The sequence below is a fragment of the Taudactylus pleione genome, unplaced genomic scaffold (genome assembly GCF_031769625.1).
Source record: "Taudactylus pleione unplaced genomic scaffold, aTauple2 ptg000041l, whole genome shotgun sequence".
Taxonomy (NCBI): Eukaryota; Metazoa; Chordata; class Amphibia; order Anura; family Myobatrachidae; genus Taudactylus; species Taudactylus pleione.
Window position 1 is genome coordinate 8,129,881 of NW_028284443.1, and position 72,089 is coordinate 8,201,969.

Genomic DNA, 72,089 nt, shown 5'->3' on the forward strand with positions numbered 1-72,089 from the left:
GTGATTGATGACTCTATGCTTTTAATTTTAGTCTTTAGGGCCCCCTGTCTTAAGTGCCCCGGGCCCTCCAAAGCCTTAATCCAGCTCTGAGCAGACAGCACAACACCAAACAACACCAGCAACTCTCCCAGCCCTACACTACCCACCCTCCCTGTTCAGTCTCCACAGCCGGAGTGAAATGGCGTCCGCCGCGAGGTCCCTATATATTACATTGATCATAGAGACGTAAGCTCGCGAACCACGAGATTTCCGACTCTATGGTTGTGCCTCGGTTTTGAGATCCGAGTCGGCGGGAAACCCCGAGCCTGCTTGGATCCGGCTCGGATCTGCTAAATTTGGGTGGGTTCGGATCTCTGAAATCCGAACCCGCTCATCTCTAGTTTAGATGTAGCAGCCGAGCAGTAATATCGCCCTGTCAGGTCAATTATTGAAAATAACAATACCATTTTCCAAATGCACTATTTATTTAATACATTGTAATTAACTTAGAGAAGTTTCTCTGCCGAGCAATTTTTGGAACTGCAAATATATGCAATTTGTAATACAGCTAGATTGTATGTAAGTTTGCAAACAGGGCCCTGTGACCTCTTGTCTACCTGTTAGTATCCATTCTTGTTTTATTACTGTATTTTCTTACAGCGTTGTGGAGTAATCTGGAACTATCTAAATAAATGTTATGGATAATAATATATGCACATAAAAGTCGCTAAAAGGTTTTGCAGGAAAATGAAAAGTAAATCTTATGTTTGATTGGTTGTTATCATCAGTAGTGTATAAAAGCTAATACCAGTGTCCTAAGTGTAAGTCCAGTGTGAATGCAATAGCCTGTCTGCTCCTGCCTCTGGGGAAAGGAAGATGCCGAACACACATTGTTACACAGAGCAGTGAAGCTTGTGATGCTTTACCACAGCCTGAGGCCCCGCCTCCCTTCTGTAGGCTGCAGTAAATGGAATTGCTATGTACCCTTCTCTGTTCATATGGCTGACGTGAACACACAGTTACTTTCATTCCTGCTGCCTGCCGAAAACCCTTTCTGTTTTTTAGTCGTCATGCATTGAGATGGCAAATCAGAGTGCACAGAACATTGCAGCTATCTTGCAGCATTAGAGACAGGTTTTCAGATCTCCCCTCAGTAATCCTCGTTTAAACATTTGCCGGCTTACAGGGACATGCAATGTAAGTTTTCAGGCTGCCTGGAATCTGTAGATGGCAGCTTTCCTGCTCATCACCTCTCTGGCACTCAGGCAATATTCAGCAGGTAAATATATTATATATATGCTGCAGCATACTGTGTCTGTTCAACTGTTTAGAACTGCTTCACAGTGGCAATGCAGCTGAATGCAAACGTGTCCTTTAATTGATCAAATCTTCATTAACATGTATTTTTTATTTCACTCATTTTTCATTTGTCATTAATCACTTTGAACTGATTTTATATAAAACCACTGGCTGTTTTGCTAATAATGTGTTTGCTAAGATGAGTGTTCTTTACATGTTCTAGATGTGTGTCTCTGCAGACTTCACTTGAACCACAGAGGTTATTCCTGTAGCTGGTGACAAGACACCAAGTGAGAGAAGAAGCCAATCAAAATCACAAACGCTTATGCAACATATCATTGATAACCATCCAGACATGGCCACTGCTTTGCTAGCCGGAGAGAAATTGAAAGAACTGATTTTGCCTGGACAGCAGGATGATAAAGCTGGGTCTCTGGCAGCTCTTATGGTACAGCTGAAGCTGGAGCTTCCCTTTGATCGAGTGGTTACTATTGGCACAGTCCTCATCCCCATTCTCCTTGTCACTTTGGTTTTTACAAAGAACTTTGCTGGTGAGTTGGCTCTTCACTACTGCAACCTTTGCACATCATTGGTGATAGTTTAATAGAGCAGAATTTATGGAGGTAGTGAACAGTTTGAATGCAGCACTTCTTTAGCAGAAATGAGAGGTTCTTAATGAAAGCAGGGGCCTAACAATAGAAAAAAATAGCCCATGTGGCTGAAATGGGGCCCAGTGAGATTCTGGGGGCTAAGGCTAATGGCATAAGGGACACTACACACCCATGTGTATTATCCTAGACATTGCAGTTTTATGCTGTTTTTCAAAGCACAAAGTGCCCATTCCTGATACACAACCTCCACATTAATATAACAAATTGGTCTGTGTGTCAGGAACATAGAGGTTACACTGCTAGTTATATGCAGAATAAACAGCATATAAATGCAAAGTTGCTGATACTAATGAATACAGATGAGCAAATCCATTACCCTACTCACTGGTTTGTGCATCTGATAACCTCAGTCATTGTTTGGCAGAGGTCATAGAGCACTTATTCCCACAAAAGTACCTGGTTTTAATTCTGTGGGTATTTTTTTAGTTTACATTTTTAAAAAGATTATACCTGTAATAATAGCATCATCCAAGAATATTAGAGTTGCTCTAATAATCCCTATTATAACAATATGTAGCTTGTGTCTACCAATGCACATATTAGTTCATCTCTGAAAATGTAAATTATTTTTTTTTTCAGCAGTCTTAGGGCCTGATTCAGCAAGGAATGCAATGGAGAGAACGCACGCACTTGGCTGATGTTTTTACTCTGCGTATGCATCGCACTGCACGAACTAGCCAGTGCGATCGGGTTATGGTACGCAGACTACACGCAGTGTGTACGCAGACCTTTTCGATATTGATTGTCAGGAAGTGCTGTTTGTGGGTGGTGATGGGGGAGTGGTCAGGCGAACGCAGGCTTTATAACACCATTATAGGGGCGTGTATAATTAAGGTTGTGCGGCGGCATACGCAGCCATACCGTAAGCTGTACACAGGAAGCTGCCAAAATCCTGCTGCAGGTCAGGTCAACCACTAATGTGTGTATGAGTCCGATGGTTCTCGATGTTACCGATGTTTACATTATCTTGCGTACTGATCAGGCTGCGAGTAAAGGGAGATGGGCGGCTTAATATGGGGCTGGGCGTCTGCATCTTGTGCTGCGGTTTCCGTGTGTATGCATTGATTAGCATATTGTCGCAGCGGACGGGTGCTAGTGTACGTTCCTTGCTGAATCAGACCCTTTGACAGCAGAACAAACTGACACATTTACGTGCTATCAATAACTATTAAATAGAAAGAATGTGACAGTAATAAAAAACTCCCTCGAAATATAAAAATCTTGTAGAACAAAATAAATGCTTCCACATTCAGTGGCAGATTTTACCTAGGGGCTGCAGGGAACGCAGCACCACCAGTAAGATCCACCACCTGCAGGGACTGCCTAGCAGTGGCAGTGACTTCCAATTGGCTCCCTGCTAATCACAGCCCAATAGACAGTCCCAGAGGGAGCTGTTTTCTCCTCTTGGGACTGTGCACTTCCATGAAAAGCCACTTACCTGCTATTACAGCAGCCTTTAGCAGCTTATATGGGCTGCAGACTATGCAGTCCGTAAAAGCCAGCCAGTTTGATAGTATGTGCGCATGCGCGGGATTGCAATCCTGCACTTAATTACAGACCATCTGGCCAGACAGATAAGGAGCCGCTGCTGCTTGTAGTAGCAATTTAAAAAAGTTTAAAAAATACTTTCAAAATAATAATCATAATATATATATATATATATATATATATATATATATATATAATCAATTAGGATACAATCCTCAATATGTTCTAAAAAATATTGTTTTATTGTGAAACGGCTTTGATATTAACTGGCCAGCTATTTAACTTTTGAAATCTTTGCAGTGCATGAAGTCCTATTGATTGGTGTTATACAGACTAATGGGGATCTGATTATTCAGGATATCGACTGTGCATGACTGTTTCTTGCACTGTTCTCTTATTGAATTTATTATAGACCTTTGAAATATCCTCAAAGAAACTTCTGGTAATAGTCATTCAGAGTTAACAACCATATTGTTACATGTTAACATTTGTTATGGCAATTAATATTTGATACAAATTTCTATTTGCTCTGAAAAATAAGTATTTTATTCAATGTTTTATTATGTTTTCAAAAGCAGAAAACTGGCATAGAATATGTGTCAGTTTTCATATAAACAAAGTATAAAATAACACAAAACAACATAAATTATGATAAACTGATGAATAAATTAGGAGGAAGACAATACGTTTCAATACTGAAGGGGTCGTCCTAATGTGGTAGTAGATTGAACTTTAAAGTGATGTTTTTATTTCTTCCACTATGCATATTTCCAGCCAAACAAACATGTCTGATGTAGTAAATTAGGTTAATTATCACAAATTAAAATATATTATTCTCCCACATATTTTGTGATTCATAAATGACCTTATGTATTATTAGATTTGTACTTCATGTCAGTGGTAGGTTTGTCTTACCTTTCACAAAGTAATTATTACTTAGTCTACAATACATATAATCTGGTCAGACATATATCTGTTGTCCAATCTAAGGTGCATACCAATATTTGCCAATTGTCAGTACTTACCAACCCTCAGCTGCCTCTCCTGTGTGCTACTCTCTTCTGCACTTCTTCCAGGTGGATCTCATTTACAGCAGCTACTGTAGGTATATTGGCATAGCAGCACAGAGTGTTTCAGGAGATGAGTGTGTTGTGAGAGGCAATTATCTGTGATTACAAAACATAAATTACTCTGGCGCTGATCATGGTTTCAGATATATGACCAATAGTCTTGCAAATTGTAAACCTTATGACCACTTGTGAATTTTTGTTACTAACCCTTTATACACAGCCACCATTATAACCTTATCTACTGTTACTGTTACAATCTCCTTTGGAAAATGTGCATTTTTATAGTAATTTGTGATGTAATTACATTTCAAGACACATTGTAAAAATCTCAAATAAAAGAATTAGTCAATAGAATTCTTGAACCGGATGTAGATTTCTTCTTGTTTCCAGTTTATTGAACTGTAGTGAGTAACTTGTCCCCAGCACTCCCTTAATGTGTAGGTGTGCTCACAGAAAAGGCTCATCGCCATGCCTCATGGGAGCATTGCCTCACAACATGCCCCAGTCTACTGCTTGGCCAGGCATTCTCGCGGCTGGCACGGCCCATCTGGCCATTGGCCCGTTAGAAGTGGCAGATGGCCAGTCCGGTCCTAGTTCCTCCATTCACTCAACTTTCAGTACAAATTAATTTCTAAGGAATAGAGGCCCTCATTCAGAGCCGTACGCTCTGAGCAGAGCGCACGCTCTGAATGAGGGCCGGCCTCCATGAAAATGGAGCGTCCTTCTGGATGCTCGTATAGCTGTGGGTCACCACCCACAGGCTATACGAGCGTGCATTTTGATGGCCGCGATGGTCGAGACCATCGCGACCATCGAAATTGCGAGCCGGAGCCTGCGGTTGAGGTTTTCAACCGCAAGCTCCGGAGTGATTTTGGCTCTATCAGAGCCAAAATCACTCCCACTGACATCACTAGTGGGTCTGAATCAGGCCCAGAATCCTCATTACTCCGTGGGTTTGCATTTCACAAAAAATATATTCGTACACTGAAAACATTTATCGGAGAAATCTGTGTTATTTGTATGATCCTTTGAAGCTTATTGGGAGGCTTTGCTTTCCTTGGCTGTAGTTTAGTGTAACCTGGCAAACAATGTATTGGTTCCCTTGCAGTAACAGCTGAAATACTGTTTGTTTGTTTTTTGGTTTTTTTGCTTGTTATTTTTTTTTTGTTTTGTTTTTTGTTGTCTTTGATTAGCATAGTTAGAATAGAGCTTTATGTGACATGTGCACTGTAATGACGTAGGAAAAGGACTAGAATCAAAGTGTGAATCAACAGACTGAGAGGTAGTAGAAGTAGCGAGTCTCCCCAACTGCACAGAGTATTGATATAGGGCTCTTGTAAAAGTGATATTATGCGGATTGCCAAAAACACCTCTATAAGATATGAAGTTCATTTATCCAATTTGTATGTTTTATTTTGTGGACATTTTACTATTGTAGAAGTCATGACATCACGCTGAGGGAGTGAGGCCCCACTGGCTACAGGGTTCCATTACAGGCACCCTGCAAGCCAAATGCAGATGCCGTGGGGCAGCAATGGTGTCAAACCCTGGACCCTGCACCCTAGCTCGGAACCCTACTTGCACACCCCTGGTTAAATCCCTGAATAGATAGACACAGTGATACATGCTGTGCATATATTGACTACCTTTGTGTTAGTTGTACCTGCAGAGTCAGTGGTACCATTGAGAGAACCTAGGCAGTTGTCCAAGACACCAATGGTTAGGTGGCACCTAAAACACTGAATGAGTGACATAATTATACTTTTTATTTTAATATAATTGGCATTGGCTACTGACATGGAGGAACAGCAGCATGTGGCTTCCTAACAGTAACATTTCTGGCTTTGCTCTTGTGTGTCTGTGATAAATTGTGACTTTGGTGTGAACTATGATGAAACCGCTTAGCACCACACTCCCAGTCTGAGGAACTGGAGATGCTGCCCCCCACCTCTTGCTTAATAAGGTAAAAGGCAGTGCACAGGGCACCCAAAGCACATTCGCCAGCCTCGTTTTTGTCTCATGTCCTTGAATTCCTAGGACATATGGGAAGAGCTGTATGGTCTGTCCAATCCACGGTCCATCACTGAAGTGTAAAGGTGTGCCTGGGTCACTTCTCTCTTTTGACCTTTTATTAAATCAGTCCTGCAGTTTTATTTTACAAAGGATCCAAGAAAATATTAGTGATTCTAGTGAAATATAAGTGTTGTTCTATTAATTTCATTATTTCATCCTTGAGAATCAGGCATTTGTATTTGCTGCAGTGACGGTAAAATGCAATCCCATTGTAAGTACTATAGAGCATATTATTTAGAATATATTAATAATGATTTAATTATGTAGACCTCATATGGTAAATAACAAATCGTAACCTAACAGTGTGTTTATTCAATCTGTGTATTAAGATTGTATGGCATGTTCAAGGTCAATACTGATCATGCTTGTTGCAGTGTCTTTCTCAGAGAGTCCCTCCTCTTGCTGCAGATGACCTTGTATGAAGGGTGAACATTAATATTACATTTTATGTACTTGTTTTAAGCTGTGCATATAGAAGTTAATGTTTTATAGTTACTACAGAGAATAATGTTATAGAAGTACAGTGTGTAATAGATGCTAATTTTTTGCTCCATGAAGGAACATTGCACAGTTTAATTAGATACTGACACTTTCACAATATCCCTTTTCCAACTTTAGAAATGTTCACGCTTAATTTTTATAATGTTTCTATCACTATACTTTTACAGCTCACGGCTTGTAATAAACGCTTAATAGGATTTGTGCAACAAGGTCAGCTAAAGGTTTCTACTGGAGAGCATTTTTATCAAGTGTTTTGAATACTTATTCAAAATGCTGAATTGAAATTTTGTAGCAATCACGTAAATCAATTATTACAATTTGGAGCTGTGAGATGCTGCACTTTAAACATGGCGTAGTGTCTCATGTAAAAATACACTTCATTTATTTGTAAAGAGACACTTTTTTTTTCATTCATTCATTTATAGTACCACTGTAATCTTTACAATTTATTTTTATAATGCACCTTAATATACACTATTAAAATAGAAATATTGTGAAACCCTGTGGGGTATATTTACTAACGGTCGATTTTAATAGGTTTGGATCATTTTAAAATCAATAAAAATCAATCAACATCCGGGGCTAAATCACACATTTTACTAACAGACAATTTTATTTTAAAATATTAGTAAATGTGTGATTTAATCCTAGAAACATTGATATAGATTGATTTAAAATTGATAAAAGTCAATAAAAATCAATCAAAAATGATTAAAATCGACCTTTAGTAAATATACCCCTATGAGTCCTATGTGACAAGGGAGGCAATGGTCAGGCAGAGAAACTGCACCTGTCATAAGGCTGGTACAAGTTTTGATTGTGTGACCAATGGTGGCGTATAAGTACACACCAATCAGTATTACAGCATGCATGGACACTAAAAGTGGGACCTTGCACATTTGGCCGAACGGATGTACACAAGGGAAGGACATTGTATCAGCATTTGCATAAACTCACAGACAAAGGACCGCCAATAGAAGCTGCTGCGGGCGCTTTTGCATGTGAATCAGAATCAGGCCGGCAGTGTCTTTCTCATTGGTGAATTTAAGTGACTAATGATAGTGGGCCTGATTCAGCAGTGCATGCAAGTTCACTGCTCATCGCAGATGGCGCATGCGCAGGACCCATTCTGCGAGGGTGCAGAATGGGTCCTGCATAGTCACCCGCAAACCTTTGAATGCCTCTGCCTGATTAACAGGCAGAGGCATTTACGGGGCGATGTTGGGGCGGGGGCAGCCTGTGTGCAGCTTTGCAATTGCGATCCTCGCTGAATCAGGCCCAGAGAAAATAAGTTTGTCAGTTGAGGGGGTGCGTCACCTTTCAGGACAGAAAGGTGTGCCTCAGGTCACTTTAAGCTTGCACTGCCAGGAAAGTAGTGTGCTGCAGAGTTGTATGCTTTGTGACTACTGTAGGAGGAAGCAAATGGCTTCTTCTTTCTAACACTGGGTACACAGGTCCTGATTCAGACCTGCTCGCGAGCGCTATGCACTCGCGAGCGGGTCGATGTTAGGCCATTGCGCATGCACACGCCGGAGCCGGATCCGACGTGCGCATGCGCGAGACCCGGCTAGCGACGGGAGCTCCGTCACTCCGGGTCTCGCACCAAAAGGGGGCGGCTGTCGATTTTGATCGTCAGCTTGCACCGTTTTGGAGGCATGGCATGGGGGAGGCTTCACAAACAGAGGTGTTCCCATGCGAATGCCTGCCGTTTGTGGGCGGCCCCACTGACATCACCAGGGATGTCAGTGGGAGAGCTTCCAGCTCTATTAGAGCCAGAAGCTCTTTGGGGCTTGCGGCCACGAGACCCTACCACAAGGGTCTCGTCGCAAGCCCGATGGTTGCGATGGTCTTGACAATCACTACCATCATCCTGGCCGCTCCAAAAAAAAAAAAAACGCCCTGATTCAGAGCGAGCACTCTTTCAGAGCGTCCCTCTCTGAATCAGGGCCACAGTACATGATGTGTGTACCCAGCGACAGGACGACGCGATGGCGCAATACATCACGCCGTCCGTACACTGCATGGTGCAGTGGATGGCGGCACAGCATGGCATTGGTCATTGCATCGTCCCATGGGTCGATGCGATGAATGCGTGATCTGGGGTACACACTATACGATCCGCACGATATATTGTTCCGATCTGAATCAAAACAATATATTGTGCATTGGATTGCTTAGTGTGTACCCTGTTTTAGGGGCGTATTTGTCAAGCAATTCTGCCTTTAAAATACACAGAAATTACACAGAAAACTGTTTGCGCACGTTTAAGGGCATAATTACATTTGCTGAAATGTAACAAGATATCAGAAATATCTCCTGCTTTAATGTCACTAGCCCTCGCATCAGCCGTCCCCATTTATTTATATGGAGATGGCAGGTCTGGCCATGGACATAGGCGACCTAGGCACTTGGCTACTATGACCTAGCTCCAGAGTGGGTGCCCAGGGGCGGGATGGGCAGAGGTACTGACTGAGCAGGAGCAGTACCACAGCACCAGGTGAGTCCATCCGTCTGTCAGAGCACTCTTGAAAGTTAAATACCAGGCCACAGATAGAGAAAATTTAAAGCCATTTAAAGCTTACCATTTTACCTATTGATAAATGTATCGATAGATCTCTAGTCGGACAGTGATACACTGTAAAAATGGGGTTCATCAGGAATAGGAGTTCTGCAACTGGCATTGATGTTGAGGAAAGCACTCTGCTCTGTCACTTTGTTCTTACAGCTGGTGCTGCAGGTTCCCCATAGTAATGGAGGTCTTTACCACTTGTCTTCCTCTCCATCATCTATAGTACTAGGACATGTCCCTGAATGTCTCCTGAGATACTGTGCCTTGGACACACTGCTGTACATATATTTATATATATATATATATATATATATATATATATATATATATATATACATATATGCCACTGAGCACTATATACACTCTACCGCCACCACTGAGTTTATGTGCAGGTGTGTGTTCCAGATACCACACACCACCTGCATTAGCCTGTGCCTGTCATTTTGTATGTTTCTGCATTGTATACGTACTGCATTAACCCTGTGTTGACTAGCATCCTGTGTTCTGCCTAGTAAAATAATCCAATCCCTGACTGAGCTATTCATCATGTGGACTGACCTCCATCACACACTGCTGACACCTATAACTACCATAGGTTCTACCAATTATTAACCCCTTAATACATTAAGGGAAATAGGCTTATTCTCTATCTTCAGTAAAAATAAAAAGCTGTTTTCACCAGAATTGAGGCTTATCATCAGTTTATAAAGACACCTTTATTCTGGTCCTGATTAAGCAGTGGACCCAATGGCGATATTTACACAGATCAATGGGTGTACAGCTGGGTACACACTGACAGATATATCTGTCCAATCTGTCTGGTGGGAAGGAAAATCTGGTAATGTATGGGAGCAAATATCAATAGAAATTTGCTCCAAAACCCTGGAAGACAGACCAGATTTTCCTTTCCACCAGACAAATTGGACAGATATATCTGTCAGTGTGTACCCAGCTTAAGTTGCATTGTGCATGCATCATGATTGCTTTGTGATTACATACTTCCAGAGGGTCCATTCACAAAGCGAGTGTCGCGGTCAGCGTTTGGGAGAGGTAACAGGGGCTTTGTTAGGTAAACGCAGGCGTGTCTGAATATTTATACGCCATTTCATGAGCGTGCATAAATTATTCACTGCAATTGCATACACAGCATGAGAGCTCTCTGCGTGTGAGGAGACTTGCAGTATCTGCGGCTGGGCAGACCTGCTGTAAGTGCTGCGTGACTGGCCGATGTGTGTCGATGGTACCGATGTTTACGCAGGAGTGCGACATTGGATGGATGTGAGAAAGCAGCAGTGGGCGTCTTTATGCCAGCTGGGCTTTGGCAGGCATTAGCATATTTTCGCAGCTGCATTTTGTGCGAAATCGCAGCTGCACTGCCATTAGCATCCACTGCTGAATCAGACCCTCTATTAATATTCTCTACAGTTAAACTTTGTAATGAAGTGGGGTAATGACATGTAAGTTACATTGCTTAGCAATGGTCTTAACCCTTTTGCTGCAAGAGAAAAGTGGCAAATTTGCAGCTTTGTGTTATCCCACCATTTATATTTTCACACATTAGAATAGTAATTGGCTACTGGGTACTCTTTATCGGCAGCATGTGTGGCCCTATAACCTGAAAATGGGTCTCATTTTGGGACCGGTTCTGAGACACATGCATTGGCGATGTTCACGGAGTTGAGCTCATGCGTTCCACTGTGTGTACAGACAGTTGCGATTGAGAAGCACTGTATCGGAAATGTGACGGGTGGTGACTGGGAGGTGGCTATTTAGAGGAGCAAAATGGTTTGTCTTATGGGCACAGTATTAGCGTGTCGCGGGCGGGTAGCTGAACTGGTTGCATACACAAAGGGTCATATTAAGAGAGGAGGAGACCCATGTGCAGTCTCCGTCCAGTGCCCCTTCCTCTCTACCCGGCGGCTGGCTGCGCACTGAGCGCAGCTGTAGAGTCTGGGGAGTGGGGTGGTGACGGTGCCGCCCACAGAGCCCAACGCTGTTTGTGGCCACACCGACCGCACAGCTTTACTTATGGCCCTGTGTGTATGCACAGGTCACTGGGGAAATAGTGCAGCAGCCATTTTCCAGACAAATTCCCTACTGTGCATGCACAAACGCCAGGCAAATGGGCGCTGCGCCATTTTGGCGATGTTTTGTACAGCGCTAATACTGCCATTGCGGGATTCCGGAGAGGCAAGTATTGAAGAAATGGGTGCAGGGTGTGCGATGTGGGCCCCCTGGACCCAGGGTCCTGTGTACACCGCACACACCCTGCACCCATTATAGATACGACCCTGCATACACAGATGCTTAATCACTCACTTTGGAGGCCACACTCTGACAGAGAATCTGCACCTAGCATAGGGGTGGTGCAGGTTTTGATGGTGCGACGGATGATAACGTCTAAAGACGCACAAAGTGGGCATCTCAGTCCTTGCACAGTAAGAAGCACGCTTGTGCACCAGGGGAAGGACTGATACCAGCAATAGCATAAAGTTGCAGGTGCGGTTACAGTAACAGAATAGAGGAATAGAGACCAAATGGGGAGAAAAAAGGGAAACAGAATGGGGAAAGGAAAGAGCTAGGGAAGAGATAACATGGAAAGAGAGAGAGTAAATGAGGGAGAGAGAGGAAAAGTTCAAAGCAACACCGGGGAAAAATCATCCAGGAGGGGGCTGCCATGTCGGCACTCCAGGTGGCTGGCAGAAGGTAGACAGGGCGAGGGCTTGGTATGGCAATCCCGTCCACGTGGCCCCGCCACAGTACACAATGCTGCGGGGGTGGAGCCACGATGACGTGATTCAATGTGAATTGCGTCACCGCCTGTGCCGCGCACCATACTCGGGAAGTGGGTGGCTACCGCTTGTTGGCTTCAGCCTGCGGGAGACTTGCCCACTTTTTTGGGTGGCCGGGAGCGCCACACGATTTTTGGGAGTCGAGTATGGGACAAATGTTTGTATGATATATGAGAGTCTGCCAAGTTCTACTTGGCAGCAGTCCAGTTATGTCAATTATTATTATTATTATTATTATTATTATTATTATTATTATATCTTTGTATTTACATACAGACTGTTTTCATCAGCTGTTGGCCTAATGTCTCAATATATTCAAGTGTTTTTCAGATTCAGAAGTGCCTTTCATAAAAGCTGAATTGAATACACTTGAATACGCTACACACATCACAAGAGCCCTGAAATAAATGCTGGGCAGACCTGTAAGGCTTTTCATTAATATACCAGCTCTGTCCTTCAAAGCCTTACACCGAATAGTGAGGGGCACACTTGAAAGAATGATGTAAGGTTATATTAATATTGAAAATTTAATAGATAATATTGGCATATTTATTCACTTGTTTCCAATTAAAAACAATATAACAATTAATTTAATAGGTTCTATACAATTAATATAATTTATTTTTGTTGAATATTTCACCTTAAGTACTGTACCTAGTACAATTTAATATACAATTTAATATGCTGATCAACTTTCATATGCTGTATCAGTAAAGAGCATTTAGACCAGAGGTTCCCAATCACGGTCCTCAAGGCTCCCCAACAGTTCAGGTTTTAGAGATATCCATGGCTGAGCACAGGTGGCTTAATTAGTGCCTCAGTAAATTTGATTTAACCAACTGTGCTCATCCATGGATATCTCTAAAACCTGAACTGTTGGGGAGCCTTGAGGACCGCGTTTGGGAACCTACCTCTGATTTAGATACAGGCTAAACCTCCTTGTGGACAAGAATAGAATAACAAAACCATTTCAATTTCTAAATGTGTAGATTATATAAACACATTGTTTTTTTCTACTGTAAGTAATAAAAGCACAATTTCTCTTTTTTTAATATACAGTATAAATAAAAGCATACCTTACAGAGATTGGTATATCCCCAGTATTGCTTATAAAATATGGATTTGCTTTCAAGCTATGTTGTACAATCAACAGAAACCCACAAAAAAAACAGGAATACAAAATCAATTTTGTCAATGAAACTGAAATGTAATGAAAGGCCTGATACAAAGGTGGATGCTAATACAACGTGACTGCGTATTTATGCTAGTGGAATTCGCATAGAGACGGCCACCGGCTGCGGCACTGATCCACCACTTTGTGTGAAAAGTCGGACCATCATCGCACATCGATTGCACCATCGAACGTTGAACCAGCCATGTCCATCTGAACATGGCCGATGGAATCAGTGCAAAAATCTGCCACTTGCTTCTGACACTGCATCCACCTTTGAATCAGACCCTTTGACTTTGAAACTAACCAATAGTACTTTAAATATATTGCCTTTTGTATAGAACTAACAAACAGGTCCTGATTCAGAGGTGGACACTGCTGTGTCCACTCTTGCGCTGTTCTTGGAGTCATGGCTGCGATAATATACAAATGCTAGTTTCAGCCTACCCTTGGTGTAGTAGCCACTTCTGAATAAGCCAGCCCTGAAATTCCCACTCACAGCATCCCAGTACCAGGACCATAATTAGGGGTGTGTGACCGGTGCTGACACATTGAACGCAGGGCTCTGTGGGTGGAAAAGTCGCTGCCCCACGGCCCTTGCTTCTGGCTAACAGTGTGCCTGGAACGGCACTCTGCAGCCAGGATCGCTGCTTCAGCACAGCCAGAGCGACCTTTAGACACTCCTGACAGGCACCCTGCATAGCTGATTGGAGCGTCCTCAGGGTGCTCTATTCAGCACTTACCAGTGCTGCTGGCCCCGCCCCCCTCTGCAACGTAATGTCGTCATATGTGCAACATCATGACATTGGCTGCTCAGGGGGCTGGTTGGCATAGGGCACATTCGGGCCCTATGGCAGGTGCAGTTTTTGCATCTGAACATGGCTCTGTGACTGCGGCTCTGTGTCTGAGAACGTAGACGCTGTCACTGACACATCTGCGACCAGTGGCATCACAAGAGGGGTGCTAGGGATGCGGGCCACACCTGGTGGCACCCTCCCCGGACCAGCCACCTTACCATGAGCACAGAGCAGCCAAGAGCAGTACATGTGTGGTGCCCCTAAACTTACAGCTCACTATACATAGTGGCTTAACAGGTTCGTTATTATGAACTGGTGATTGCACAAAGATTTCCTCCAACTAATTTACCCAAGTCTTTCAGAGAGGCAAGTCCCCCTACTTCCTTGTCTTTACTAGGAAGACTCACTATGTACTAACTTCAGTTATACTTTAGAAACACTTTCAAAATTGAACTTCATAATTTCAGCATAGTTCATCCAGAATAAACACAAATTAGGCAGGAAATGTTATCTTTATTCTTCAGGCATGTTCCAGTAGCGTTTTCCTTTGGTGAACCAATGGTTTCACACCAAACAACTTGTACCAAGTATCACAATTATAATTTAGATAAAATTACTTACTAAACTCTATAAATAACCATTTTGAATAAACTTTTCCTAAACACTGTATCATAAATTAATACTTCTCAAGTGAAGATTTGGTAAGCATATATAAGCATTATAACTGTATCTTAATAATTTTTCTTTAAACTTTATACTGCAGCATACAATAGCCAGCCACCCCTAAATGTCCATTTTGTTTTAACTAGGTTATATAACCTCGGTGGTGCACAACTCTCTCTTCTCTTTGCAGTGACTCCCGGATAACTGGCTGGCTGCTGGTTACATTAGTAGCTGGTCTTGGGCATAATAGCTAGTTCTCAAACTATAGAGTCTATCTAGCTTGTCTCTTAAACGCTTTTAAATCTTTTGCTGTTCTATTAAAGTACAGTCCGAGCAGTGGCCCTGATTCAGAGCCGGACGCTCTGAAAGAGCGCTTGCTCTGAATCTGGGTGGTTTTTTTTTTTCGTGCGGCCTCCTGGCCGCTCGCATAGCTGTGGGTGACCACCCACAGCTATTGCGTGCGGCCAGGATGATGGTTGCGATGGTCAAGACCATCGCGACCATCTGGCTTGCGACGAGACCCTTGTGGTAGGGTCTCGTGGCCGCAAGCCCCAGAGAGCTTCTGGCTCTAATAGAGCCGGAAGCTCTCCCACTGACATCACTTGTGATGTCAGTGGGGCCGCCCCCAAACGGTAGGCGTTCCCATGGGAATGCCTCCGTTTGTGAAGCCACCCCCCAGCCACGCCTACGAAACGGGGCGAGCTGTCAATCACCATCCACAGCTCGCCTCCCTTGGTGCGAGACCTGGAGCGAGGGTGTACCCGTCGCTAGCCGGGTCTTGCGCATGCGCACGACGGAGCCGGCTCCGTCGTGCGCATGCCCAGTGGGCAAACATCGACCCGGTTGCGAGCGCTCAGTGCTTGCGACCGGGTCTGAATCAGGCCCTCTGTTATATAACTATACGCGGCAGTGATGGGCTTTATCTTAAGCTGCATACACACGGGTCGATCTGTTCAGCGAACGATATCACTGAACGATCTCCCTTGAAATTCCTGGTGTGCTGGATGAACAATATTGTTCATCCACACACTAACGATATTACCAACGATCAACGATCGTGGATGCCTATAGGGAGTATAACGATATTTGATTGGCATGTTTGCATGGCCGATGGACGATATCGTTATCGTCCAGCGGGAGCACACATCGTTCTTCGTTGGTTGCATACACATGGAACGATATGAACGATATATCATTCAACGATATCGTTATAGCTCATATCGTAACGATATATTGCTCCATGCGTATGCACCTTTACTCCTTGTCTCATAGTCTACACTGAGGGGGTCATTCAGACCCGCTCGCGAGCGCAGGACAGGACGTGTGGACGGGGGCTCTCTCATGGAGGGGAATGTGTGTGTGTGTGTGGCGGGGGGAGGGGGGCTCACTGACTGAAGATAATGTGTGTGTGTTTGTGGGGATGGGGGCTCACTCACGGAGGGGAATGTGTGTATGTGGAGGGGGGCTCACTGACTAAAGGGAATGTGTGTGTGTGTGTGCGTATGGGGACGAGGGCTCACTCACGGAGGGGAATGTGTGTGTGTAGAGGGGGGCTCACTGACTAAAGGGAATGTGTGTGTGTGTGTGCGTATGGGGACGGGGGCTCACTCACGGAGAGGAATGTGTGTGTGGGGGGAGGGGAACTCACTGACTGAGGGGAATGTGTGTGTGTGGGGAGCGGGGCTCACTGACTGAGGTGAATGTGTGTGTGTGTGTGTGTGGGAAGGGGGGCTCACTGACTGAAGGGAATGAGTGTGTGGGGACGGGGCCTCACTCATGGAGGGGAATGTAGTGTGTCACGATCCGGTGCAAGAGTTCCTCTGTGGAAGACGGTGAGCCGGGGGGTTCGGATGACTAGGGTACAAGAAGGTGAGTGACAGCTAGGTCTCCCTATTGTGGCCAAACCCAGGTTTGGCTAGACCTGCCCAGAGGTGCAGAGTCTAACCCACTTGGTGGTCTTCACCAGTGACCCCTCCAGTTGGATTTGGGTTTCACTGCACCAAGTGGGCAGGTCGCGACCCTCTGGACAGGTACCTGGGAATGGCAGAAAGACCGGAACTAGATTAAATGAATAGTATATAAACTAATACTGGAATAGTAAAGATGAGCTGGATACTTGAATATTGGAGATGCACAGAATACTTGAAGACTGGAAATGCACTGAACACTTGAACACTGGATATGAACTAAATACTTGAACACTGATGAATGGAATACTTGAACACTGGTGATAAATTTGAGAATGTAGAGATCCTAGTAGCAGGCTTGCTTGAAAACACAGGGAAATATACTGGGAACTGCTACAGATTCAGGTGCTGATTTGCACAGAGAGACACAGAGAGAAGTGGACACAGGCATGTACTGGGGATTGCTATAGATCCAGCTGAGAGCTAACTAGAAATGAGCAGGAAGCCTGATACCTCAGTAACACAGGGAAGCTGCAGTAGAGTTAGCAGCACACTACAAGACACACAGGAAAAATAACATAAAACCCTAGAGTTCTGAGAGAGAGAGCTAAAGTCTCAGACTGAGAAATAGCATGGAAGCCAATACAAGAAATACTGGCAAACTGTGAGTAGGCTGAAGCAACACTCTGAAGGGAATAGCACAGAGCAACACTGGTAAGTATCATAGTCACTTGAACAGCGAAGTTGAATAGCAGTTTCCTGTTCCTGGAGTCATACTCAAATATCCCTGGGTAGCTGATCATTGGATCAGAGGTTCAGCTGAGTGACCACAGGAGTACCATTGGGAGAGACTAGTCAGGTGATATGAACCAACATGGCTGTGCCCATGCCCGGCACCCCAGAAACCAGGACGCAAGCACGGAAGCCCTACCAAACCCCAGGGTGAATACTCAGTCACCACTCACCTCCACTTCCAGCGACTGGACGCCTAAGCCCAAGGATGCCGGTGCAAAGGTGAGTAGCGGCCAATCCCAGGACACATCCTGACAGTACCCCCCCCCTTTTAGGGGGGACTCTGGACACCAAAAGTGTGAACAAAAAAATTCCTTCCAGAAATACAAGAAAGCTTCCAAAAAACTTGAAACACCAGAAAAAACTTGAAAATATATCCTAAATCTTGACTGAGCCTGTCAGATATCTTCAAGAACCCGAAACTTTGAGAACTGTAGAAGGTGCTGGAATATTGCTTCCTGAGGTGAGTTGCTCAAAAAATAATTCCCTGCTGAACAAAATGTCAATCAATTCAAACAAGCCATCCTCATTAATAACCTTGACCCCAAAACTCTGCGTTCACTCGCTTGGATCTACTATCACGGTAATGACCCATAACAAGATAATTGACCTTACTGCAGATCCTCCCAGAAACTTTGCCTCCATTACTCTCAATTAACAACTTGGCTTCATCATTCTCAAATGACTCCCAAGAATCCCGTGATTACAAAGTTTAAGCCCTTGAAGCCATTATCTGTTCCCAGGAGACTCTGCTTAGTGCTAAGAACTTTAGGTGAAGAACTGGCCTTATCTATAGAAGCAGGTGAAAGATCTGATTGTGAACATAAAAATTCCTTTGTCTTTAACTTGGAACCTTTTCCTTTCCGCAATGTAGGTACCTCAGATCTAGTAGTCTAACAGACTGGAATGGACAAGTCACTTGAAGCTACCTTCTCAGACATAACACTGGAAACCCTCTGTTGGGATAAAACACCTGAAGACTTCTCCTGAAGTATAATACTTGAAGACTTTGAGTCCTCTTCTTCTGGACTGATTAATCCTGTACTGTATAATCTTGTAAAGGGAGTAAAGTGGTGTATCTGAGTTTAATGTCTGAAGGTGGTGAAGTCAACCTAGAATACATGTCAGAAAAGGTATCTCAAGATGGACACATAGGAGTAAATTCTTTAATCAGAGCTCTGCTGAAGGCCATTACATCTTGTAGAATTGGATCTCTGGACTCAATGAGTGGGTTAGCCCACTCCAAGGCTTTACCTCTGAAGTGCAAAAAAAGAAACATGATGAGGTTGGTGGAAGTAATACCACAAGATGGATCGGTTCTCATTAGGGTGTCATTCTTGAGGAATTTGGTGTACTCAGACACTTCTCCATCAAAGATTTTGTACACAAGAGCATCCGATGTGTCCTCAGTTACAGAATTCTTTTTAGGATCTGAGATGAAATCACTTAGAGATTCTTTAACGTGATGATTGGTTGATTAAACCAAAGTTGATTGATGTTCTTTCTCAAACATGACACTGGAAACCTCCACCAGGAGTGTGGAACTTGAAATCTGCTCCTGGGGAACAGAACTGTAAACCCCCTCTTGGGGTATGAAACTAGAAACCTCCTCCTGGGGTGCAAGACTTAAGACCCCCTCCTGAGGTGCGAAACCTGAGATCCCCTCCTGGGGTGTGAAACTTGAAATCCCCTCCTGAGGAACAAAACTTGAGACCCCCTCCTGGGGTGCGAGACTTGAGATCCCCTCCTGGGGTGTGAAACTTGAAATCCCCTCCTGGGGAACGATAGCTGAAACCCCCTCTTGGGGTGAGAGATTAGAAGAAGCTCTATCCGGATTGTAACTGGCAGAGGCAATATCCGGGCTGTGACCGGTAAAAATGGAAACTGGGCTGTGACCGGTAGAAACAGAATGAGAAGTGTCCCTGACTTTAGGAGGTTGAAATATCCTCCCAAAATTTCTTAGATAAGGGTTGAAGCATCTTGTAACGGGGCCCCAATTGAAAACTTGAACTTTCTTTTGCTTAGTGGACATCACCTCCTTATCTGTAACTGAAGAAATGGAAACCACTGATGGCTGATGGGAAGAACTAAAAGCACAGACGTTAGGAGTCACACACTACACCAATTCTCAGTGGGCGCAGAGTACAGTCTTTAAGAAAGTGATCGTCATAACCACAATATTAACACAGATGTAGTTCCCGGCGACACTGACGTCCAACCTCAGTAAGTTTAGGGTGCAGGAAACTTTGATACCTTACTTTAGTTTGCTTGGAAGAGATGTTAGTCAAGTCAGGTGTAGCACTAGAAAGCTTGGGAATAACTTTAAAAATTTTGGGACGGAGACTTTGTAGTTGTTCTGGAAGCCAATAGAAACTCTTGAAGGATCAAGGTCACACATATCAGATAATTGGGAGACCAGAGGACACTTGAGATGTTCACTAGTATACACAGAAAATTTTTCATCAGTAGAAGTAATTGGAACTTCAGAACGAACCTCTGGAGAAGAGGACACAGGAGAATTCACCAGCGGAACTTGTGGTGTGTCTGGAGACAAAGCGGCAAGAACAGAATGAATAACCTTCAATTCACTAGAAAGTTCTTGCAGCTGCTGCCTCACGAGTTGCTGAGCTGTCTCTTATGCAGTCACACGAAGGAGTAGATCTTGAAAACTCGCTTCGCCCTGGAACCTTGGTGGCTTGCATATTTGGCTGTTCAAACTTTCACGATCTGGTGCAAGAGTTTCTCTGTGGAGGACAGTGAGCCGTGGGGTTCGGATGACTAGGGAACAAGAAGGTGAGTGACAGCTAGGTCTCCCTATTGCAACCAAACCCAGGTTTGGCTAAACCTGCCCAGAGGTGCGTAGTCTAATCCATTTGGTGGTCTTCACCAGTGACCCCTCCAGTTGGGATTTGGGTTTTGCTGCACCAAGTGGGATTGCTATAGATCCAGCTGAGAGCTAACTAGAAATTAGCAGGAAACCTGACACCTCAGTAACACAGAGAAGCTGCAGTAGAGCTAGCAGCACACAACAAGACACACATCAAAATAACATAAAACACTGGATTTCTGAGAGAGAGAGCTAAAGTCTCAGACTGAGAAATAGCATGGAAGCCAATACAAGAAATACTGGAGAACTGTGAGTAGGCTGAAGCAACACTCTGAAGGGAATAACACAGAGCAACACTGGTTGAGTATTATAGTCACTGGAACAGCAAAATTGAATAGCAGTTTCCTGTTCTTGTCAGACTCAAATACCCCTGGGTAGTTGATCATTGGATCAGAGCATCAGCTGAGTGACCACGGGAGTACCATTGGGAGAAACTAGTCAGGTGACATGGACCAACATGGCTGGCATGAAACCAGGACGCACGAACGGAAGCCCTAGCAGACCCCAGGGAGAATACTCAGTCACCACTCACCTCCACTCCCAGCGACTGGACACCTAAGCCCAAGGACGCCGGCACAAAAATGAGTAGCGGCCGATCCCAGGCCGCATCTTGACAGTGTGTGTGTGTGGGGAAGGGGTCTCACTCACGAAGGGGAATGTGTGTGTAGGGGGATCAGTGACACACAAAAGAGAACATGGGGAGATTGCTGGGAGAGAGGGGAATGTGGGGGGATTGCTGAGTGTGGGTGGGGGATTGCGGCTGCCTGGTACAATAGTTTTTTTTTTATTGAGCTTAGGCTTACAAGATATCATGACATCACACACGCTGCAGCACTGAAAGAGTATCCAGCCATAGTGTGAAGAGGAGCAGACATAACACACAGGAGAAGGTAAGTGTCTGTGGGCTGTAAGGGGCTGGATGTGAGTGCTGCCTAGAGGGTTAGAAGGGGTGCTGGCTGGTGAGATGCTGCGGAGCTGGGGTTGCAGAAATATAACCGGTTGTCAGTCCCGGACCCCACGATTTCTGATGGCAGCCCTGCACCTTAGTCACGATTTATTTATTTTTTGGTGGAGGAGGGTGTGTGTGTGTGTGGGTCACTGTGCGTTACAGCACCAGGTGACACCAACCATAGTGATGCCTCTGCCTGCAACACTTCCATAACACACTCATGAGACATTGTTTGCGTTCACTTCAGGCCACTTCCCGGTCAACACTGAGGAATGCCCATCACTTTGCCGACCCATATCTAATACTATTGCAGCAGCTTCTTTGTTTGTACACTCTATATAACGCATGCATCCTCAGGGTTTTCAGGACTTTTCACTCATGCTCAGTGACAAATAATCGCCCAACTATGGGAACCTTGGCATTCGAATTGCATGTACCTCTGAATTAGGGCCATAATGTTTGCATGCAATTGAAAGTAATATATACAAACATCCAGCATGGCTTATGTGCATAATATAAATACTGAGAAAGAGATGGGTATCTTTTTTTGCTATGTTGTTAAGCAACTGGCAGAGCTTTCTTAGATACATTAGGTTACAGAAGTTCAACTGCATGTGCTTAAGGCTACAGATTTTCTAAATCAAATATGGCAGTTTCATATGTCATTTTCTCAGCCGATGCTATTCTTCTCAATCTTATGGCATAAAATGGTTATCTCAGTTACATTAGAAACCTGGACTCTAGACATTTTGTGTTACAGGTTTGCCATGAAAAAATATATATGCCCAATGAATCTACATAGGAACCCAGGGCCTGTCAGAGCTCTGAATCAGGGCCGTCCTTCTTGTTTTTCAGAGCGGCCTCCTGGCCGCTCGCATAGCTGTGGATGGCCACCCACAGCTATAGCGAGCGGCCAGGAAGATGGTCGCGATGGTCAGGGATGTGGTAGGGTCTCGTTGATGCAAGCAACAGAGTGCTTTCGCCTCTAACAAAGCCGAAAGCACTCCAACTGACATCACTTATGATGTCAGTGGGGCCGGCCCCAGATGGTAGGCGTTCCCATGGGAACGCCTCCGTCTGGGCAGCCACTCCCCCGGCCCGGCCACCAAAGCGGGCGTGCTGTCACTCAACATCGAGGCCCGGAGCGACGGTTTGGTCGCCGCTATCCCGGTCTCGCGCATGCGCACGATGGAGCCGGCTCCGTCGTGCGCCTGCGCACTGGGCCACCATCGACCCGCTTGCGAGCGCATAGTGCTCGTGAGCGGGTCTGAATCAAGCCCCCAGTGTGATAAACAGAAATTGAGCCCAATTCTATTATGAGTGCTGAACCTTAATGTTCCCATGCAGCCTACATCGGCTGATCATCCTTACAACTTCACACCTTCCAGTTTATAGACGAGAACAAAGTATACAGTATAAAGTATGTCCACATACATCTAGCCTCCTTGCGTGCAACTCTGTAGCACCAAATGTCTTTTCATGCAACTTTTTTACTTAAAATGCATCTTATTCGCAAAGTGATGAAATAGGACACACATGCAGCTTATGCTGATTAAAATGTTATGCGGCATACCTATATTCTGTGTACAACTGTGACACTATAACGTACCATGTAGCATGCAGTAGCACACAGAATTCTTGAAGGAGGCAGCCACCTCAACACAGCGGGCGGGGGTGTAACACGATTTTGAGGGTGGGGGTCATGCTACACAATGCCGAGATTACCGACATCATGTAACCAGAATGGCACGAATCGCGTCATTAGCTCTCCCTGGACCGGCCACTTATGCAAGGTGGACGCCGGCAGGGGGAGCAGGGAGTGACACCTTATTTTCTGGAGACTCCAGGGCAACTTCGGGAGAGTAGGCCAGTATGGCGTCATCAAGTCACACGGCACTCACGTGTTGTGTAACGTGACTTGCAGTGCACAGGCAGTGCTGTTCTTCCGATTGCTGATGGCCTCACCCCCCATGGCATGATAACTGTGTATGGCGCTGTGTCCTACATTGTACTGTCAAACTCAAGTGTATGATCTATATTATGCACTACATCACCCCTCCAATCTGTATGTCCTGTAGTGTGTACTCCCCCTTTTCTATTTTCTATATTGTGCCCCCCACCATTACGTTTTAGATTGCCGCCCCATATCTTGTATTGTCTTCTCCCAGATGTCTTGTATTGCCCTGTCTCCCTCCCCTTTTATGTGTTGTATCATCTTCTCCCCCCTATGCCTTTTATTGTCCTCTATGTTTTGTATGGTCCCTTCGTCCAGCCCTTTATCTCTTATTTAGTCACCCCCCACCTCCCCATGCCTTGTTCTGTCCTCTCCCCCCTGGAATAAGTTACCTCTTTCCCATCCTCTTCTGTTCCTCTACACTGCGGCTCTTCCAGGTACTATCACAGGGTCATCAGGCAGCATTACAATGTCATCATCTGACATCTGTACTGCTGCCATGACATTGGAAGGCCGGTAAGATTAGGAGTCCCCCTCTTACTGATCCACTCCTCCTCTGCTCTTCCACAGTGCCACAACTAGGCACCCGCTCTGGATCCTGACAGTCCCACAGTCTAGCTGTGGCACTGTGGAAGAGCAGAGGAGGAGGGGATCATTGAGCCCTGGCTGATAGAAGTAGCAAGCAGCGCACCTGGATTCGGCAGTCTATCAATGATTAAACAGCGGAGCCGGACTCCAGCCTCAGAGAGCACCCTCTGGCGAAACCGCCCTCCCTACGCCTCTGGGCACATGTGCAGTTAGTCTTGTTTCCATCAAATTGCTTGACTATAGAGTTACTATTCTAATCAGGCACATGTGCACTCCATCGTGCACATCAAACCTTGTTTTGATTATAACGCGAGCAATGGAGGTTTGTTATCTACGGGCTTATATTATTAAAGCATTATTCCAGTGTTACCACATATATCTGCTTATACAGGAGTGAATTGGGATGGAAAACCAGCCCGGAAAATTTCTAGAAGCATCAAGCTGTGGGTGGCAACCCACAGCAATGCGAGCTGCCAGGAGGCCGCTCCATAAAAAAAAAAAAGACGCCCTGATTCAGAGCGAGCGCTCTGTCAGAGCGTCCGGCTCTGAATCAGGGCCAGTATCTGGGAGCTGTATGAAACGGAACAGATCCTACAAACTTTGCAACTTTTTCACAATCAGACGACTAGGCCTCTAATAAGAAGAGAATTAATATATAAAATATTATTTCAAGTATAAATCATTATAAGGTCAGGGTTTAAAACATTTTATTATTGCGAAGGCCCCCACCTGACTACTTCTTGATGCCACTCGGCTGGAAAAAAATTCTGGGGAGAACACTGTAGGGAACTCATGCACTGCTACTGATAAGCACTGACTCTGGCAGGGATTGATTACAGAAAACTGGGTCTGACAAGCAGTAAGAGAGTAACATCTTATCAAATACTGTAAAATATACTGTGTCTTTCCATCTCCCTACCTCCCTCCAGCTCTAGTCCAGTCACTTTACCGAGCGTCTTCCGGATGCTCCTCTTCTGGCCGTGGTTCATCTCTTCTTCTCGGCAGTGTGGCATGCATGACATCATGACGTCATGACTGACTCTTATTGGCTGCTGAAACACACACATCGCCGCCGGGTAGTACGAGTGTACTACCCAGCGCCGGCGGCGATGTGTGTGGAACTGTGTGGTGTGGACCGCACTCACTGCGGTCTGCGCTACACTGACTGACTAGGGCGGGCCTGTACCGTGGCCAGCGGCGCCCCCCCATGCCACCGATCCCACGGCGCCCAGGACACGAGCCCCGGCAACCCTGCCCTTGTTACGCCACTGCTTCATGGGGACAGAAGTGGGAGTGGTCATGTCACATATGGGGTTATCAAGAAACAAAAATAGATAGAACTCTGTTTGGTGAGCACTCCTTATGTAGATGAATGATTAAATAATTAAATCTTAACTTTTAATAAATATATTAAAATAAAGAGAAAAAGATCATGTATAAACAGACAACATCAAGTAAAGATCCACAATTATTATAGTATACATATAAGACAAAATTAATAAATTGATGCAATATGACAAAAAACAGGAAAGTGTCACTGTGAAAGCATTATAGTTTGTTAATCCATCCGAATTAGGGTGAAACATTCAGAACATTAGACATATATATATATATATATATATATATATACATACATATATATATCGGACATCACGACTGTTAAGACATACAGTATTAATACATAGAGTGTCCTTGATGTCATATATTAAAATCAAATATACCTAGTGTTGAAACGGAACCCCCATTCTCTGTAGAACTCTAAATAGCTGTATCTGACCAATTCAACACATTAATATTTCATATATAAAACCTATCCAAGTTTTACCCTCTATCGTTTCATTTCATAAGTATATAGCAAACATTGAATATCAGAAAAGTCAGGGTATAGTGCTGCTAATCCTCATTCTGCTGCTCCTCACCTATGCAAATTGCTATTTGTGAGTGGTGAGAGATTACCGGAGAGCATAAGAAACAACAGAATAACGGGGACGTTACTCAGATTTCATTTCTGCTTTTGGGTGTCATACTGTGCGCATTGGACACTCAATGAGAGAATTACTGACTAGAGATTGTCCTCAGTTAATAGAGATAAAGAGGACAACACACTGAAGGTAAATGACATCAAAATAATATAATCAGACTGTATTTAGATTTAATAGGTGTGTTTCTAACTTCTATTTGTCACGTTCAGAAGTTGAATTATTTGCATATTTGGACCTTAAACCATATTACATAATGTTTGGCAAATCATAGAGAGTCACGTAATACAAGAAAAAATATGAAAATTCAGCTCTATATAGAATGTTCAATATTCATCATTAAACATACATGTATATTATGCTAGTATGGTCTGCATATCTTCAAACCAACACACAGGCGGGTATTGGAAATTCAGCCAAAGAATAATGTGGAATAAACAATCCACCTGCTGTGTTATTGGAGAGTATTAATTAGACACTTATGCACATAAGGGATCACCCTGATGCAGATTAGAAATATATTCACAATGATTTAAATGCATATGTAACATAATACAAGAAAAAAACATGAAAATTCAACCATATATAGAATATTCAATATTTATCATTAGAAATACATTGATTTTATGCTGATGTGGTCTGCATATCCCACGACCAATATCACACAAGCAGGGTTTGGATATTCGACCAAAAATAGTATGGAATAAACGGTCCACCTGCTGTGATGTTTGAGAGTGTTAATTCGACACGGATGTACAAATGGGAGCACCCCTAATGCAGATTGGAAGTATATTCACAATGATTATGTGCAGCATGTTAAAGAAAGTGTGTTCAAAATTAACAAGTCACTATGTAGCTAAACAAGGGGGGGCTAACAATCATTTAGATCCCCACAGTGCATAAGACAAGTGCCTGGTTAGAAAATAGATGAAGGACAGAACTAAGCTATATTTAGCATGACTATCATAATGTACAATGTCAATACTAAAACTGGCGTGACTACCATAGTATGCAATAAATATGGACGTGACTCCTAATAAAGCGGAGAAGATACACTAGCCATGTAAAAGTTATCCCCTACTGCTGTTCTAATGGTATAGCCTCTGTGAGGGTAATTACTCGGCTATGGTCACCAGGATATGGAGAGACATGAAGCACCTGCGTCCGTCATAACACAGGCGCACGCATTCCAGAATCCCCCTATGAATAAACCACGATCAATATGATCCCGATCTGGGTACAAACTTGTGGTGAGGATGCTGCGCCGTACAGCCACAGACATCCATCGGTCCCATCCGTCCCCGATGCGCGTTTCGCCGCTAGAGCTTGGTCACGAGGCTGATCACATATGACAAAGTTCCTGTTAAGTACAGGTGTGTGTGCTTGGCTGACCAATCAATTCCATAGATTCAGACTGACACATGGTACAGCCTATCAGTATGCCGGTTTGTGAGAATTAGAATATCAGGACAACATTGCCTCACAGTTAACCCTTATTAAAACCGGACTGCCTTACCTGTGATATGGCTTCAGTTATTTATTCCCAATAGTATACATTATAGTATTGAGGATTAAGGGAATCAAAAAAAGGGGGTACATATCAGTGGGGCATACTCAACACCAAATTTAGCTAATAAAGTAGATAAAAACTGAACAAAATTAGATAGATAGTACATGATATATAGATGAAAATATGCGAAATACCATAAAATAGGAGTAACTTATACTTAAATCAGTTTGCGAACATAAATGTATATAAAGGTCAGTTACACTACTGCCGACTCCAGATAGCAAGAGGTGTAAAAAATGCATCCTATAGTATCACTATTTCAAATAGTAATTACCTCATATTTAAACTTCGTTGGGGAGTAATAATAATAGTTGGTCACTCCCTGTAATATGCATTCTCATATACCTGTGCAAACAGCTACAAATAATGTTGGTCATCATCAAATGTAATCTGATCACTCCGGATTCGCATACATATATTTGATAGAGTCAAATCAACCTACGGTTGCAAATAAGTGATTAATGTGCGAGATATTAATGTCCTCAATGTGGTGAACAGTGATGTGAATATATTATTACTAAGTGCAAATGCTCCTTAAATGTATAAAGTGACGTGCAAATCAACTAAAATGTATTAAATTAAATGTGTGCAAATAATATAAACGTGTGTGTACAGATTGATCAGACTGTGATTACACCCCTATAAATTAATGTCAGCTAAAAAGCAAGTGTTAATTACAGGTGAGATGTGTGAAATGTAAACCTTGCAATTCATGTGCCCGTGATATTCAAAAATCAGCTACCAAACCTGAAAGTGAAAAACCACCCTTACTATTGGAATATAAAACCATAATAACGTTGTGTCGACCGGAAAATAAATTAATGTTAATATAGATGATAAGTAATGTGACCGGAGAAAATGTATCGTGATAGATTAATAAGTAAATTACTGTGATAAGTGTAGAGACCACGTATTATTCTGTCGTACCATTGTTGTGTTTAAGGGGATTCCCTTAATCCTCAATACTATAATGTATACTATTGGGAATGAATAACTGAAGCCATATCACTGGTAAGGCAGTCCAGTTTTAATAAGGGTTAACTGTGAGGCAATGTTGTCCTGATATTCTAATTCTCACAAACCGGCATACTGATAGGCTGTACCATGAGTCAGTCTGAATCTATGGAATTGATTGGTCAGCCAAGCACACACACCTGTACTTAACAGGAACTTTGTCATATGTGATCACTCTCGTGACCAAGCTCTAGCGGCGAAACGCGCGTCGGGGACGGATGGGACCGATGGATGTCTGTGGCTGCACGGCGCAGCATCCTCACCACAAGTTTGTACCCAGATCGAGATCATATTGATCGTGGTTTATTCATAGGGGGATTCTGGAATGCGTGTGCCTGTGTTATGACGGACGCACTCGCTTCATGTCTCTCCATATCCTGGTGACCATAGTCGAGTAATTACCCTCACAGAGGCTATACCATTAGAACAGCAGTAGGGGATAACTTTTACATGGCTAGTGTATCTTCTCCGTTTTATTAGGAGTCACGTCCATATTTATTGCATACTATGGTAGTCACGCCAGTTTTAGTATTGACATTGCACATTATGATAGTCATGCTAAATATAGCTTAGTTCTGTCCTTCATCTATTTTCTAACCAGGCACTTGTCTTATGCACTGTGGGGATCTAAATGATTGTTAGCCCCCCCCCCTTGTTTAGCTACATAGGGACTTGTTAATTTTGAACACACTTTGACATGCTGCACATGTATTTAAATCATTGTGAATATACTTCCAATCTGCATTAGGGGTGCTCCCATTTGTACATCAGTGTCGAATTAACACTCTCAAACATCACAGCAGGTGGACCGTTTATTCCATACTATTTTTGGTCGAATATCCAAACCCTGCTTGTGTGATATTGGTCGTGGGATATGCAGACCACATCAGCATAAAATCAATGTATTTCTAAAGATGAATATTGCGTATTCTATATATAGTTGAATTTTCATGTTTTTTTCTTGTATTATGTTACATATGCATTTAAATCATTGTGAATATATTTCTAATCTGCATCGGGGTGATCCCTTATGTGCATAAGTGTCTAATTAATACTCTCCAATAACACAGCAGGTGGATTGTTTATTCCACATTATTCTTTGGCTGAATTTCCAATACCCGCCTATGTGTTGGTTTGAAGATATGCAGACCATACTAGCATAATATACATGTATGTTTAATGATGAATATTGAACATTCTATATAGAGCTGAATTTTCATATTTTTTCTTGTATTACGTGACTCTCTATGATTTGCCAAACATTATGTAATATGGTTTAAGGTCCAAATATGCAAATAATTCAACTTCTGAACGTGACAAATAGAAGTTAGAAACACACCTATTAAATCTAAATACAGTCTGATTATATTATTTTGATGTCATTTACCTTCAGTGTGTTGTCCTCTTTGTCTCTATTAACTGAGGACAATCTCTAGTCAGTAATTCTCTCATTGAGTGTCCAATGCGCACAGTATGACACCCAAAAGCAGAAATGAAATCTGAGTAACGTCCCCGTTATTCTGTTGTTTCTAAGGGTAAACTGCTCTCCGGTAATCTCTCACCACTCACAAATAGCAATTTGCATAGGTAAGGAGCAGCAGAATGAGGAATAGCAGCACTATACCCTGACTTTTCTGATATTCAATGTTTGCTATATACTTATGAAATGAAACGATAGAGGGTAAAACTTGGATAGGTTTTATACATGAAATATTAATGTGTTGAATTAGTCAGATACAGCTATTTAGAGTTCTACAGAGAATGGGGGTTCCGTTTCAATACTAGGTATATTTGATTTTAATATATGACATCAAGGACACTCTATGTATTAATACTGTATGTCTTAACAGTTGTGATGTCCGATATATATATGTATATATATATATATATATATATGTCTAATGTTCTGAATATTTCGCCCTAATCCGGATGGATTAACAAACTATGATGCTTTCACAGTGACATTTTCCTGTTTTTTGTCATATTGCATCAATTTATTCATTTTGTCTTATATGTATACTATAATACTTGTGGATCTTTACTTGATGTTGTCTGTTTATACATGATCTTTTTCTCTTTATTTTAATATATTTATTAAAAGTTAAGATTTAATTATTTATTCATTCATCTACATAAGGAGTGCTCACCAAACAGAGTTCTTTCTATTTTTGTTTCTTGACAGCCTATTTCTAACTCTAGTGAGCACCACCACTGCCAATATACATTTATAATTTTCCCTTATTATTCTTGGGAACAGTGGTTAATATTACTTATTGTAATTTAATTTATCTTTGCCTGTGCGTCATCACTTCCCCTCCTTCCCCTTCCCTGACGTTACACATCTGGAGTTAGCCATGCCACTCCCAGGTAACCCATGTGTCGCCTGTAGCAACACATTAACAGATTCACCTCCGCACTCAGGGAACCCACTCCCTACAATTCTTACCTAGGTAAATATTGTGTTATACTGTTCAAAATTATCAGTGTTTTTCACATTGTGGATTCCAACTTATTTATATAAAAATACCTCCTGGAACAGACAAAGTGAAAAGGACCTGTCCCAGCAAGGAGAAAACTGGCCTGCTTTGGGCTCTTTTTGCCGTCTATCGCATTTGCAGCATATACTTGTAGTCAGGGCCGGCCCAGCGCCGCAAGGAGGCACCAGGTTTGAGAGGTGACACCGATGCCAATTTCATTTACGAGGCACCCGCTGATATTTTGTTAACAATGGGGGCCCGGCAGCTCCTTTCCTGCTGTGGCAGCCAGAGGCTGGAGCTCGCTCCTGAGGGGCACTACTGTGCGTCATAATGTGAATAAGGGACACTACTATGTGGTGTCATGCGAATCAGGGGCACTAGAGGTGGTGTAATGTGAACAAGATTGTGCTACTGTGTGGCGTAATTTGTATTGGGGGTACTATTGTGTGACCACACCCCTTTCTTTTTAGGGGGGGTGCTGGACACTCTAGCCCCACCCCTGCTTGTAGTCCAGTGCGCATGCACCTGCACGAGCATTTGCAGAATGGGCCAGAGCCCCACGGTCTGCTCCATGCAGCTCAGCTTCTCCTTAGTCCTGTCCTCTCTTTGTGATATCATGACATAACTTATTCAGGAAGTGGAGCAGCACAGGGCACATTTTTGCTTTGCTACAGGCACAAGCTCATCTATGTCTGCAAATAAACAAATTGACAGCTCTGCAGACCCATGTTTCCAAGCAGCTCTACTGCTTCCGTGCTACACATTAAAGTTCTAAACTGCTATGGCTAAGCACTGGCTGATTTGAAGCCTGTATCCAGGGCTAAATGTGAAATGTACTCAAACACAAAAATCTGTTGCTCAGGCAACAGTGTCTGATTAACAAGTGACATTTTAACCAGGGATCTATGATGACATCAGTGGGGTTGCATACAGTATGAGTAGTATTAAGTTCAATGGTTCAATAGTGCACACCTACAGATGTGTCCTCATACACCTAGCGTCTATATGATATTCGATGTGAGAAGCCCGGGCATGACTGAAACACTCCGAGAGGAGTAGGTCACCATCCTTTTCTTAAAATTTTTCATCTTATCTGCATTGCAGATGCATCAAAACACCACTCGCAGTGTACTAGAGAGGCTGGGCTGAGACTGTAACCACACAGGAATTGGTTTTACACACATACAAGTCACAGATGAGGCATAAAGCCCGCAAAAATGACGAAAAGCCACAGAATAAGAATGAGACTCTGACTCATTTGTGTGAATTAGACACACAATTGAACGAGAAAGACGCTAAAAGCATCCAGGTCGCTTGGGACCTGGAATGTCCCAGGGGCTGTTTGATGTGACCGAAGCCACTGTGTATGAGGACACATCTGTAGGTATAAAAACAGTGACAAGACAGACATGACTAAGAAACGCATAGATACAGGGCCGTCTCTTCCATTGGGATTTTTTTGCAGTTGCCCAAGGGCCCGAAGCTTCAAGCTTTAAAGCACTGTGTCCGATCCCCCCCGTGACGAGGGGGCCTGCCGTCCGCTCCTACCCCCTGCAGCCCGCTCCTACCTCCTACAGGCCCAAGTAAGCCCTTCCACTCCGCCTCCTAACAGCCGCGGCCGGACACTCCGGGGGGGCGCCTTTTCCTAACCCCTGACGCTGCCGACGCACAAACCCATGGATGCCCTTCCGCTCCAACCCCTTACAGAGAAGCAGCCGTACACTCGGGGGACCCTGCCCGCTCCTAGCACTGCCTGCGCCCACGCCTCACATCCATCGCTGTCTCGCCAATATGCAGGAACTGCCCTGCCAGCTTCAGATTTAGTTTTGTTCCCTTCCCTACACCCCAGTCTGTGTGCTCTCAATTATCCTCCCCCCACCATGTCTGCATTCTATTAATTTGTTCACTTAACTCAGGTGATCCTGTAATCTTGTGCTGCTTTCTTCTAGTCCTGTGTCTGCTCTGCCTCCAGTGCTCTCCTCTGTCCTAATGATTTGATTGAAAGTTTCAATATAATTTTAAAAGACAGACAATGAGTTCCATATTCAGGAGCTGACAACAGACGATGAAGCCAAGGAATGTCTGAATACTTATTTAGAGCTGGTGTACAATGAAGCCCCGAATCAGAACACAGGAGTAATCCCCAAAATAACACAATACACACAAGGCACTGGCAAAACAAAGAGAAGAAAAAGAAACTCCGTGTAAAGTGTGGAAAGTGAGGTGGAGTCAAAACAAGGTCAAAGAAGAAAAGAGTAGAGCGGAACAAGGAAACAACAATGCTAGGGCATATTCAATATTAGAAAGTGTAAAGTCACTGAAAATTAAATTAAAATTCTTAGAAAAGGACTAAAATTTGCTCCAGCAAACAAATTAAAACTATTCAATACATAAATTCAACAGAAAAATAACTTTAAAGAAACATTTCAAGAGAAAAGAGGCACACAACACACAGATTACTGTGGAGAGACAAGACTCCAATCATTTTGTCCCTCAAGTATAAGTTGACTTTCTACCTGCAGCACTTAAAGGGTTATTTAGTAAATTCCCTCCAAAAATTATTGGAACGAGACATTCTTAATATGCCAGATAAATTAAACAAAAAAAAAAGGAACATTACACAGCAAGAAAGATCAGCATTAAAGTCCTTAAGTGAGAATAAAGACATTGTACTCAAACCAGAGGAATTATCATCATGGACAGGACTCAATATGAAGAAGAAGCATTGAAACAACTAGAAGACAAAGAAAAATACCTACCATTGAAAAAATACCAAACTAAAGAATATATATGTGTCACATTTGACTTTGGGAAATCCCCTACTGAGGGGTTGAAAGCTGAGGTCACGGGTTGAGGGAGGAATCGGAGGCATAGGCCTGTATATAAGATCTCCTCATCCACGAATATCGGATGTTGGCGAGCCCTGACCAAAGGTGCGGAGTTTAACCTACTGGGAGGTGTTCACCAGTGACCCCTCCAAGCGGGATATGGGTTTAAGCTGCATCCAGCAGCAGCTCACGGTCCTTTGTTCAGGTATCCGATACCCATGGGAATAGAGAAAATACAACAATGGCCCAAGAGAAATACTTCAGGAAGAAGTACAGCTGCACCAGGAGTTGATATTTGTAGTTGTACACAAGTAAAGGGCTTTTGACGCACAGTTGCACAAAGAGGTGGCACTTGTAACTATATGCAGGCAAAGGTGTTGTGACGCACTATTGCACCAAGAGGTGGCACTTGTAACTATATGCAGGCAAAGGTGTTGTGACGCACAGTTGCACAAAGAGGTGGCACTTGTAACTATATGCAGGCAAAGGTGTTGTGACGCACTATTGCACCAAGAGGTGGCACTTGTAATTGCATGCAGGCAAGGTGCTTTGATGCACTGCTGCACAAGGAAGATGGTACTTGTAAGGCACACAGGCAGGATGTTCAGACGCAGTGTTGCACAATGAGATGACACTTGTATGGCACAGAGGCAAGATGTTTGGATGCATGTTGCACAAGGAGATGGCACATGTATAGCACACAGGCAAGCCGTTCGGGTGCACTGTTGCATTAGGAGATGGCACTAGTAGACTCAAGGGTATCACGATGTGGGAACCTGGAACGAATGGACAGCAAGTATACACAAGGTAGTGACAACGTTGCACAGGCAATTCCTGCTGTCCAGAGACAGGTTTTATACCCTGAGGTAGCAGATCATTGGTGGACAGCGTCAGCTGACCACCACCGTGCTACCATTGGGTAAAGGGTAGTCAGGTGATGCAGACAGTAATGGCTGCATCCATGATGGCAACCGCAGTAACCAAGGCATGGCACAGCTCATGGATGTCCACATGGCTCTAGGCATAATGCTCAGCGCGTCGCTCACCGCTGCACTTCTGACCACCCGTGGGATAAGGGGAAGCCAGCGCTGGGGTGAGTAATGGGTGATCCTAGGCCACAACATGACAATATGCTATCACTAAAACCACTTCTAAAGGGAGTTCTGAATGTTGGGATACTTACAAAGAAAGAATTTGAATATCTATACCCAAAAAAGACCATCATACCAGTATTTTATCACTTGCCTAAAGTGCATAAAGACTTAAACCACCCACCTGGAAGACCGACAATAGCAGGAAACTTACAGCAAACCTATGAGGCTATGTGGACTATTGCCTTCAGCCAATAGTCATCAAAAAAAAGGTCACTTAAAAGATACCACACACACTTTAAATATTCTAGATGAAATTAAATGTAGAGAAAAGTATTGCATTTATTTTAATGATTCATTATTTTTGGTTTACTGGTAATTGTTATTTATAAAACAAAGGCACAGCGATGGGGACAGAATTTGCCCTATCATTCACCAGCTTCTTTCTGGCAAAATGGGAGAGAGAACATAAAGTATGGACCAACAACGAATTTCAGAAAAACCTTATATTATGAGCCCATTATATTGACAATGTAATCATTGTGTGGGAAGTTACTAAGAGAGATCTGGAAACATTCATATAAAATTTGAATAAAAATTAAGTCAACTTAGCGTTTACCAGTTAATCAGTGAAGAAAGTATTAATTTACTAGACCTTATGTTCTTCAGAGATTAAGAAAATCAAAACCAGGGCTTATATTAAACCTGTAGATTGCAATAGCTACTAAGTAGCAACCAGCAACCATCACAGGACATGGCTATCTAACATCACAGGAGGCCAATTCAGGTGGATCAGGAGAAACTGTACAAAGGATAGTGACTTTCAAAAACAATCTAAGAATTTACTATTTCATTTTCAAGAGAAAAATTACAAGTATAAACAACTTGGAATATTGTAGATCGAGTGAAAGTTGGAGAACTGAATTGGGTAGTCAACTGCTCAAGTACACAATGAAACCTATAGAGCAAAACACCTACTGTTCATCTCTAACTTCTCTGCATAGAGTTGACTTTTGAAAGGTAGCTTAAAAAGACACTGGCATATTCTAATGGATGATGAACAACTTCGATCTATCCTACCGAATAAACCAAAAATAATAGAAGAGCCCAACGATCAAAACCACTCTAGTAAATAGCCACCTAAAGGAAAAGAAAGCCACCTAAAGGAAAATAAAGATACAACATCTAGTACATGGCTGGAATCGAACAACAAAGGCTTCTGTCACTGTAAAATGTGCACAGCTTGTAGAAAACTGAGAAGAAATAGTCTGAAAGCTGTTAAGAAAACAATTTCAAAATCTAATAATAAAGAATAGCAGCCCCTGTGGCTTACAATACATAATGAAAGCTACATGTAAGAACTCAGGAACATCTTTGTAACATCAGGAATGAACGGGATAACCACAGTATACCAGTACATTTTAAAGAAGTGCATAATAGCAATGATTCTGAATTACAGTTGATAGGATTGAAAAAAAGTTTCTACCCAATGGAGAGGGGTCAACTTAGATCAAATCTTGGCAAGGGAAAGGTTTACACATAGATCTCGAGATCACTCCCTTTTTAAACTGAATTAATTAAACCATTAATATAAATATTTTCATATAAAAAAAAACAATTGTTTTAGGGCAACCCCCACAAGAGTTTTACTATTATTATATTTATCTTAGTCAAAGCAGAGACATTATTACTATATGTGAATAAATAATACACTATATTAGTCTGTTTGATTGTATACATCCTTATTAGGTGTATCAAAGTAATCTGGTCCTCAGTAAGCACTTTAATTATTAGGTATATTATTATTAATTATTAGGTATATTAGTATATTATTATTTAATTATTATTTCATAGGTAGGTTTTTATACTAACTTCTCTTCTGGGCAGTAATCAGGATTATAAATGCAGAAGAATTTAACAACACTGTACATAAAGCATTAGGGCCTGATTCAGAGCCGGACGCTCTGACCAGAGCGCTCACTCTGAATCAGGGCCCTCTTCCATTAAAATGGAGCGTCCTCCTGGACGCTCGTATAGCTGTGGATCACCACCCACAGCATATACGAGCGTCCAAAAAGATGGTCGCAATGGTCTTGACCATCGCGACCATCGGACTTGTGACGGAGACCCTGCGGTAGGGTCTCCCAGCCACAAGCCCTGGAGTGATTTTGGCTCTATCAGAGCCAAAATCACTCCCACTGACATCACTAGTGATGTCAGTGGGGCCGGCTTCAGATGGTAGGCGTTCCCATGGGAACGCCTCCGTCTGGCCGCCACGCCCCTTGCACACCCACCAAAGGGGGCGTGCAGTCAATCAACATCGACAGCACGCCCCCTTTGGTGCGAGACCCGGAGCGACAGCTTGGCTGTCGCAGTCCGGGTCTCGCGCATGCGCACGACGGAGCTCCCTCCGTCGTGCGCATGCACAGTGGGGAACATCGACCCACTTGCGAGCGTACTGCCGCTTGCGAGTGGGTCTGAATGACCCCCTTAGTCCATAATGATTCTTTTGCTACATAGATGAGTCCTTTAAATAACAACCCAATACTATAAACAAATAATATTATTATAGGTGGACAAACTCATATTTTATTTTTAATATATTAAAAACATATTTTTTTAAATATATTATTTATTTTTTTATAATTTATTAACAGTTTGTTATATAGCGCAGCATATTCCGTTGCGCTTTACAATTGTACACATTAATAGAACAAAACTGGGTAATAACAGACAGATATATAGGTAGGAAGGCCCTGCTCATAAGCTTACAATCTATAGGGAAATAGGCATTGATACACAAGGATAAGTGCTATATATTGCATTTTGGTCCAGCCAGAATGCACAGTTTCTTGGTTGGCTGCATGATCCAGTCATACAGGAATGTCGACCAAATGTCATGAGGATGTGTGAGATTGTGTGTGGACTGTAAAAGGGGATGTAATTAGATATGGAAGCTATGAAGGTTATGTGGGAGGTTCTGGAATCTGATAAGCTTGCCTGAAGAGGTGAGTTTTCAGGGAACGCTTGAAGGATTGGAGACTAGAGGAAAGTCTTATTGTGCGAGGTAGGGCATTCCATAGAGTGGGTGCAGCCCGAAGAAAGTCCTTTAACCGTGAATGGGAGCAAGTAATGCATGGGGATGAGAGACACATATCTTGTGCTGAGCGGAGAGGTCAGGTTGGGAGATATTTTGAGATGAGTGAAGAGATGTATGTTGGTGTGGTTTGGTTAATAGCCTTATGTGTAAGTGAAAGTATTTTGTATTGAATACTGTAGAAAACCGGCAACCAATGGAGGGACTGACAGAGCGGGGCAGCAGATGATGAATGTTTCGCAAGGAAGATAAGCCTCACAGCCGCATTCATAATGGATTGTAATGGCGATAGCCTGTTTTTGGGAAGACCAGTAAGGAGGATATTGCAATAGTCAATGCGGGAAATAATAAGTGCATGGATTAGAGTTTTTGCAGTGTCTTGTGTGAGATATGGTCGAATTATGTTTTTTAGATGTATGTGACATGATTTTGAGACCGATTGAATGTGGGGAACAAAGGACAGTTCAGATTCAAGGATGACACCAAGGCAGCGAGTTTGTGGGGCAGGGTGGATGGTCAAGTTATCGACAGTGATAGAGAGATCAGGTTGGTAACTGTAATTGGCTGGTGGAAATATAATTAATTCTGTTTTAGAAATATTAGTTTCAGGTGGCGAGATGACATCCAAGTTGAAATGGCAGAAAGACATTCAGTGACACGGACCAATACAGATGGTGATAAATCTAGGGAAGATAGGTATATTTGAGTATCATCTGCATACAGAGCGGATTAGTTTGCCAAGAGAGGTGGTATAGATTGAGAATAGCAGAGGACCTAAGACAGAGCCTTGCGGTACGCCAACTGATAGAGGTAGCGAAGAGGAGGCAGAATCTGGAAAACGAACAGTAAAAGCGATCAGATAGGTAGGAAGAGAACCAAGAAAGAGCTGTGTCCTTAAGACCTAGGGATTGCAGTGTTTGTATGAGAAGAGAGTGGTCAACAGTGTCAAAAGCAGCAGAGAGATCTAGAAGAATTAGGAGTGAGTAATGGCCTTTAGCTTTGGCAGCGACAAGATCATTTACTACCTTAGTCAGTGCTGTCTCTGTGTAGTGTTGGGTACGAAAGCCGAACTGAAGTGGGTCCATTAAGTTGTGTGAGTTAAGAAAGTGTGTGAGGTGGGTGTAGACAAGTCTCTCAAGTAGCTTGGAGAGGCATGGGAGCTGGGAGATAGGACGAGTGAGAGTGTTAGGGTCAAATTTTGTTTTTTTCAGAATGGGAGTAATCACTGCGTGCTTGAACAGTGATGGAAAGTTGCCAGTAGAGAGAGAGAGATTACAGATTTTAGTTAGGGTTGGGATAAGCACGGGAGACAGAGCTTTACTGATTTGTGAGGGTATAGGATCTAGAGGAGAGGTAATAGAGTAGGAGGATGAGAAGAGTGTAGATACTTCATCTTCGTTTGTGAGATCAAATGAAGAGAATGTGCCAGAGGGTTCAGGTAGGGAATTGAGCAGGTCGCTACCTGAGGAAGAACCTACCATTTCATTTTGGATCTTATCAATCTTGTCCCTAAAATAGAAAGCAAGATCTGGCACTCAGTTAGTAGCAGGTGGTTTGGGTGATGGAGGGGTAAGAAGCAGTTTAAATGTATTAAAAAGTCACTGGGGGTTAGAGGCTTGAGCAGAGATTAGAGATTGGAAATATGTTTGTTTGGCAGTGTCCAGAGCATTACAATAATAGTTGTAGATAGTCTTATATGTGAGGAAGTCACTTGGAGTATGAGACTTTCGCCACTGACGTTCAACTTTACATGAGAGTTTTTGTAGATGCCTTGTTAAGTAGAATGCCACGGTTGACGTCTAAATCTACGTGGTGTGTGATGGGTAGCTGGAGCTACTTCATCAAGGGCTTTTTCTAGAATCTGGTTTAGGTGTGATGCAGCAGTCTCAGGAGAAGTGAATGTAGACATTGGTGAAAGTTGTTGTTGTAGAGAGGTAGATAGTTGTTGAAGGTTAATAGCATTAATATTTCTGCAAGTTTTAGGTTTAGGTTTGGTTGATTTCAATGACGTTGATGTAATGGAGGAGAGTGTGCAGGTAATAAGGTTGTGATCTGAGAGAGGGAAAGGAGCATTAGTGAAATCAGAAACTGAGCATAGTCTGGTGAATACAAGATCAAGGCAGTGGCCCTCCTGATGAGTAGAGGAGTTAGTCCATTGGGAGAGGCCAAGAGAGGAGGTTAAAGAGAGTAGTTTGGAGGCATGAGGAGATTGTGGACTGTCAATGGGGATATTGAAATCACCCATAATGATGGTGGAGATGTCTGAGGATAGAAAGTGAGGGAGCCAGGCAGAAAAGTGTTCCAGAAATTGTTAAGGTGGCCCAGGTGGGCGATAGATAGCAGCAACTCGCAGAGATAAAGGGGTGAAAGTCCTGATAGAATGTACTTCAATGATGTAAATGTGAGTGAAGGTACCTGTGGAAGAACTGTGTATGCGAAAGATTGGGAGAGTAATATTCCTACCCCACCTCCTTTACAATTACCAGGCCTGGTGGTGTGTGAGAAATGTCATTGTGAAGAGGGGGTGGAGCCACGATGACACAATTGTGCTGTCACGCCGCATGCTCCGCCCCCAATGCAGCATCATGTGCCAGGCCCCGCCCCCTTTGGCCACGTCACGCACCCAGCCCTGTAAGCCCTGAAGGAGGGAGCTAAATGTCGGCAAGCCTGTAGCAGACAGAACGTGCATTCCATAAGGCACATTTTAGTGACTTGGATGGTGAAGGGAGGCACACAATGTTTATGAGGTTAGCTGGATTTATAGTTTGTTGTGGGTGTGGTATGTGGGTTGGGCCTGGATATGGTGATATGTCACCAGCTAATAGAAGCAACAGGAGAGAGATATAAATATAATTGTTGGCTTTGTCCGAAAGATTTTTATGCAACAGGTTGTAGAAGTATATGATATGAAATACCATTTATAACTTATAGCCACTTTTCTTTTACATGTGGAGACTATCACTAAAAATACGACTATCAAATTAACTATTTAAAAATGCAAATATGTTACTATATGTTATACGTTTGCCTTTAGTACTTCAATTCTTTTTCAAGGGACTATTACTAAAAGTCTGACTATCTCAACTAATTATTCAATTATGCAACTATATGTCACTACCCCTTTCACATCACAAACACGGGTCAGACCCGGGTTTTGAACCCGGGTCCGACGCAGGTCAGACCCGGGTCAGGGCCTTTCACATCGCCTTAATAACCCGGGTTATTCCCGGGTTATTGCATATTTGGTGCCTTTTAACTCAACCCGGGTTGCCCATGTTAAAACAGTGTGATGTCATTTTTAAAGGATTTTATTGGCTCGCAATTATGATAACGTTTTCAGTAAAGAAAAAGGAGGGGCTGGGGAGTGCTTGCAGTGCAGCAATCATGGCCGACAGATCACATGTCACAGATGCACACATTTTGCTGAAGTTGCGGTAAGTTATCGCATCCTTGACAGTGCCAGTTATCTGTTTACATATTTCTTCCTCACCCCTGATCCGCAGCAACTCCATAACTTCTTCATCACTCCAGTTTGCCATGATTCCTCCAATGAAAGTAAAGTACAGTATAGTACACTGTGCTGTCTGTATATAGCTTATTATTAGCTGCCTTTCCCCAAAGTGTGCAGTGCAGGACAGTAATGTAAATACAGAGACATGTGCTCTGTGTACAGGCTTGTCAGCTGACTGGAAAAAGCCAATCAGCACTATTTTCTCAGACCCGGATCGAATATCCGGGTCTGTACCATTTAAGAGCCAAATAACTCGGGTCTGACCCGTGTTTAACCCTCCTTTTAACCCGGGTTGAAATACCGGGTCAGTCGACCCAGGTTATTCATTTTGGTACATTTAAAAATCACGTCAACCAGGGTCGTCCAGGCAACAACCCGGGAATAACCCGGGTTATTTTGGCGATGTGAAAGGGGTATTAGTGTTATATGTTGTCCTCAGTACAAATGGTAGACAGCTATATTAACACCTCATTAAGAAACAAAATACATACCCTACAAAAAGAATGAGCGGAGGATAACACCAGAACCAGATCAAAGGTAGCAATTACATCACTGACGCTAATAAGAGAATCCCAGGGTGATATAAGAACAGCGCAGTGGAGAATCGATCAATATCCTGAAGAAGTCTGCTCAGTCAGGTGAAACACGTTGATAGGAGCTAATCGATACGACGTTGACGGGGAATACCACACTCATCAGCACAGGTAAGTTTGCCAGCAGACTCTCCACTCGACCCATTGTACTACCAAGAAGTCTGGACCCCAACAGGGGGAATATTATCTTCAGCCATCAAATCTGTAGCTGAACAACTGGAAGATATACACCAGACCGTGCAGTGGACATTTACAGACTAATGGAGCGTACACACGGTCAGATTTGTCAGATTTGTCAGATGAACGACTGAACAATTGAACGATTTGAACGATTTTACCAAAGTTTTGAACGATTTGAACGATTGAACGATTTTTGACTGCATTAAAATGAATGGAATCGTCCAAGTCTGACTGCAAACCCATCAGATGTCAGATATCGTTATCTGACAAACGGGAACGCGCATCGTTGATCGTCCATCGTTCAGGCATGTCAGATATGTCAGATTTTCCTTCAGATATGAACGACTGAACGATTTTTGAATCGTTATCGTTCATATCTGAAGGAAAAATCTGACCGTGTGTATGCACCATAAGGGCCGTATTCAATTAGAAGCGAAAAGTCAGTTTCAGCAATACTTTTTCGCTGATGACGTAATTTTCGCCGATTTCAGTTATCCCCGTATTCAATTAGCCCGACTTTTCGCCAGTGCGAAAAGTCAATGCATAAGACCCGGCAAAAAGTATCACAGGTGGCGAGAAAAAGTGCAGAATTGGGGTTTTGGGGTGCAGACTTCCTAAAACCACCCTGCAGCCCTTGGACAGTTCCCTAAAGGTAATCTGTGTCCAAACATTTTTAAAAAGTACCTTCGGATACCCCAAAAAAATACTTTGGTTTGGGGGCGAAAAAAAACAAAGTTTGGGGGACAAACTTGAAAACTATTGAAATAGACTCCAGGGGGTCCCCAAGTATGCGGCAGGTGTTTTTTTTTTATTGCAGGTGTTTGCGGCATGTGCATTTTTCACTTTTTTAAAAACGTCACATTAGCAAATTCAAAATATGCTAGTACCCATTTTCATGTACCCCAAATTTGATGGGACTACTTATTTTGCCCAAAAAAAACTCCTAAATGCTATTCTTCACCACCTTCTTAAAAACACAAAACAGCACCTATTGAGACCGTTTAAAGACCCCACATACCTTCAGCAGGGCTATTCGGGGGTACACATAGTGATCCGCCATGTCAGTGCATCTTTTGGGGGGTGTCAGGCTGATTTCCCCAAACTGACAGAACTTTTCGCCAATTTCAGTTTCGCCAGGTCCCATTTTCGACCATTTGGAATTGAACACCAGGATAAGCTGGGACGAGTGCGATACTTTTTCACACCCAAAACCAGCGATAACGGCGAAAAGTCCCGAAATGGACTTTTCGCTCCAAATTGAATACGGGCCTAAGTCATGGATATTGGGTGAGTAAAACTTCAGAGGTGTATTCTCTGTAGAATTATACAAGTTATTTACCAAAGTTTATAACTGAAAGAACTTGCACACAATATACCGTTGGACTCTAATACGAGGGAGATCCCACTATCTACCACCAAAATGTTTAACAGGAGGCCCGCTAGTGCACACCATTGATGTTATAAAACGTATTTATGTTATTTGTTGTATGTGCATTTTGTTAGTTTGTCTGTGTATGTATACCGGTATTAGCTAATCCAAAAGTTAATTATTATTGTTGATATTGACATTATCCCTATTTTTAGAAATAAATATTTTTTAAACACCTAAGTTCCTCTTTTTATTAATATATAAGTGTGGTATGCGCTGGAAATATTTTTACTATACTATACAAGCATCAACAGCCTACTCAATATCATCAGATATAGAGGGCCAGAACAGGGCATTCTTAGCCCTGCACTTGGCTGCTTCACACCCAGGGTTCCCTTGATAAACTTGGTTGTCATAAAAGTTCTGTAAGGCATGAGGAATGACAACCTGTTGACCTCACAAGAGAACTCCATTAGAGTAGGTGGACTCATCACGCATGGCAAAGAATGATTTGAGATCGTGAAGTAACTTCCTGGAAGAAGAAGACTAGCCAGTTAGGACAATATAAGTTAGGAATTGGCACAGGTCATCCTTAAGAATGGCATTGTGGACCTCCTCCAAATTCCTGGATGACAGAACATCAAACTCCATGACATTGAGGTCATTATTATCAGCAGCATAAGAATGGGAAGAGTGCATCAGTAAGATGGAGCTCCTGTGGACTGAGGCAGAGTGGAGGGGTTTATGCAGGATTGTTATTAATGGTTGATGGTAAATTTCCACCAGAACAGGTTATAAATGAAGTCATGGAGCTTCTTACAAGCAAAGAACAATGCATCTACACATAGCTCAAAATTCTTCCCCCAATTAGTAAATATCTAATGTTTTAAGGGGCTATGTGTCACCGTCCATGGGACTGAAGAATGGAAGGTATATCCTGTTTACTACTGCTCTGCTATAAAGGGGACATTCAAACATGCTTTTAGAGGAGGAGAAAGGGACAAGAGGCAGTCCATTGTGTAGGAAGTTCTGCTTATGCCCCTGTGTTGCCTGGCCATGCAGCATTCCCATGCATGGGAGTGCGTGCACATTTTTTCTGATTCACCAACTTAAAAAGTTGTAAGGTATTAATAAATGAGTGGATCACCAGTTATCTATTTATCTAGACCTCTTAATCCATCATTTTCACAGGTTGATGTTTCTAAGGTTAGCATGAACTAAGCACACTAACAGACAATAAAAGGCAACATTTTTAGTGGTCACAGATTCAGTTTTTCTAAGGTTTATTGCTTTATGTTTCTAGCATCTAAAAAAACTCCCTCAACCTCATGCCCCTTCTTTGTGCATTGCCTGGACTCTCCCTGTTGAACAGTTTGCAAACCGTCTTCTTACAAATGCTTTACCACAATGTTTTGTAACATTTTTTGTTTGCTGTATGGGACCTCACCTTATAATCCATATAAGCTCTTTACCTTGCATCCTCCTTCCCTAAAACGTTCTCAACTTTTGTTATTCATCATGGCTTTCCTAATAATCTCTCATGGCCATAATAAGAGGTTGGCAAATGTTGCTGCCATCCAGGATGTAGAGTCTAGGGAGTGACATCGTCCCTCCCCCATGGAACCAGCATTTGGCTTACAGGGTGCTAGAGACAGCAATCTGCAGCCTAGAGATCCGCTCAGCAGGTCCTTAGGATGCTCAACTGCACCCTGGTCCTGACTTCAAGCTCTTTCAACGTGACATAGTGTTGTTACAATTTTGGGGGGCGGGAAGTGCACAGGGCGGAATCTCATAATTTACTACTGCACCTCCTTTGCCCTGTTTTGGCTCATTCGTCTAACCATATGCTTCAAATGTTCAGCTCCCTGCACTCTCATCATTGCCTATTCTGCACTAACTACAACTACCCTCTTACCCACATATATCTATTACTTTATCCTCTTCCAATTCCTCCTCCTGATTGCTGATTACTATTTGCCCCAACCCCAGAACATGCACAATTATTACTATCTATTGACATTCTTTCTACAAAAGTCTTCACCCACCACATACCTGTAATCCTCCCAACCTCATCTCATCATCTCTGGATTGTCAGATCTGTCTGCATGTAACTTGCATCCATTCACAACCTTTTCCCTTTCATTTCCATCCACAGGGATGCACATGAATGCCGGAATACAGATAGTAACATAATAATCTGCAAGATACTTTATGTCTCTATCTTTTGAGGTTACTTAAGGCTCTGCTTTATGTTCTCTACTTATTTATCTTTATATCTCTTCTCTCTGTAAGATAGAATATCCATTCGACATCCACAACTCTATCTCTCTTTCCCTGATCTCTCTTCTTCTGTGTTATGCCAGTTCTCCAACTGTCACTCTTCCATACCCACTTGATTTTCCCAACATTTCCTAAATTACAACATGTCCAATATGGAGATACCCCCCCCTCCTTTCATTGTGTCCCTTTCCCTCCTAAATTGTCTCTCATAGTTAACAACTCTACACTCTTCCCTGTCCCCCAAGTAATTTCCCTTTGGAGTCATACTTGAATCCATTCTCAATTTCACAATATACATCCAGTCCCTGGTGCTACTTTGTTACCTCTCCTTTGAACCACTGTCAAAAATTATCCTTTGTTCACTCAGGAAATTACCAATATGCTTAACCTTTCTCTTGGTATTTGCTGCCTTCTACTATCCATCTTTCCCCTCTGCAATCCATCTGCAGTTAGACTGATCTACCTCTTTTGCCTCTCCACAAGGCATCTCTCTGCAAATCCCTGCAATGACTCTCCATTTCCTCCAAAATTTACATTTAAGCTTCTCACATCACCTTCAAAGCCCTCACTAATTCCTTACCTTCATACATCTCTGACCTTGACATGATATATGCTCCCTGATGCCCTCTTCAAGACTTTCCATATTTCTCCCCACTAATGGAACTCCCTATCTCTTCTGACAAAATTTTTCCCTAACGTTCAATCCTTCAAAGCCTATCTTACCCCCACCTGATATTACTTCCTCTGTATGTTCTAATCCTACTAGTTTTCAGTCTTGTCTCCGCATTACCCCCACCCTATTGACTGTAAGCTCTTGTGACCCTTTATATTATTTATGCACCGCCTTATGTCAACCTCGTCTGTACTTATAACAAATTAAGAACTCCATCTGTACTTCAGTTAGATGCCCTAGTGAATATGTGTATGTAGGAGATGCCCCCTCAACTAAAACAACTAGACAAACTTCAACATGGAATTCAGCACAATGACTCAAGTATGGGCAGCACACCAGTTCGGCTGCCAAAACTCCACAAAGGGGCAGTGTGAACACTACCTTTTTTTCCTGAAGGCTTTTCTAGCAGCATTTCCAGAAGGTTGCTAATCTACAGGTTCATAAATTTGTTGATTTATATTCTTTACATGGAAAAGATAAGGATAGAGATGTGTAATGTGGCGATTTGTAAAGTGGCAGAATCCGGCGGTTTTGCGTCAGTTTGGAGGTTAGTAAATCATACCATTTCAAAACCACCAAGAAATGTATATTTAGCCCTTGATGTGTAAGTATGTTTCAATAAAAAAGGTTTTGCAAATTGGTTTACAGTTCCAGGCATTCAGCTCATTAGAACCGAAAATAGCATGCTAATAAAATATATAACTTAATTTTATTTCCACTAGGATATCCTTTGTGATTTAACAGATGGCACAGCTCTCTAGCTTGTATATTATTTCTTGAAACTACGTATGGCTTTGTGACATTTTCATGTACAGAATAATAATTGAGTTCTCTACCATCTGTGTTTAATTATAATTACATTTTTGCCACAATTGTTTAGGAAAGACCAACAACATTTAAATATCTGTTTGCTTAAATAAATACTATGTCCATTATTATATCTTTGAAAGTATATCAAATTATATTTAGATGTAAACTGTGTTCTGTATCTTTTAAATAAAAGAATCAGTAGTTCCCAAATTCATCTTCAGTCATCACCAGGAGTGTATGTTTTATGGATCTGTTCACAGAACGGAAATATTATTTTGTTGTATAATATTTAATTCAGAAGATCTACAAAACATTAACTGCTTGTGAGGTCTGAGGACAGGTTTAAACTAATGGCATCAGATATGAAAAAATGATCCATGTTATGCAGGGGACTGTTGTATGGTCATAGGTGGGATCTCCTCCTCCAGAGATTTTGGCAGTACTTTGCCCTGGCCAATGAGGGGGACAGGAGTTAACATCAAAGTAGTAAATTACAACCAGCACGGGGGCAAAGCTTATTGTGGCAGTTTCTAATTCATTCAATACATGTTATAATATACCTGCCCATATCTGTGTTAATTACTGTAATGTTAATCCCTGTCTCCAAGTGTACCATGTTATATTATTACAGATATTTCTGGGTTGGAACATTTGCACCTGTGTGTATATACAACAGACTACAGTATCTGACTAAACTATGGTCAAGTATTCTCATTATTATTATTAACACTACTTAAATAAAATAAAACAAGACTTTTACAATGTAATCAATTAAGCCTAGTTTAGTTAATTCAGAAAGTCATTGGCTAGGTTGACATTACTGTGATTTAAGGGCTGTGAACAACTACACAAACTATTGGTTGGAACAGGCTTCTAGTCCAGAACTGAACCTAGTAGCACTGCTGCATACTCATCCGACCACTTTCCCACTAGACATTAAAGACAACCTACTATCGGGCAGCACAGACGGTGTAATGGTTATCATTATTGCCTCATAGCACTGAGGTTGTGGGTTTCATTCCCAACACGACCCTAACTGTGCAGAGTTTGTATATTCTCCTTGTGCTTGCGTGGGTTTCCTCCGGGTGCTCCGGTTTCGTCCCACACTCCAAAAATATACTGGTAGGTTAATTGGCTCCCAACAAAAATTAACCCTAGTGTGTATGTGTGTGCATGTGGTAGGGAACATAGATTGTTAGCTCCACTGGGGCAGGGACTGATGTGAATGGCCAACTATTCTCTGTAAAGCGCTGCAGAATATGTGTGCGCCATATAAATAACTGGTAATAATAATAATAAGTAATACTATTGGCCACGACGTGCAGGACCTGGATTCAGCTCCATTCCCTTTTGAAACTATCTCTAATACAATCTTTTTCTTCCATTGGTGGGAATTGCCTCCTTCCCCGGTTGTCGGTCTTCATATTATGTAAGAGCTTGGTCTCTTCATGGTTTGAAATAATTATATCAGCTAGTGGACATTGGAACGCTACAACATACACTCAGTCAGTTACAAAGCAAATTTCCGAATTTGATTATCCCGCTCTTTCCTTACCTACAAGTGATGAGCTATCTCAATACAACTTTGCAACTGCTCACTGATGGGGATACACACTGTAGTCTAGATGGTTCACTCCACCTCTGGCCTAGGGAATCTCTCTCTTCCACTTTTATATACAAATTTGCCTGCCCTACTATAGACATATCTAAAATTTCAGGGGGATTGGCTAAATGGAAAGATGTGTTCCCCAATCTGGAACTTCCACATATGGTAAAAGCTAGGATGCAAATTCTCAATGGACTGGACAGCCACATCCATAGATAAAGAAGGGATAGCTGAGAAATTGTTATTGGTCTGGTTACCTTATGTACAAACTCTGTCACCTGATATGAAATCAGCTCTTAAACATAGTTTTCAGCTGACGACATGGTACAACCTAACTGTTCTTGACGGAGGCTCAGCCTTTTAGCTATCATGTTAAGCCAGGCATACACGGTACGATAGCACCGTGCGAGGCGACAGGGGATCCAACGTCCGACGTATCTGGCGGTTCCCACACTCAGTGTGATCAGGTGGCCGACCGCCCGATATGCCGGCTCCCCCTGCCTCAACCGCATAGCGCTGTATGGATCGCACATTGCATCCCCTGATTGACTGGTTTTTGCAGTACGACCATGGGAGCGTGCTTGGGCCGACATCAGGCCCATACATGGTGCGGTGTAGCAGCCAAATTGCACCAATCAGTCGGATCGGCTGCTTCATCGCACCTTGTATGGGCAGCTTTAGTCTACTGTCCAATACATTTTTGCCATGTATATTTTGGTTTTTTTGAGTGTTTCATATAACATCTTTAGTCCTTGGTCATTTGTGTGTCCTGTTTAGTAATTATCATTATCAGGGAAACTTCCTGTGAGTCACCATTCCTGGCTCTTATTGTAGGAGTAATTATTTGTTTTTCTGTACCTACAATCCACTTATGTGTTGTTTTATGTATGCCTTACTTTGTGTCAAAAAAAATCTTATATAAAAAATAAAGAATAAGGGCTGTGGACATACTGCAGCTAAGCCAATTTTTACATTTTATTTGTTTTCGGCCAGTCTCTGGCCCACTTTTTCTTTGCCACACTCCCCACATTATAGTTAACATTCCAACCCTCACTGCACCCCATTTGTATAAACTAAGGGCCTGATTCAGAGCCGGACGCTATTTGCGCTCGCTCGTTCAGAAAAAAGGGGTGGCTATTCAAATGAACCGTTCGCTCTTTGCGGTCTGTTCACGCCTCTAGGTCTGAACGAGCGTACAAAACATGCGGTTGTTTTTTGGATAACTACGCCCCCTGGCCGCTCGCATCCTACGTCATGTCCGCTATTTATTAGATTAATCGAGTACATCGACCAGCGTATGAACTGCTCGCTATTCTTGTGGTTGGTTTTTCCTACCACAATCTTGCGAGCAGTTCTGACTATAAAATAACCCAGTGACGTGGTCAATGACGCTGCTGTATTAATTATGCACACCCATAAAACGCCCGTTTTGACCTTTAAGCACGCCTGCGTTCTGATCTCCACTCCCCGTTTTCAAGCACCTTCCCCTGTTACCACCCACATACGCCTCCTCCTGTCACTCAAAATAGCAGGCATTCGCTATTTAGCGAACAAACGATTTTCGGCCGCACTGACTGGTTCGCGCATGCGTATTACGATCCGTACGCATGCGCAGTTGTGCAAACATCGCTTGGAACGAACGAGCGGCCGCTTACGAGCGGCTCTGAATCAGGCCCTAAATTCACAGAAACAAATAAAAATGAATTGAGCCCATGTTTGAATGTTTTGAACATGCAAATATTATATTATTAATATAACAAATGAATCCATGAGAAAAATAAAGATAAATTATATCAGCAGAATGTTGGCCTGAAACTTTGAAATCTTAGGTCTGGGCCTACATGGCTTCTCTACAAATCCAACCATGAACATAGCATGAACATAGGGAGTGAAGGACAGGGCAGACCTGATTCAGAGACGGATGCAAAGGCGCTTACGCACGCAATCAAGCGAGTGAGTGTGAGTGCGCAAAGATTGCACTGCGATCACGGATGCACATAGGAATCTGTCGAAGAGTGAGTGACAGGTTGTCAGCGTTTGGGCTGGTGACAGGGGGTGGTCTGAAAAATGCAGACGTATCTGTCCGTTTAAATGCCATCACATGGGTGTTCACAAATTAGCCACTGCGAGTGCATGCACAGCTCTGTGTGTCTGAAGAGTTCCCAAGACTACGGCAGGTCAAACGTTGGCGTAAGGCCAAGATGACCGCAGATGTATGGTGATGTTACTGATATTTACACAGGTATGCAGCATCGCAGGCAGGTAAGAAGTCAGCAGTGGGCGTCCTTATGCTTGGGTGATCTTTGCAGGCATTAGTATATTTTTGCTGCTGTGTTGCATACGAAATCGCAGCTGTGATCGCATTAGCGTCCATCTCTGAATCAGGCCCAAAGTGAAAATAGCCAGGAAATCAGGAGTAAATGAGAGGGAAGAGTAACTATGAACATAGCCTGAACCTTGGGAGTAAAGGAGAGAGTAGAAAAATTGTTGACATATCCTGGACATCAGGAGTAAAGGAGAGGGTACAGTAAGTGTGAATATAGCCTTAGCATGGGTCATAAAGGAGAAGGTACAGTAAGTGTTATATAATCAGTAGAAGGGTAGTAAAGGAGAGGGCACAATAAGTGTGCATATATCCTGAGCATGGGTCATAAAGGAGAGGGTACAGTAAGTGTGAATATAGCCGGAGTATGGGCCATAAAGGAGAAGGTACAGTAAGTGTGGATATAGCCTGAGCATGGGTCATAAAGGAGATAGTACAGTAAGTGTGAATATATCCTGAGCATGGGTCATAAAGGAGAGGGTACAGTAAGTGTGAATATAGCCTGAAGATGGGTCATAAAGAAGATGGTAGAGTAAGTGTGAATATAGCCTGAGCATGGGTCATAAAGGAGAGGGTACAGTAAGTGTGAATATAGCCTGAGCATGGGTCATAAAGGAGAGGGTACAGTAAGTGTGAATATAGCCTGAGCATGGGTCATAAAGGAGAGGGTACAGTAAGTGTGAATATAGCCTGAGCATGGGTCATAAAGGAGAGGGTACAGTAAGTGTGAATATATCCTGAGCATGGGTCATAAAGGAGAGGGTACAGTAAGTGTGAATATAGCCTGAGCATGGGTCATAAAGGAGAGGGTACAGTAAGTGTGAATATATCCTAAGCATGGGTCATAAAAGAGAAGGTACAGTAACTGTGGATATAGCCTGAGCATGGGTCATAAAGGAGATAGTACAGTAAGTGTGTATATAGCCTGAGCATGGGTCATAAAGGAGAGTGTACAGTAAGTGTGAATATAGCCTGAGCATGGGTCATAAAGGAGAGTGTACAGTAAGTGTGAATATATCCTGAGCATGGGTCATAAAGGAGAGGGTACAGTAAGTGTGAATATATCCTAAGCATGGGTCATAAAGGAGAGGGTACAGTAAGTGTGGATATATCCTGAGCATGGGTCATAAGTGAGAGGGTACAGGAAGTGTGGATATATCCTGAGCATGGGTCATAAAGGAGAGGGTGCAGGAAGTGTGGGTATATCCTGAGCATGGGTCATAAAGGGGAGGGTACTGTAAGTGTGGATATAGCCTGAACGAGGGTCATAGAATGGAAGGTACAGTAAGTGTGGATATAGCATGAGCATGGGTCATAAAGGAGAGGGTACAGTAAGTGTGAATATAGCCTGAGCATGGGTCATAAAGGAGAGGGTACAGTAAGTGTGAATATATCCTAAGCATGGGTCATAAAAGAGAAGGTACAGTAACTGTGGATATAGCCTGAGCATGGGTCATAAAGGAGATAGTACAGTAAGTGTGTATATAGCCTGAGCATGGGTCATAAAGGAGAGTGTACAGTAAGTGTGAATATAGCCTGAGCATGGGTCATAAAGGAGAGTGTACAGTAAGTGTGAATATATCCTGAGCATGGGTCATAAAGGAGAGGGTACAGTAAGTGTGAATATATCCTAAGCATGGGTCATAAAGGAGAGGGTACAGTAAGTGTGGATATATCCTGAGCATGGGTCATAAGTGAGAGGGTACAGGAAGTGTGGATATATCCTGAGCATGGGTCATAAAGGAGAGGGTGCAGGAAGTGTGGGTATATCCTGAGCATGGGTCATAAAGGGGAGGGTACTGTAAGTGTGGATATAGCCTGAACGAGGGTCATAGAATGGAAGGTACAGTAAGTGTGGATATAGCATGAGCATGGGTCATAAAGGAGAGGGTACAGTAAGTGTGAATATATCATGAGCATGGGTCATAAAGGAGAGGGTACAGTAAGTGTGAATATAGCCTGAACATGGGTCATAAAGGAGAGGGTACAGTAAGTGTGAATTAATCCTGAGCATGGGTCATAAAGGAGAAGGTACTGTAAGTGTGAATATATCCTGAGCATGGGTCATAAAGGAGAGGGTGCAGGAAGTGTGGGTATATCCTGAGCATGGGTTATAAAGGAGAGGGTACAGTAAGTGTGAATATATCATGAGCATGGGTCATAAAGGAGAGGGTACAGTAAGTGTGAATATAGCCTGAACATGGGTCATAAAGGAGAGGGTACAGTAAGTGTGAATTAATCCTGAGCATGGGTCATAAAGGAGAAGGTACTGTAAGTGTGAATATATCCTGAGCATGGGTCATAAAGGAGAGGGTGCAGGAAGTGTGGGTATATCCTGAGCATGGGTTATAAAGGAGAGGGTACTGTAAGTGTGGATATAGCCTGAGCATGGGTCATAAAGGAGAGGGTACAGTAAGTGTGAATATAGCCTGAGCATGGGTCATAAAGGAGATGGTACAGTAAGTGTGAATATATTCTGAGCATGGGTCATAGAGGAGAGGGTACAGTAAGTGTGGATATATCCTGAGTGTGGGTCATAAAGGAGATGGTACAGTAAGTGTGAATATATCCTGAGCATGGGTCATAGAGGAGAGTGTACAGTAAGTGTGAATATATCCTGAGCATGGGTCATAAAGCAGAAGGTACAGTAAGTGTGAATATACGCTGAGCATGGGTCATAAAGGAGAAGGTACTGTAAGTGTGAATATATCCTGAGCATGGGTCATAAAGGAGAAGGTACAGTAAGTGTGAATATATCCTAAGTATGGGTCATAAAGGAGAAGGTAAGAAGGTACAGTAAGTGTGAATATATCCTAAGTATGGGTCATAAAGGAGAAGGTAAGAAGGTACAGTAAGTGTGAATATATCCTAAACATGGGTCATAAAGGAGAAGGTACTGTAAGTGTGAATATATCCTGAGCATGGGTCATAAAGGAGAAGGTACAGTAAGTGTGAATATATCCTAAGTATGGGTCATAAAGGAGAAGGTAAGAAGGTACAGTAAGTGTGAATATATCCTAAACATGGGTCATAAAGGAGATGGTACAGTAAGTGTGGATATATCCTGAGCATGGGTCATAAAGGAGAGGGTACAGGAATTGTGGGTATATCCTGGGCATGGGTCATAAAGGAGAGGGTACAGTAAGTGTGAATATATCCTAAACATGGGTCATAAAGGAGATGGTACAGTAAGTGTGGATATATCCTGAGCATGGGTCATAAAGGAGAGGGTACAGGAATTGTGGGTATATCCTGGGCATGGGTCATAAAGGAGAGGGTACTGTAAGTGTGGATATAGCCTGAATGAGGGTCATAGAATGGAAGGTACAGTAAGTGTGGATATAGCCTGAGCATGGGTCATAAAGGAGAGGGTACAGTAACTCTGGATATAGCCTGAGCATGGGTCATAAAGGAGAGGGTACAGTAAGTGTGAATATATCCTGAGCATGGGTCATAAAGGAGAGGGTACAGTAATTCTGGATATAGCCTGAGCATGGGTCATAAAGGAGAAGGTACAGTAATTCTAGATATAGCCTGAGCATGGGTCATAAAGGAGATGATGGTACAGTAAGTGTGCACTATTGCAGAGATATGAGATTGTAGTAAACATTGTGCATATGGGCAGCATTACAAATCACGATGTAGCTTCCTTTGAAGGTCATTAACTTAAATGAGGATATAGCATACTTGCCTACTTTTGAAGAAGCATTTCAGGGAGATTGTGAAAGCAGCACCTATGAGCGGGTGTTACAGTGGGCGTGTACTGATAAATCTGAGAGGCGTGTCCTAATACTGACTTACATCTAAATGTAAACCAGCCCAAAAGCAGTTAGTAAGATCTGTTTGTTGATGAAAACACACTAATGATTTTCAGAAATTCATAGGGATCATTGTGCCTTATAATAACCAATGCAAGGAAGTGACACTAATGATCCCATTTGAATGTATATATCTCTGTTTTTTTTATATAACAGCTTCATAATGGGGGTAAGGATGAAATGAGGGAGATTGCTAGACTCTTCAGGGAGACAGGGAGATTGCTACTATTTCAGGGAGTCTCCCTGACAATGAGGGAGAGTTGGCAAGTATGGGATATAGTCAGCAAGTCAACATTCAAAATGTCAACACCACAATGTTGGCATGGTCAGAATGTTGATACTTTACATTTCAACATTAAAAATGTCGACATGCTAAACATGTTGCCTTTATGAATGTCAGCAATCAGAATATTGACACATGAAATAAGGTTTAGGGTTAGGTGTCAATTGGAGTTAGGCTTAGGCTAAAACATGAGTGTCAACATCCTGACTATCTATAGCCATAATATTGACATATTGGACAGATCAACATCCTGATTCTCAACATTTAGACCATGTTTACCTTATGGTGTTGACATATTGAATATCGACATTCTGAATGTCAATATTACCTACCAACCCCCTTAAATAATATTACATATTCTGTTATATCTGAAAAAAAGAATTTCTGTGTCTTGCATATTGATTGTGCCTCTGGCTAGGTTAATATATGCTGTACATAGATGTCACATTGTGTGGCCAAGAATCTTATTTAATTTCCAGGTAACCAAAATATTCTATCACTATAAATGTATTTATTTTTCAGAGCTTCCTTTGTAGGTTAAACCCACAGCAGTGACTTTTCTCTCTGTTATACAGAGGAGCCTATATATTGCTACACACCACACAACTTCACCCGGGACCAAGCCTTGTATGCCAGGGGATATTGCTGGACAGAACTTAAAGATGCTCTACCGGGAGTCAATGCCAGTCAATGGCCTTCACTGTTTGAGCACAAGTTTCTTCCATATGCTCTTCTGGCCTTCGCTGGAATCATGTATATTCCTGCCCTGGGATGGGAGTTCCTTGCCTCAACGAGATTAACTTCAGAGTTGAACTTTCTACTTCAAGAAATTGACAACTGCTACCACCGAGCAGCAGAGGGACGGGCACCCAAAATCGAAAAGCAAATTCAGTCAAAGGGTCCTGGTATAACTGAAAGAGAAAAGCGGGAAATTATAGAAAATGCAGAAAAGGAAAAAAGTCCTGAACAGAATCTCTTTGAAAAGTATCTGGAAAGACGAGGTCGGAGTAATTTTTTAGCCAAACTATACTTAGCTAGACATTTGCTCATTATATTTTTAAGCATCATACCAATCAGTTACTTAAGCACCTATTATGCAACCCAGAAGCAGAATGAATTCACATGTGCACTAGGAGAGCCCCATCTTAAAACCAGCAGCTCAAAATTACATATAAGGGTAAATTGCAAGTTGCCATCTGTCCAGCTCCAAAGAATCATTGCTTCAGTTGATATTTTCCTTCTTAGTTTAATGAACTTAATAATTCTTGTAAATTTAATACACCTCTTCATTGTAAGAAAGTCCAATTTCATATTTGACAAATTGAACAAAGTTGGTATAAAGACTAAAAAGCAGTGGCAGAAATCACAGTTTTGTGATATCAATATCCTTGCCATGTTTTGTAATGAAAATCGTGACCATATCAAATCCTTAAATCGCCTGGATTTCATTACCAATGAAAGTGACCTGATGTATGACAACGTAGTCCGCCAACTACTCGCAGCTTTAGCCCAGTCGGCTTATGATGCCACGCCCACAATGCGGGATTGCGCAATTCAAACAGTTGATCCCAGTGCAGATCCAGCAGATATTGATGTCAATGAACAGCTTGTTATAAAGCGCCCTAGGAAGAAAATGAAGTGGATTCCAAGTAGCAACCCTCTACCCCAACCCTTTAAGGAACAATTAGCCATAATGAAGATTGAAAATAGTAAGCCAGAAAAGCCAAAGCCAGTGAGGCGGAAAACTGCAACAGACACCTTGATAACTCCACTTATAGAAGCTTCTTCCAAATCCTCATCACAGTCCATATCTCAGAAAAGTGACGCTAGCACCATGGCAAGCAACATCAATGAGAAGAAACATACCCGACACTTCTCTTTAGATGTCCAGCCATACGTACTTAGCAATAAAAAGCCAAAGCCAGACGCACAGGACATTGCTCCTATTGCAATGTCTGAAAGCCAAGAGAATGGTTTCTTAAACCAAAAGGAAAGTGTGATTATACATGTCTCAACAACAGTAAAAGGTAAGGCCTTCATAAGTACCATGGTTGGTGCTACATAGAAAGTTAGAGGAAATTGTCAGAAAAATGTGGGAATTTATCTAGCTGTAATCGCTTTTCAGGGTGGTTTTTAACTTTCAAACAGATGTCACCACCCAGATTGTTGTTTTTTTTTGTTGTTTTTTTTTCTTCTAATTAAGAATACTGCCTGGAAAAAAAATAGGTAGCTTTGACAGTCAGTTTGGGCTATCCTGCTTGTCAGCATGTATAAAGAGAAACACATGCACAGCCCAAAGTATCATTGGACCCCTTCCTTGTACCCAGAGACGGACTGGCCATCTATCACTTCTGGAAAATGCCAGAAGGGCCGATGGCCTGATGGGCCAGTCAGGACTGAAATCTGGCTGAGCAACTCTACCTCCTCGTGCACTGAACGGCCAGGATGCTGAGAGACGGGTAGTGTGGCGAGGCCACACCCTCTTTGCGCGAGCGCAAGCGCTTATGGAGCACACACAAAAATTAATGTCAGGGCCGATCCGAGGCCCCAGTCCATCCCTGCTTATACCTCTAGATTCTAGGTACCAGAGTAATAAAGATGAGTATTGAATAGAAAGGAGATGAGTGCCCCAATATTGGCTTTATTTAATAAAAGTAATCCCTATATATTTTATATCTCACAACGTTTCCCCATAGATATAACTGTAAATAATGTTGTGCTGTAAATATAATTGTAATTAAGAGTTACGTAAATGTAAATAATAGTGCCACCTTACTTTATGTTCTAATTTGTTGCGACCATTATCTGCTAAGGTGTTCTGTAGTGTAGTGGTTGGCATAATTGCTTAACTACAAACTCTTTCTTTCTTGCTCCAACATAACACATTTGCAGATACAAAATTATGGTGCATACATAGATGGCCAGCCAATCAGGAACGATCTTTCTCAGGGGTATTGACCTTTTTTCGTAACAATATGGTGGCACTCATATCATTTTAAACCATACAGTGTCACTCATCTTTATTTCCATGATACCCACAAGCCAGGGGTAGCATAAGGGCCAATGCTACTTTGCTTTCTGCTGGGCATCTCTAGGTATGGATAGAGGACATAAACCAATGCTCAGTAGTATAGCCCAGAATTGAAGATTCATGAGGGTTTTCATTTTACATTAGTACTGACAGTTTTTCATAAACCACATGCGATTTCAAAACTGAACGCCACCATCCTTCAATTTGTGTTTAGTTCCGCCAAACACTAGATAATGTACCGTTTGGAGGGTAAAATCGCTAGTTATGTACAGCAGCTTCAAACCTCCCATAAACCTGGAACTTAATAAATCTCCCCCAAAGTGTTTGTATCATGAGTAGATCTTACATTTCATTGACATAAAGCACATCATATTTGAAAAGGTAATTCAATATAGCATGCTTAGATGTAAGTAAGTGGAATTTTGGTGGCTTAGAGTAGGGAGTTGAAAGTGCAGAAATGAAGGGTGTGCAATTATTATTTTTTTAGATGGAGTCAGAGTTTACAGAATTCAAATGACAAGACCCTCCCTTTAATCACTACTTACAACAAGCATTTGTTGACATCACAATTTACTACCACTCTGATTTTCGGCACACAAATATCTCACTTGCTGGTTAAGCGCCATGAGTCCTAATGGAGAAAAGTGCTATATAAATATTATTATTATTATTATTATTACTATTAGTAGTAGTAGTAGTAGTAAGTTAAGTATAAAAAGTCCAACTTTAAACTAAAATGTCCTTAACACAAAACTGATTAAAAATTTAAAATTAGTGATGGAGTAGGAGCCACAAAGTTCTCATGTTTGTCTGCAGGCTTAAATCCCAGACACACAAGCACACGTTGCGATGACTGTTATTACTGATGGTTGAGAAAGGTAAAGCAAAAAGAAGCAATAGGAGTAAATTAAGTATTAGTAAGTAGTAGAGAAAAAAGCTTTTGGCATTCAGTTTTATATATATATATATATATATATATATATATATATATATATATATACATATATATATGTGTGTGTGTGTGTGTGTGTGTGTGTGTGTGTGTGTTTTGTACTGCACCCCAGCTTCCCACATTTCAAATGCTTTCAAACTATGATATAATAAAATTATAATTTTTTTTAATGTGAAAAACTCAGAAAGTATTAAACCATATATGGGAATCATTTATCAATGAGTTTTATCACTCACAATGAGTGATAGAACTTGTTGTGTATGATAATGGTGCTGCAGCCAGTCAGCTCCCAACTGTCATCTGTTTGAAAAATGACAATTGGGAGCTGATAAATGAGTCCCACAGTAATGTACAGATTGGCTATTGTTATAAATGTATTAGCCAAAAACAGCCTGTATGGGAATTTTGATAGAGGATATACCTGTTTAAAAAATATAAAAAACTCTACTAGAAATCTGAATTGTATTTTTTTCCTTCTATTTTAGATACATCAAAATCTACAAAAATCATTGAGAAGGAAAATCATCCGTTATCTGAGAGTTGTAGAGACGTTTCAGTTTCGGGGACGTTTCTCACGTGTGGAAGTCATATGGTTAGCGCAGCCGTTTCCACGTCAAGTGTTTCACTCAGCCAGCTCAAGCCTGAGCCAATGGCTGTATTCAACCGTAACCCCACTCATCCTTTACTCCACATTAGCACTTTATATGAAGACCGGGATGAGAATGTCACTACTCTGATAGATAGGGATCAATCTTCTCCTGACCCAGCAGAGATCATTTCAGTCATACCACCAAGGCAAGTCATGTTGGCCCCCTATGAAGAGCCTAGGGCCATAATTACTTCAGTAGATTACTAGATGTAATAGCTGCATCACCCCACCATGCAAGCTCACTGCATGAGCATGGACAAATGGCATTATCTTCTAAATATGCAAGCAGCAGGTTTCGCTTTTTCATCACTGTTGGGGAGGTCTGATGATTCTTCCATGTAGTCAGCTGTGTAAAGCACAAATTACATTGGTTCTATTAGATAATGTAGCATGACACTCATGCAATGTGCAAACACTAGTCTACATTCAAACTTGGCAGGATATCCAACTTTGACAGGTATAAGTGATTGACACTATAAAGTATAAACAATGTTTCTCAAAGTAATATAGGACAAACCACCGAGTGAGCTCTGGAGAAAATACATGCAGTGTTAATTGATATTTGTGTTGCCATAAATCAATGGCAAAGAAATAACTTTTTGTTCAGGTAGTACCTTAAATATAATAACCGTTTAATCTTGCTTACGGTATCAAATTCTTACTGTAAATTCAGATAAGTAATGTAAAGGGTTTGTTGCAATTATAAAAAAGCAATATTTTAATAGCATTAATAACATACACAGCTAATAAATACATTTAAGTATGATTTATGTACATTTTATTTTTCTATGTGTATTCTGAAAAACATAATGACACAAAATTTTGTAACGTCTCATAGCCACTGCCATTTATAAATTAAATTAATTAATGTTCTTTATTAGCAGGTCTAATGCTAGGAAAATGCATAGAAATGGGAATGGCACTAGATACCATTGTTTCTATTGCAGACATACTCTTTGCCGTTAGTACTAGAAATTCCTAGCACTGTGTTCGTGTTCCTTTGGCATTTTGGTTTCTGGAACACATTTTATTCTATGCATTAATGGGTAGACACATTGTGGAATCCTAGAGAGAGTGACCCCTAAATGCTAGTGAAGATGTTTGTAACAAACACATAGAAATGATTTTTACATGTTTTTTCACTAGCATTAAGATTAAAAAAAAGCACTACACAATAGATACCTGGACTTAGTAAGAATACGAAAAGGCACAAATCCATCATAATGTCCCTCTACATTGCATTACTTATGCCAGCGGTTCCCAAACTGTGCGCCACGGCAACCTGGGGTGCCTCGGGACACTAGCAGGGGTGCCTCAGGCTGGTGATCCAGCACTAAATAAAATTATTTATGGTCAATGTAATGTAAATATGTGGACAAACAGAAGCTCAAACCTGTCCACCACCACATAACTGAACCTAAGGATGACAGGTCAGCACAATTTACTTCACTTTACTACATTTTTTCTGAATTTCTCTATAACAAACTTTCGGCAAGGGGTGCCGTGAAAACAATACTGATAGTCTAGGGCGCCGTGATTCAAAAAAGTTTGGGAACCACTGACTTATGCTATTATTTATTGCATGTAGTTTGTTTGATTTTTCATTTTATCCAGTGCATTCTATATCATCAATTCATAAACATCTAAAAAATTAATGATTATATAATATAAAGAAAACTTAACTCCTAAAACCCCTCATACACATTCAGATTTATCTTGAAAGTTTGTGATTTTAGCTCACTTTTATAGGAAATTTTGATGTCTGTCATTGACTTGCTTTAGTATGTGTGTGCACTGCAGTGATATGCACAATTTATTATCAGTTTATTAATTTTTAACAGTTTCTTTTATAGCTCAGCATATTCCGTTGTGCATTACAATTGGAAACAACATTAATAGAACAAAACTGGGTAGTAAAAGACAGACATAAAGGTAAGAGGGCCCTGCTTGCAAGCTTACAATTTGGCCCTAACATGTGAGACTGAAGTTTGTGCAGACCTTTCCATTTGGCAACTTGGCTGAAAATCTGAATTTCCAAATATTAGCACATATTTGGCTGGATGATATAGGGTTAGACTCAGGGCGGGATTATATGTGGGGTGAACAGGGCGGTGTCCAGGGCCCCCCACACATTGGGGGCACCCAAACATTGCCCCTACCCAGCCCACTCTGCCACCTCCCTTGCCTGTCCGGCTTCCACAAGCATAGCTGACTTTCAAACTGCAAAGCCAGGCCCTCCCCCTACTCACCTTCCAGTCCAGTGTCAAATCCGGCTTTCCCTCGGGCAGAGTGGATGTGCTCCTCGGCACTCTGCTCGCTTGCCTGGCTTCCTGCTCTACCAGCCCAGGCTGCTGCTCCTGCTCCTCAGTGGGCCAGTGACAGCACCTCCAGCAGAAGGAAGATGGCAGCAGATCGCATGATGCGAACCACTCGCGACCACTGGGGTCCTGACAGGTAACGCACCGGTTCCTGGCCCCCTCCTTGTGTGTATGTGTGTGTGCGTGCTCTGCCCTCCACTGCCCATTGCAATGACAGCGGCTGCAATGGGGGGCTTCAGCCGGCAACCTGGCATTGCAAGATGGCACCTGGCTGCCCAGAAACCACCCTGCTGGCTCTACTGCCTCCAATGTTCCTTACAAATGCCACCTGCCATGTGTCATATTATCATGCAGGGGCATAGGAGGGGCAGCAGGCGGTTAGTGTCAATTTGATTGTTTGGGGCCCCCACAACTTAGTTGCACCGGGGCCCCCACAAGTCTTAACCCGGCCCTGGCTAGACTATGGGTGCTAAGGCATCAATCATTTTTGCATTTCACCTTATATAGATATAAATTTACACTATATAGCAACAGATAAGAAATAAATAGTAAAAAATATTGTTTTTAAATGTTTATTCAGTGGCTTAATAAGTTACACAATCAACACTCATGAGAGATTTTCTGCAATTATGGTGATTACAGCATACAGATGTCTGGCATTATAGTTACAGAAACATATAAGTCAATGCAGGTTGAGTCTCCCATATCCAAATATTCCGAAATACGGAATATTCCGAAATACGGAATAATTTTGGCATGACTGAGATAATGAAACCTTTGATTTTTGATGGTTCAATGTACACAAACTTTATCTAAGGCACAAATTATTAAAAATATTGTATAACATTACCTTCAGACTGTGTGTATAAGGTGTATATGAAACATAAATTAATTTCATGTATGTACACAAACTTTGCTTGAACCACAAAATTATTGAAAATATTGTATAAAATTACCTGCAGGCTGTGTGTATATGGTATATATAACACATAAATGCATTCTGTGTGTATATTGGGGTCCTATTCCCAAGATATTTCATTATGAAATGCAAATATTCCAAAATACGGAATATTCCGTTATCCAAAATACCCCTGGTCCCAAACATTTTGGATATGGGAGACTCAACCTGTAGTTGAATTTACAGGATTTCTTGGCAAGGGATCCAAGAGCCTGGTTTATGCATATATAAATGTTATTTACGGAACATGAAAAAATTTGGAAGTCACCATTTAATAGTGTACAGAGTTACAGTGGCCACAAACAGGCCAATCTCCTCAACCCTACAGTTGAATGTGAGCAACAACATTCAAAATGACCACACCAGTGGACCTATCTGGATTAGATTCGTTCATTCTACTCTCAGGTTTAATGGCTGGACCACTCTTTGCTGCATTATGCTAAGTTACAGTGAGGGTATCTGTACCCAGGGGATGACAGCGGCCATCTTTTCCCTATGTCCATGATTTCAGTTTGATCTCTATCTGGCATTGTGGGACCACATACTGGCAGACCCCCAACATGGACCCTTCCACCGGGTACAAAATGTTCTGTTCCTGCACTACCCACTTAACTAATGATTGCAGCCACCTCTGGCAGGTGTCTGCAAGCATGGGAAATCCAGGAGTAGAGCACTACTGTATGTACCTGGTGGGGTCATGTTGGAGGGTCAGCACACGTTACAATGGCAGGCCAGTTGCTAAATATCAGCTTTGTTATTACGGTGCATATGGTTAGCTTAAATGTTCATACACATCTTTAGAGTATGTACACATGGATTTCTTGTACATTCTGCAACCTGCATTGACTGCACTTGGACCAGCTGATGAAATCAGAAGCGTTAATGAAACTAGGGCTCATTTACTAACATTTCTTGTACAGTATGTCAAAGATTTGCACTAAACAACTGCAAATAATTACCAATTGGTATAGTCATTAGTGCTATGAAAGTAAGCAGGTTGTTGCAATCAGGGCGTAACTAGGTATTTAAAGGCCTGATAGCAAAAGTTTGTAAGGGCCCCTATGGACCACCCAAAAGCGAAAAATGTATATAACACATTTAAGTTTGACAAGGAAGATTGGCCCCCCTAAGCTCTGGACCCCATAGCAGCTGCACCCCTTGCACCTATGGTAGTTCCACCCATGTTTGCAATGTTAGTAAATTAGTTCTACTGACACCTTCTCAAAAGTATTTTGATCTAGGAGTTCGATTTTCAAGTCCATCAGGATTTATTAACTGTGTGTATAATGACAACATGCTGTCTATCTTACTATAGGGACCAATGATAACTATATTAACAATAACAACCACTGAGTCTGCAGTAAATAAAGTTCATTCAAAAAGCACAGCACAATATACACATACCCAAAGTTTGTTTATTATGCCAACTGCAGCTTAAGCTTTTCTCTATAAGTGGATAGAGGTGAAAATGTTAATGCAACAAGCTATCATTGGAAATGATTGGTTACGAACACTGTCATTAAAACCAAGATTAAAAAAAAGGATATGGGCTTGAGCAATATCAGGGTCAGATCAATAACAAATAGGGAAGCAATGTGCCAAACAGACAGCAGACTCTCAGTACTTTCAGCTCTATATTCTCATAAGATTAATGTTCTTGCCTTTTTTTTAGATCATTTAGCGTAGAGGGAACATTGATTTGCACAGAATTTGGAAAGTGTGTGTGTGTGTGTGTGTGTGTGTGTGTGTGTGTGTGTGTGTGTGTGTGTGTGTGTGTGTGTGTGTGTGTGTGTGTGTGTGTGTGTGTGTGTGTACCATATAATTAACCAAAAAAAATTTGCTGAAGTATCTATGTTTCTGAAATTAAACCTGAGTGTTTATTCAATTGATAGTATTGAAGTGCCATTCATTTCCTGTTGCTACATTATACTAAATTGGTTCTGGCACCAGCTCCTATAAAACCTTCTGCTGGAGTGCCAACTTTTTACAGGTATGATAGATAGAGATTAATTGTGGTATATTTACTAAAGTGCGGGTTTTTAGAAGTGGAGATGATGCCTATAGCAACCAATGAGATTCTACTTAACATCTATCTAGCACCTTATAGAAGATAATAGCTAGAATCTGATTGGTTGCTATGGGCAACATCTCCACTTCTAAAAGCCTGCACTTTAGTAAATATACCGCATAGAGAGATACTGCCACTCATTTCATCATCCAAAAATGGATATCCCAACTTGAGTATAGGATGATCATTTATATGGTTTTTCCTGCTGCTTTGTAGTTGAAATTACTATTCAAAAATAGTTTAACTTCGACAGTAAAGATTATCGGCTTCTCAGTGATCTGCAACATTGTTGCAATAAAGTAAAGAGCCAAAAGTCCAAATATGTACTACATCATAATGGGCAACCTGACAAACTTCAAGGACCACATGCAAAAATTAAATAAAGTATAATAAAGTATAATGTGTGGCTGTTTCACTAATAAAACAACTTGAAAAAATACCTCAGCACCCCCATCCCTCAACCTAAAATGCCCCTATATGCCTGTCACTTGCTCCAAAATTCCACCAAATACCACAAAATTCCCCCAAACACACACAAACCGCACTTGCCATCGGGATACGTTTAAGATGCCGGCGGTCGCAATCCTGACCGCTGGCATCTAGAATCCTTAATCCTGCCTAGGGTTAAATGACAGGCGTCTATAATCCAGACGCCTGTCATTTTCCCGACGCCGGCACACCCCGGCGCCCGGCATCCTGATCGAAGGGATGCCGGGCGCCGCAAGCGGACAGCCGCGGGGGGGGAGGGTTAGGTTTAGGCCACCCGGGGGGACTTAGGGGTAGGCACCCCCCCGGGAGGGTTAGGCTAGGGGGAGGGTTAGGGTTAGGCACCCCCCCTGGGTCTTAGGGTTAGGCACCCCCCCGGGAGGGTTAGGGGGAGGTAGGGTTAAGGTTAGGCACCCCCGGGGGGGGGGGACTTAGGGTTAGGCACCGCCCCTGGGACTTAGGTTTAGGCAGCGGGGAAGGGGGGGTTAGGGTTAGGCACTTAGAGGGGGGAGGTTAGGGTTAGGCACTTGGGGGGAGGTTAGGGTTAGGCACCCCTAAGGAGGGTTAGGGGGTTAGAATAGAATAGTTTATACTTACCTTTAGATGATCGGGATGTCCAGCACTGTCGGTCTTCCGCTGCCGGGCTCTGCTGTTTTGTCGGGCTGCCGCAGGCGGGATTCGAACTGCCGGTCATGCGGCATCTGGCATTCCATACCAAATGCTTGACATCACATGCCCTCATATCTCACACTAAAACTTCCGCACATGCCATTCAGACCTTCCCACATCTCTCTCAGAACTACCCACATGTCACTCCAAACCACAAAAAACTCCCTACATGCCACCCAGACCACCTCACATATAATACACACCTTCCTAAATGCAGCACAAACTTAAATTAAAATACTGACCATTAGTACGGTGACCCTTAGTGTAAGTATATAGATCAGCAGTGCAGACACATAATCTTAAGATTGGATCTTCTGTGTAACCTCCCTACAGTGTGCAGAGGAGGTCATGTGACATGGAAGCAGCTTGTTACAGTATTCTCTGTCTTCTTATAAAGCAGAGAATACGCAGGGGACAAGTCAGAGTGGGTCGCAGAGCTGAGGTTACAGGTGAAATCTTGTGCAACTGCTGACAGCCTGTAGGATGCCTGTTGACAGGGATGTTGAGAGCTGTCTCGGGCCTGGGTACTGGGGAGCATGCACACCCTCCAACAAAAATGACAGATAATATAACTGCTACTGGCTACTGTTGAGAGGCTGCACTAATGGGACACAGTCACAACTGGAGAGCCCCGGGTCACTAGCACTATGCACAGTGGTGTCCGGGGAGTGTGCACACTGCTTGGTGTGTGGCACAGAGCTTGGAATCTGTGGGAGTGCTGGCCCTGGACGTATCCTCCCACTTGGAGGAGGAGCCAAGCTGCACTGCCAAGGGAGACAGTCAATGGGAATATCCCCCTCAGCAGCTCACCATACTGTGCATGGTGCAGTGGTGCCACCTGTGCAAAGGGCTGCATTGTCTCCCTTTGCAGCGCTGCTGAGGGGGACAAAAATCCCTCTCAGCTCATCAACTGACCTAGGCTCTCGCCAAGTCTCTTTAACAAGCATGGGTACACTCTTTCCTCCTCCCGGCAATCCTGCCTGTTGCCCACCAGTGTCCTAAGTTGTATTGTATTGATTAGCCACTTGTCTGGTGTGGTGGCATCGTTTGCGACCACACCAGGCAGTGCGTTAACTGACATAGGGGTCTATTTACTAAGCAGTGTTAGGAGACAGAGTGAAAAGTGATAAGAAAGTGATAAGGTGTCAGCCAATCAGCTCCGAACTGTCATCTCACAGGCTGTGTTTGAAAAATGACAGTTGCGAGCTGATTCTTATCACTTTTCACTCAGTCTCCTCACACTGCTTAGTAAATAGACCCCGTAGTCTTGAACGATGAGACATGTCAGTGATGCACAGTGGGCAGCTGCCGGAAGATAATCTTCCAGCAGCCGCCAGTAGCAGAGGGACCCTTCCGCAATGTCTGCCGTACTGCCGATCACTGCTGATTAGTCAGCACAGCAGACCCCCCACTCAGCGGCTGCAGAGAGGAGCAATTGCTGTGAGAAATGTAAATTCACCACCCACCGTCCCCCAGTGTGTACCTGGCAGCTGCTCAGAGTTGGTGAAATGAAAGTCGCAATGGTCATGATGTTCCGAACATTGATGGTCCAGTATATAGGTGACCGATTTTTGGGGAATAAAATCGCCAGTTAAGTGGATAAGGAAAGGACAGTATGTGTCTGTTCAACCCACTATTTTTTGGGAAGCAGTCGGGAAGCCGGCAGACGTAATCCCGACCCCCTGCTTCCCGACTGTCTAATCCCGGCAAGGGGTTAAATGACAGGGGTCGAAATCCCGCCTGTCATTTGACCTATGCCAGGAGCCCGACACTCGGCTTACTGATTGAAGGTAAGCCGGGCGCGGACAGCCGTGGGGTGGAGGGTTAGGTTTAGGGCTCCCGGGGGGGACTTGGGGTTAGGCACCCCCCGGGAGGTTAGGGTTAGGCTAGGGGAAGGGGGGGTTAGGGTTAGGCACCCCTGGGGGGAGGTGAGGGTTAGGCACCCCCCCGGGGGACTTAGGTTTAGGCAGCGGGGAAGGGAGGGTCAGGTTTAGGCACTTAGAGGGGGGATTAGGGTTAGGCAATTGAGGGGGAGGTTAGGGTTAGGCACCCCTAAGGAGGGTTAGGGGGTAGAATAGGGTTAACAAATACTTATCTTGGACGATCAGGATTTTCACCCCTGCCGGGCAGCTGTCGGGATATGAACCGCCGGCCATGCGGCCACCAGTAAATCATACTGAATCCCTATTTTTTTTTTACTGAATTTTTACGTTAGTTGCAATTTGTAGTTTATAGTAGATTAGAGACGAATTTGTGATTATGTTTGCCAGCAAGAGAAAACATAAATATAATAACTATGAATTAAAAAACAGCTTATTAATTTGGTATAAGAAATTACAAAAAATGTGTGGTGTTGCATTGCATTGCTGTCACCTCCATACACTTTTAATAAGGTTTATTCTACAGTTCATGATATAAAAGGTAAATTGCGAAATTGAGTGTTGAATACTGTTATTCCATCGCTTTTTTTTTTCTTCAGTTTTAAGCTAATACTATAATAGACTATGTTCACTTGATGTGGGCTAATGTGCAATAATTATCAAAATCATAATTATTTTGAATACAGATATTTAATTGATGTTTTAAGTCATTAGAAATGATCATTTTCCAGCCTATGATAGCAGTTCCTATACATTCTGCAATATCACTGTACTCAGTGGAGCTTAATTACCTCATTTCACAGTGTACAGCCCTAAAACTGTTGTCAACAAGGTAATATTTGGTATTAGAATGTGTAAATGTATAGGACCAAAGTTATTTTTATTAAAAGATACATTTAATAATCCATTAATATTTTCCTCCCTTAAGAATACAGGAAAAAAAATATTGATATATTAATATATGAAAAATTATTTTAACTTCATCACTTCTAGATGAACATGCAAAGAATTGCTGTGCAATATATACCATGCTTTTCCGGAAGGAATGTGTTCTTTTGCTATTTTTTGTATGTTTTTCTTTTACATGAAGCAATCGTAAAGCACATGATCGAAAGAATCAAAGAAAAAATGTAGAGTTTATTTTTGTATTGTATTTTATAATGACAACAATTTGAATTTGTTTTTGTTTTTCTTTCTTCATTTGAAAAAAATAAAAAATTAAAAAAAGGACTGAATTTCTTTCCAAAGGCTCTTTCTGTCACGAAAACTTAGCCATGTTTTCTGTGCTAGAATTATTTTAATACTTAAAATCCCGGAATTAAAGACAACATATTACACCATATAGCAATAATTATATATTAATCCAAAAATTATACAGTCACTGTAACAATTCATAAACCCTGTCAGTTTGGATAAAATATTCCCTGTGTTTATTGACAATTGTGTGCTAGTAGGTGCTATTGTTATTAGACTTGACAACTTTTTCTGCAAAATAGCTAGTGTACCAAGGTACAGTTAGATTAGTGCTATAAATAATGTGTTTTGTTGCATTACCAATATAAAAGTACATTCCAAAATAATGGTTTAAGTGGTTCCTGATATACAATCTAGAAAGGTACCATATTATTAATACTAATTTATTATATGCTAATTTATTTCTGAGTGGCACTTCAAGTTGTTGTTCAATGACACTATTATGCTGAATAAAATGCATAGCACTGGATATCAATAAACTTATTTCTCACAAGCTGTATGTGTTTGAGTGGATTATTATTTTCTACCTTCTTTCCTAAGTAAAGTAGAAGGTCTCATTTATACTTTTCAGGGAACTACAATAAAGTGTACATAATGGGAAACTGAAACATCAGTGTACATAAACTAAGTACTAGATATTGTTGGGACGGCTCAACAAAGGGTTTATGAGGACCACCTGGAGGCCTTTGTGGAAACTCTAGCTGGCAAAGTTTGTAACTTACATTCATTTTTTTTTTCAATATATTTTTATTGAAGCAATCAGCGTTACAGCACAAACAGTACAATGAAGTAGCAGGTGGTTCGTATTACATACAATAGCTTCTCCAGTAATAAACTAAAAGTACACAATATAAGAAGACATAAAGTGAGAACAATATGGGCCCAGGAATTTAAAACAGCACATAAGTGTGATATAGGTACGAACAATATACAGTATAATATATGTATTACAGAGTTTCATTGTACCAGTAATAATAAAAACAGTAATACAGAGGGTATACGATATCATCAATAAGACAATATGAAAAACAGATAATATCCATAATGGATACAAGATAAAATTGGCAATTAGACAGAAACAAGAGAAAACAAATTTGCTTGCCTCGATCCCCCGAGCAGTACAATAAAATTAAAGGAATAAAAAAATCATATAGCAACAGTCTGCCACTCCTGGAGATTCTAAGACTCTGTGAAAGGATTGTGAAAAGCACCCATTTCGGTGTATGGGGTAAGTCATTTACTAAGGGGTCTATTTACTACAATCCGCATACTGAATGCAGATTGTAGTGTGATATTACCAACTGAATTCGTATTGCGAATTCAGGTAATATCACAGGGATTTACTACAAATCCCTTGCAAGGGACAGAGCTTGTGAGAAAGCTCTGTCCCTGCGAATCCCCTCCGCACACTAGTCACGGTATTTTCGGAAAAAAATACCGTGACAAAGTGCCCGCGCATTCGCTGACCGACCGCCGCTGCTACCCCCGGTGCAAAGCCCCGCCCCTGGTGCTAAGCCCCGCCCCTCACGATCACGGACCCCAGCGACCCCCCCTCCCTTAATTACACTTACCTGCATTATCCGGGCCTCCGGTGATGTCCTCCATGCCTCCAGTCAGCTGATATCCTCTACTGCACTGGGACACGATCACCTGATGACCGGGCCGCAGTGCAGTATGGGAGACCAGCTGATTGGAGGGAGGACATCACCTGGAGCCCCGATCACTGATCCATGGAGTGAGGTATGTTCATTTTTTTTTAACAATTTTTTTTTTACAGTGTATCAGTGTGTGGTCTGTTTAGACCACACAGCTGATTACTGGCGCCGACTCCCGGCTCTGCTCTCCCCGTTAGAGCAGAGTAGGAGTCCTGTAACTGGGGGAGACCCTGGATAACGCCACCTCCAGGTGGCGTTATTATCACAGGGCCTCCCTAGGTATTTTTTTCGCAATTTATTTTTAGTAACTTTGGCCAGATCACATTTCCCATTACAATTATGGGAAATGCGATCTGATTACTAAAAATAAGTGATACTTAGGGGTTGGAGTAAAATTTTACGAATTCTACTCCAATTGCCCTGTAATAACTATAGGTGATACTAAAATAATGTGAAAAGGGTGTGAAAACACCCTTTTTCACTTTATTTTTGTAAAAATAATGTTAATAAATAGAGC

At 42.3% G+C, this 72,089-nt stretch overlaps 1 protein-coding gene across 1 annotated transcript; it reads left to right on the top strand.

Annotated features, from left to right (window-relative positions):
- The first annotated feature begins 1,035 nt into the window (after positions 1-1,035).
- Positions 1,036-60,562, top strand: PANX2 (pannexin 2). Its single transcript, XM_088455942.1, has 4 exons — positions 1,036-1,258; positions 1,502-1,829; positions 56,228-57,679; positions 60,121-60,562. The coding sequence occupies exons 2-4, from the start codon at positions 1,604-1,606 to the stop codon at positions 60,489-60,491; spliced, it is 2,049 nt and encodes a 682-aa protein (XP_088312068.1). The 5' UTR covers positions 1,036-1,258; positions 1,502-1,603; the 3' UTR covers positions 60,492-60,562.
- The last annotated feature ends 11,527 nt before the right edge of the window (positions 60,563-72,089 follow it).

Excerpts from the sequence above, each read along its gene's own strand:
- PANX2 (XM_088455942.1), top strand. The coding sequence starts at position 1,604 with ATGCAACATATCATTGATAACCATCCAGACATGGCCACTGCTTTGCTA. Across the intron at positions 1,830-56,227 it reads TTTTACAAAGAACTTTGCTG|AGGAGCCTATATATTGCTAC; the intron begins GTGAGTTGGCTC and ends TCTGTTATACAG. Across the intron at positions 57,680-60,120 it reads TGTCTCAACAACAGTAAAAG|ATACATCAAAATCTACAAAA; the intron begins GTAAGGCCTTCA and ends CTTCTATTTTAG.